The sequence below is a fragment of the Pleurodeles waltl genome, chromosome 10, assembly GCF_031143425.1.
Source record: "Pleurodeles waltl isolate 20211129_DDA chromosome 10, aPleWal1.hap1.20221129, whole genome shotgun sequence".
Taxonomy (NCBI): Eukaryota; Metazoa; Chordata; class Amphibia; order Caudata; family Salamandridae; genus Pleurodeles; species Pleurodeles waltl.
In genome coordinates this window covers 31,786,498-31,858,586 of record NC_090449.1, presented here as the reverse complement: position 1 = coordinate 31,858,586, position 72,089 = coordinate 31,786,498, and the positions used below count along the sequence as shown (strand labels likewise).

The 72,089-nt window shown below is 42.6% G+C and overlaps 1 protein-coding gene across 1 annotated transcript; it reads left to right on the top strand.

The window, feature by feature from the left end:
• The first annotated feature begins 16,570 nt into the window (after positions 1-16,570).
• On the top strand, positions 16,571-41,609 carry LOC138260981 (myosin-4-like). The gene is made up of 40 exons (XM_069209548.1): positions 16,571-16,675; positions 20,714-20,932; positions 21,018-21,161; positions 23,423-23,579; positions 23,670-23,697; positions 23,802-23,919; positions 24,026-24,118; positions 24,202-24,265; positions 24,435-24,533; positions 25,727-25,830; positions 25,941-26,079; positions 27,316-27,434; positions 27,553-27,702; positions 27,799-27,969; positions 28,054-28,360; positions 28,458-28,537; positions 28,689-28,776; positions 28,869-28,986; positions 29,211-29,334; positions 29,998-30,134; positions 30,218-30,473; positions 30,551-30,793; positions 30,899-31,075; positions 31,937-32,082; positions 32,369-32,459; positions 32,558-32,947; positions 33,034-33,160; positions 34,735-34,853; positions 35,923-36,119; positions 36,207-36,390; positions 36,476-36,641; positions 36,785-36,909; positions 37,002-37,310; positions 37,401-37,604; positions 37,697-37,822; positions 37,997-38,167; positions 38,256-38,360; positions 38,572-38,667; positions 40,635-40,769; positions 41,482-41,609. The coding sequence occupies exons 2-40, from the start codon at positions 20,729-20,731 to the stop codon at positions 41,500-41,502; spliced, it is 5,832 nt and encodes a 1,943-aa protein (XP_069065649.1). The 5' UTR covers positions 16,571-16,675; positions 20,714-20,728; the 3' UTR covers positions 41,503-41,609.
• The last annotated feature ends 30,480 nt before the right edge of the window (positions 41,610-72,089 follow it).

The following is a 72,089-nucleotide window of genomic DNA, read 5'->3' as shown; positions in this document are numbered from 1 at the left end:
GTTAATAAATTTCTTTTGACTTCCGCAGTAGGGAGGGGAAGGTCTAAAAAGTCTGCAGCCTTCCGAATGACTGCGTGGAATGAAGCAGCTTCTTCAGTGATCTCTCCAGGGGAAGCTAGATCCCATTCCGGGGAAGTGTCCAAGCCACTGGCTGTATCCAGTCCCTGGAAGTCACCAGAGGGCTCCAAAACTTCACCTTCCTCCAGGTGTTGTCTTGCATACTCTTCCTCCTCCAAAAGTCGCAGAGCCAGGCGTCTTGATCTAAGCCTTGACTCCAGACCTGGCGTCGATAAGGCGTCGGCCGACGCCGAAGATCTTCGTCGGCGCCGAACCTCGGATCCGTCCGAAGCCGGAACCTCCGGCTCCACAGGATTATGAACTGTCAATCAGATCCGAGGCGAATCCAACGGCGCCGTAGCAGGTGTAGTCGGTCTGGACGATGTCACGGGCATCGGCGCCGCTTCAGGTGCAGCAGATAAAAATGGGGTGAAGGGTGTCGATTTATAAGACACCAGAACGCCCAAAGTGAAGGCCAGAGGGCCAGACGGACCTGCTTGACTTCCACCCGGCGTCATGGAAGTAAAAATGTTAAACATTGCGTTTAAGAATGCTGCAGGATCCGTTCCCGAAATCGGGAAAGTCGGGTATTGCTGCTGCACCGGCGCCGGCATAGATGCTGAGGAAGGTCCAGGTAACTCCTGGCCAGGAGAACCTTCTGGCCTCTGGGGAAGCTCGACCTCAAAGACCGACCCGGATGACGTCCGGGCTAATCTCCCACGTCGGACGGCGCCGAGCCGACGGAGAAGCCGATCTTGATCTAGACCGTCCCTTGCTCGATCGGCGCCGAGATCCGTGATGCCGCCGAGAGTCACTGTGATGGTGATGAGACCTCGAGGATCTCGAAGAAGACTCCCTCCGATGACGCCTCTCCTTCTTTTTCTTGGATCGAGCCAAGAACAATTTCGCCTCCCTCTCTTTAAGTGCCTTAGGGTTCATGCGCTGACAAGAGCCGCATGACTCGACCTCATGGTCGGAACTAGGGCACCAGAGGCAATTCTCATGGGGGTCGGTAACCGACATCCGACCCCCGCATTGGTTACATGGTTTAAAGCCGGATTTTCTTGGCTGCGACATTGTAACCGTCGTTGAAATCAGTAGCTCCCTGTGAGCCTCGAAGAATTAACCGTTACTCGGGCACGGAAAAAAGGGAACCAACGTCTGCACGTCAACAAGGGCTTCTTATTGCCTGGATGACGTCATACGGCGTCGCATGGAGTCGGGCGATTGTGACGTCATCGTCGACGTGCAGAGCTAGAAGAAATTTCCGTCGAAGCTGGCGCGAGGGGGAGAATTCTTTAGGTGAGGAATCCACAGGTAGGTGGATCCATCCGAAAGGTGATGTTTGTCATAGGTGTTAGATGGAACTTCTGGTTGTTGACTGTCAGGTCTAAGGTATGAAATGGTGGTAGACATGTTGTTGTGTCTCTTGCTGCTTGTTTGGATGTGAATGCTTTTATCAGCCAGTCGTCCAAAATACAGGAACACTTGGATGCCAGTTTGCATGAGATAAGCCGCCACTGGAGCCAACACCATGACCGTAGCCTGAATTGCAACACTTTGAATTGGTAAAAGGTGTCGGCTATCCAACTGTATAAATCTCCTCTGTTTGGGGTGGATTGGAACATGGAAGTTGGCGTCTTGGAGCACTAAGGCCATCATAAGATCCCCTTGGTTTAGAAGATGCAGTAGATTCTGCAGGGTCACCATGCAAAATTACTGCTTCTTCAGAAATTTTTTGAGTTGTCGAGGTTCTAAGATGGGGTGCAGTCGCCTGTCTTTTACCAAACAAGGAAGAAGCGAGAGTAGAGGTCGATTCCCCTTCTGAGTCTTCAGAACTATTTCTTTTATGTATCATGGTGGAAAACTGCAAGAGAAGGTCTTTCCGGTGGGGAGGTGGTGGACCTTTTGTAGACTTTTCTGAAATTCTAGGGTATGCCCCTATGTGACGCTATGAAGCCCCCACCTGTCGGATGTTATCTGGGACCACTGATGTTTGAAGTTGGAAATTCTGCTGCCAATCTGAATTGACAGGATGGGGTTGGGGGGGGGGGTCGGGGTGGCCAGCACCAAACAGAGGCCACTTTTCCGGAGGAGTCCCTGCTCCTGAAAAACATCTTTCCTCCGTTGGGATGTTTGTAAACTGCGAATGGTGGTTGCCTACAGAACAGCTGGTGTTGCTCACCATACAAATGGTGATATTGGCTGGTACTGCTGCAAGTGGAGACACCCTCGCTTCTGGCTCCCCGAAAGGGCTGTTTTCTAAATTACGGAGTGCCCAGAGACCAGCTGTGTTGGTACCTGTCTTGATGGACTAAGGAGTGCTGTCCACATGCTTGCCAAATAATGACTTCTCATCATATGGCATGTCACAGATTTTGGTTTGAATCTCCGGACGGAAGGAGGTGGCCTTGAGCCAACCCTGAAGTCTGAGAACAGCTGCCCCAGTTAGTTGTTGAAAGCCTGTGGACAACACATCTATGGCGCAGTCAATTATTTCTGGCCAAAATTTTTATCCTTCTTGCAGGATTTTTCAGGCTTCTCTCCTGGGTTCATCCGGTAACAGGTCAAGGTATGTGGAAAAATCTGACCACATTTGGTGGTCGTAGCGTCTTAAAATAGCCAGTGAGTTTGCTTCTCAAACGGTAGTGGCCGCCATGGTAGAGAACCTTTTACCTATTGTTAGACTTGTCGGCTCTTGGCGTGGTGTCCCCTGTCTTTTTGGCTTCTGACCTCCTGTTATGATCATGTCGCTGAACTTTGTTTTTGCTTGCATTAGGGCTCTGGGCACTGTACCACTGCTGACCAGTGCTAAAGTGCAAGTTCTCTCTGTCTAAATTGGGTTAGTAATTGGTTTTCTCCATGATTCGTACACTTGATTTACTAGTAAGGTCCTAGTAAAGTGCAATAGAGGTGCCCAGAGCCTGTAAATCAAATGTTACTAGTGGGCCTGCAGCACTGATTGTGCCACCCACATGAGTAGCACTGTAAACATGACTCAGACCTGCCACTGCAATGTCTGTGTTTGCAGTTTACAACTGCCAGTTCGACCTGGCAAGTGCACCCACTTGCCAGGCTCAAACCTTCTGTCTTACTACATGTAAGTCATACCTAAGCTAAGCCCAATGCAGCCCCATGGGCAGGGTGCAGTATATTAAAAAGGTAGGACATGTGCTAGTGTGTTTGTACATGTCCTGATAGTGAAATACTACTAAATTAAATTTTTACTATTGCAAGGCCTATCTCTCCCATAGGGTAACATGGAGATTGCCTTGAAATATCTTTTAGGTGCAGTTTCCCATTGGGAGCAGATAGCGATTTGTAGTAGGGGGTCTCTTAACTCACATTTTAAAAATAGATATTTTGGTAGAGTTAGTTTTTGGATTGTAAATTTGAAAAGGCCACTTTTAGAAAGTAGGCATTTCCTTGCTCAATCATTCTGTGCCTCTGCCTGGCTGTGGAATACACATCTGTGTCTGACTGACAGTTGGGCTGCTTGTGAATTCACTCTAGACAGTCACACAAAAGGAGCTGAGATGTGTCCTGCATATCCTCATGGGTCTTTCTGGGCTAGAGTGGAGGGACAAGCTGTCACTTGTGCCTGAATAGGGCTATGCCTGTCCTTACACAAAGCAGTCTCCAACCCCCTGGAGTGTGCCTGGGGCCAGGACAGGGAGAGTCAGGATTCTGTGCACTACAAAGACTTTCCTTTGAAGGTTGCCTACTTCAAAGGCAGAAAAGAGTTTAAGTATTTGACTGCTGATCCCACAACTTCAGAACACTTCTGGACTGAGGACATTGCGCGAAGAAGAAGAGCTGGATGCTGTAGAAGGAACTGTCACTCTGCCTGTTGCTTTCCTATGCTGGCCTGCTGCTTGCTACTTCTGCCCTGGGAGTGAAAGGACTGACTTGGCTTTCTACATCCTGCTTTCCAGGGTTCTCCAAGGGTTTGAACTGAGCTTGCCTCCTGTTTTGAAGTCTCAGGAACATCAAATACTTCATCTGCCACTACAGGGGCTCTTATGTTCAGTGTCTTGACTTGCCAAGTGGTACCAAATCCATTCTCTGGGCCCTTAGAAGTGGAAGCTAGTGACCTAAAGAAAAATTCAAGCACTGCGGCCGTCGATGCAGCGCCTGCACCGCGGCTGAAAAAATCAAAGCAGCTCCAGCTAAATTGACGCATCACCTGCTTCATTGCTGACCCATTGCTGCTGTGCGTCTGGATTTTCCACGCATCGTCCTTGGGAGTCAAATCTTCAACATCAGCGCAAGGAACCAAGGTCTCGTGGCCTGAAAGTGACGTATCGTTTTCCTGCTGCACATCACCTACCCATGAGAGAAAAAATAATCGGTGCACCGCCTCACTTCTGAGTAAGGAATCAACACATTGCTTGCTTTTTTGACGCATCATCTATCCTGCGGCTTTATTTTTTACGCATACCAGGTACTTTGTTCTAAAACAATGCATCCACTGATATTTATAGATTAAGGGGGTCATTCTGACCCCGGCGGTCATGGACCGCCGGGGCCAGGGTTGGAGGGAGCACCGCCAACAGGCTGGCGGTGCTCCACAGGGTATTCTGACCGCGGCGGTTCAGCCGCGGCCAGAAAGGGAAAACCGGCAGAATCCTGCGCCGCCATGGGGATTCTGACACCCCATACCGCCATCATGGCGGTATGGGGTGTCGTGGGGCCCCCGTAAGAGGGCCCCACTTTGTATTTCAGTGTCTGCTTTGCAGACACTGAAATACGCGACGGGTGCCACTGCACCCGTCGCACCTTCCCACTCCGCCGGCTCAATTCTGAGCCGGCGTCCTCGTGGGAAGGCTGTTTTGCAGTGGGCTGGCGGGCGGCCTTTTGGCGGTCGCCCGCCAGCCCAGTGCAAAACCCAAAATACCCTCAGCGGTCTTTCGACCGCGGAGCGGTATTTTGGAGGGGGGAACTCTGGCGGGCGGCCTCCGCCGCCCGCCAGGGTGAGAATCACCCCCTAAGACTCTTAACTTTAAAAATTGGTATATTTTCTTGTGTATGTTGGAAATACTGTTGTTTTGGTCTTGTTTGATTCAGATGAATATTGACTATTTTTCTTAACTGGTGTGGAGTACTTTTGTGGTATTTTCACTGTGTTACTGTGTGTGTGTGTGTGTGGTTGTGTGTGTGTGTCTGTGTACAAATACTTTACACATTTTCTCTGAGATAAGCCTGACTGCTTGTGCCAAGCTACCAAGGGGGGGAGCAGGGGTTATCTTACGTATGTGGCTCCCTTACCAGAATGAGGGTCCCTACTTGTGCAGGGTGTAAACTGACAGCCAATTAAAGACCCCATTTCTAACACCTATACCATCCATCCACCTGCCATCCTTGTCAGGTGGAGTGGAGAGGGGTGTAGATGGATTCCCAGAGCAACGTTGGGCTGCTTTTGAAACAACTGAATCTGGTTTCAGTTGATTGATCAAACAGGTAGGAGAATCTTCAGATGCGTTGTATTTTTTGTCAAGTTTGGGAAGACTTGCTGGAATGGATGCTGGTGTCTTGTTAACCTTGAGTCCTTCTTCCCATATAAATTCAACAATTGGGAAGCCTGGACAGTCTTTCTGGCTGGTTCTTTGAAGTCGTGGAGAAAACAGTCTGACTGTCTCGTGACTATTGGGAGCTGAAATGTCTTGGAAGCACGTTCCATAAGACTATGAAACCCATTGAATCTATAGGTGGAGAATCCACTAGTGGTGGTGTGGAAAGTGTCTGGATCTGGTAACCATCCCACTCGTTTGGGGACAGAAGCCGTGTCCTATATCTCCCCCTTCTCTCTGTCAGTGGAAGGTGCATCATCCGCTGGAGGTTCGGATAATGTAGCAGCCAATGTTGATAAAGGTGTAGGAGGTGCTGTAAATAGTGGTGAAGTATGCTCTCTAGAAGAGCATGCTGAAAGAGGTGGTCTCTTCTGTGATGTTTATGGTAATAGGGTGGCAGATCCCTGCTGCGGGAATCTGCAGAAATAGTCCTACAGCATATGCTGTAAGTTGGTTAATAATGATGCTGGCATGTGCATTGCCGGTTCCCGCTGCTGTTCAGTATAGGAAGTGTGCACCTGATGCTCATATTGTTCTCATGCTTAATGCGCCCCATAATTTTCGTTGGTCCTTTTCGTCCTCCTCTTGATATTTGACATGTAGCTCTGAGGGGCTATGAGCTACTTGGGATGGGACTTCACCCTCTGAGCACCCTTTCTCCTCCTCATCCAAAAGAGTATCAAGTGGCATAGGTGACACCTTACTGGGTGAGGTGTAGGATGGTAATATCGACTGCTAGGAGGATCTGTGCTTTTCTGTAATAAGAGACAATGGGATAAATGAGGGAGGTTTTGTCACTGGTAAGGGCTCCCCCGTCTATGGTGGTCTGGTCTATGGTATCCAAAACTGCTCTTCCATCGTTGTTTGGTCTCTCGTCTACGGTGTTGTCAACAATCCAATCGTCCACAAGGTTGCTGTCATCTATAGTACTACCATTGATGGTGCTGTGGTCGACGATGGTGTCGTCGACAATAGGGTCGCCAGCAGTGGAAGCTTCAATACTGACATAATAAATGACGTCGAAGGGCCCTTTGCAGATGCCTTTGTTGACACTTTCTTCGACATTGCCGCTATCGGTGAGGGTGCTGCGAATGGTAACCTTGGCGCTGTATGGATCGTTATAGAGGTGATCGTTGATGATAACAGCGACACCAAGATTGTTGTAGGCGAGGCTGCCGTGATGAACATCGAAGTTGCTGTTGTAGCAATTAAACTGGAGACTGGCCACTACCAAAGTTTGCAGAACTAGGAGGAGTTCGATTGAAAACCCCAGGCGTTCAAATGAAAAGGTGAGCCTGAGTAAACTGGAGAAAACTGAGGAGTTAAGAGTTCTAAGTATCGAGATAAGGCCTCCATAACAAATGATTCACTATGTCAGTAATTCAATCTCTGAGATCAGCGTAAGTATATGTGCTGTGACTGCACTCACTAAAAAATGCTCAGCTCTTATTGAAAACCAGAAGGGCCGATTATCTGTTAAAGTGAATTCAGAGTTTGGGTACCCACAGTATAGTCAATTAGTGCCACAATATATGTCCACCGTCTGCCTACCTGGCCCAGAATCCTGGACAGGAGAACATAGCTGTCCAGGATTCTGGGGTTTCAACCAAAAATGTAGCTATCATCACAAAACCCAGCAAATGTATTAAAACTAATGTGAGAAATAATATAAATTGAGATAAAATTGAGCAACATTGTATAGGTCAATTCAAAGGTCTGTCTGATGTCGAAGAGCATTTAAACCTCGTGTAACTTTGCAGGATTTGGACACAGATTTCAAGAAACTCTTTAGGTTTTAACTGACTTTAATTTATGTTTTTAGTTGAATGTGTGCACGGTCAGTTCAGAAGATGATCAGACACTTCTCAATTTTCACCTGCAGGTCACTGAGTCTCTTGTGGAGCAGACTGTTCTTCCAATATTTGAGCCTGATCCACTAGGCTGCAAGTCTGTGGTTTCTTGACTTAGGTCTTTTTTAATCAACTACTGAAAACACATCAGTTCAGCCACAACTTGGTACTAAAACACAAGGCAGCTGCAGTCACCTTAGTCAAGATCACTTACTATAGGAGGGCAAAGCAGGTTTTGGTGTGCAAGAGGTCCCTCAAACATATTTCAAGCCTTGTGGAAATCAGAGTCTAGGGTCTTAGCAAGCACTAACTCTCACATGTCGGTAGCACTGCATTCAGACTTGGCAGTGTTACAAGATACTGGCTCTAGTGAAAAAATATTTTCTATGCCTTTAGGTAGACAGAGTCCAAAAACAAGTATTTCCCCACTCAACATTTGGTTGACCACCTTAGAGTAATCAGTAGTTACTTTTGATGGCCTTTTCCTGGGCTTGCCAAGATTTTAGAGGAGGGCCTGCAGGCTAGGACTGGTGCGAGCTCTCTGAATGAGTACTGGACTTTCTAAGTTACATATCTTCAAAACAAAAACTGTGTCTCCCATGATGTCCCAATGACTGCTAACACCAAAGCGTTATCTGCGCAGGGACAGACCTTCACATGGAGAGCCACCATGGAGAGCCACCATGTCACACATAGATTTGCTCATCTGCACATTCAGGGAGATGTGAAGGACCTCTGTTGTGGGGAGAGGAATGCATTTTAGAGTTCCCCCAGACTCTATTATCAGCTGGGCAGGTAAAAAGGCGTTTTAACTGCTGACTATTCAATCATTGCTACCAATGGTAAGGTTCCCAATAGCCTGACTTTGGGTTGTACCCCAATCCAGCAGAGATGACCAAGCTGTTGGTGTGCAGAAAATGTGAAGGCAATTTACCAAGAATAAATATGCAAGTGGAATATAGCATGTGCAAAACATGAAGATAACTGTACAAGTGGGGACCTTCATTCTCAAGCTGCTCTTGTCTTTCCTGGTCTGATTTTACCCACTTCTTTGTCCCTTGAATCAACCCGCTGTCACCTATTTGTGCACCTGGTATTTTATTCTTGTCTTTTTTTACTACATATGACCAGATCATAAATCATAGGTATCTTCAGCTTAAGCCTTTCTACTTTGCCATTGCTTAAGAAATCATCTTTTGACTACTGCATTCCCGATAATTACCAACCACCTCTTTCTCCTAACTTTGCTATGAAAACTCTTGATGTATTTGGTCCACCTTCAACTGTCTACCTATTGTGAAGCTCATGTTGATCTTTTTCTGCTTTACTCCTAACTTAGAATATACTAAGGTTACCTTTATTCTATCACTATTCACCAGACCTATTGCCATTAGATGAAAAGATTATCCCTTTAGACTGTTTGTATATCTGTGATTTTTAACACTTTCTAGCATGTTGTTCTTCTTCATACTCTATTATTCTGGTCCGAAAAGTCCTACCCATATCTCAAATTAATTTCCCCCCCACCCCACCCAAAAGACTTACTTCAAGCCGGTGGCTGCCAGTAGGCATTCCCGGCCACTAATTTCATATGCTTCTGGGAGACTTTGAGGGCAAATCAGCACACAATTTTGTCCATAATCGTACATACAAGGCTGAAAATGCCTACAATTACAACTGCCATGAATTCATCAAGGGAATCCTGGCAGGCATATAACAGATAAATTCACAATAAAAAGGGGCAGATGGTCATTAAATGTCCAGCATACATGCCCCCACTGTTTTGTTCTTCACTAATGACCGGCCTGAAACACTCATGCACTGACAAAAAACCTCTGGAATGCACTTTTTAGTCCAAAGAAGACATTTATTATTTCACTACGCAAGGTTCCCAAAAGGAGATTAGCATGTTGAAAGCACACATTTAAAAATGGTCACAGCAATTAAATGAAAACATACACTCATTATTTTCCACTGCAATATACACCGCAAATATATGTATCTATGTTATAATGCAAAGCAAATAATGAATTAAAAAATAAGCATTACCATGAGGCAAGGGCAACTCTCCTTCAGCTCTCTTATCAGCATCAAATCGCCAGATCCCAGAATCGATCGGGGAGAGAGAGAGATCAATTATGGTCAATCTGGTCTCGGCCTCTTATACTTTGAACAAACAAGAGAGGAAAATTCCAGACTTCCCTCTCCCTACAGGAGTTTATTTATTCATAAAATGCTGATTGCTTTTCGGCTAGCTTTGAAAATAACACGCCGGGATTCGGCCACAAGCCCAAGGTGCCAACCCAAAACAAGGTCATTCCCTGTCATCTGAGTACATTTTTAGCAACCAAAGTCCTTGGTGGGAAAAAGTACGAAAACAAGACAGAATGCACATTGTACAGGGTGGAAAATCACTTGCAGCTTTTAACATGGCAGTGAAGTTAAGGCTAGGCTGAATACAAAATAGAGTCTGTAACTTCTGACCACTAATGTGACGGTAGGCAGCTAAGCCAGGTGCAAAGTGGTGCAAAACGAAGTCAGTGGTCAAAACACACATATCACTACACCCACCTAACTATAACTAAAGGTAAGTATGCAGTTCCTACAAAAACCGAAAGCACTGCGTGCAGGTCAGAACCGCACACTGGGGTAGCCTCTTTCAGGAGCAAGAGCCCTCACACACGTCAAAAGGTGTAATGGTTCAACATCAGGCAACTCCACGTTGGACCGGAGCTGCAATGCCCAGTGGGCCCTGCCGGAGAGCTCTATGCCGAAGATCTTTTCTGCTTGCCGTTGTGAACGGTGAGGTGCTGTTGAGGTGTGGTGCTATGAGAGTGAGTAGATTGGTGCAGGAAAGGTAAATTAAAAATGACATCGGGAAATCCAAAATCAGTTTATTGTGTAGGAGCCCCTTTCATGATTAAAAGCAAGAGATTGAGTTAGTAACGGGCACAATGATCCTTCTGACTCAGGTGTATGAATGGAATAAGGTTAACATGTTTCTTGCCTATTTAATGTCCCACATGGATCATGGCAATTCTTTAGGACCAAGAAACCTAACCTACTCTCAGGGGAGTCGTGTTTAAAGGATATCCCTATGTAATCTACCCCTTGAAAAAATGTGTGTAGTGTCTACCTCATCTGTAAAAAGCTGACCAACTTGATTGCTTAAAAATTTCAATCGAGTGCCAGAAGGGACGCCCCTTGTACGTCTTGCTTGAGTCCTGTAGAGCGCCTTGCCGAAGACTACCCCATCCTCTGCCCTCGCTGGAGGGCAAGTTTATCAGCTTTCTGTCAAGCAGGTCCCACTGTCAGAAAGAGCAGCTTTCATATCTGTTCCCTCCATGCAGATATGCGTGCACGGACCAGATATGAAAGGTTTGCTTTTGCAACCACGTAGCTGCTACTTAAAGCAGCTCCTGGTTACTGAAGCAATGGGACCTCAAGGGAGGCCTTGAGGCCTCCCCCATGGTCCCAGATAGCCCTTAAAGGGCTTTTTCTAAAATGAAAAAAAATAATTTAAAAAAACATGTAGGACAGCTCATAAACAGCTAAAAAAAAGAAAGTAAAAAAAAGTATAGATCTAACACAGATGTACACACTCTCACACCCAAACACTCTCACAGCCACTCTCACCCCTAGATACACTCTCTCACATGTATTCTCACACCCATATAGACCGTGGCCAACTCCTGCCGTGCACGGCCAAAGGGCTATACACAGCACTGGGCTGGGTGGTTAGGGAGGGTTTGTCCGCAGGGTCCGGCTGCAGGCCAGGTCTTTCGGCAACCTCCTCTGTGTGTGGGTGAAGGCCCGTGCACGGTGTAAGGTTGGGAGTTGATGGGGGTTGGCCTCAGGGCCTGACTTTAGGAAGTGATTTAGGTTAAGTCATCATGACTACCATGTTGGAGTGAAAAATGATGTATGGTTTGTGAGACCGCAACGCCTGGATTTCACTAACCCCACATGCTGATGTGATAGCTACGAGAAAAGCTGTTTTCCATGAGAGACGATGCAAGGGTGATTTGTGAATGGGTTTAAAAGGGTACTGCATAAGGCATAAGTACTATATTGAGCTCCGAGGGAGGAGAAGGGCACCTAGGAGGGAAAAACTTTTTCAACCCTTCTAAGAATTCCTTGATTGTGGGAGCTTTGAAAAGAAGATGTTTGTGAAGGACATTTTCTGTAGGCAGTAAGAGCTGTCAAATTAACTTTTATGGAAGAGAATTTTAAGCCAGATTTTGCCAAATGAAGTAAGTATGGAAGAATGACATCTCCTTGGCAGGTTGAGTCCACGTTCTTGTCAGAACACCAAATGTAAACCTCTTCAATTTGAATGAATAGGCTGAATGAGCTGACAGTCCTTTAGCCTCCTTGAGAATGTTCATGCCTTATTGCGGGAGTTTCAGGTGTCCATAATGAATTAGCTCAGGAGTCATGCTGCCAAATTCAAGAGGCAGAGAATGGGGAGAACCATCTGGCTTCCGAATTTCAGGGAGAGGCTCTGGTCTGCACAGCAGCTTGAGATGTGGACGCTCCGATCAATGAAGAAGGTCCATGAACCACCTTTGAAGTAGCCATTCTGGAGCAATCAAATCATTCTGGCTCTTGAGTAAGACAGTTTGATGAGAACCGAGGGAATCAGGGAGATCAGAGGAAAGGCACTGAAAAATTTGCCGGACCAGTCGATCCACCCGAGCCCCAGGCCCAGCTCTCCCCATGCAGCTGCATCGCTCTTGCTCCTGTCTTCTCCTTGATTTTTCCCCTCTTTTGTGTGCCTTTGTCTTGCTTTTCCCTTGTCCTCACTGCTTTCTCCTTGCTTTTCTCCCAGTTTGTGTGCCTTCTTATTGCTTTGCCTTCGTCTTCACTACTTTCTCCTTGCTTTTTTCTCTCGTTTTTTGGTGTGCCTTCTCCTTGCATTTCCCTCTGATTTTTGTGTATCGTCTCGTTGCTTTGTCCCCCATTTTTTGTGTGCCTTCTCCTTGCTTTTCCCTTGTTTTCACTGCATTCTTCTTGCTTTTCCCCTGTTTTTTGTGCTTTCTTCTTGCTTTTTCCCTCGTTTTCAATGTTTTGTCCTTGCATTTAACTTGCCGCTCCCACATGCTGCCCATTATTTCCCACCTCCTGTCCAGCCCCGCACACAGCCTCCCAGCATCCTTCCTTTCTCCCAGGACCCACTTAATGGACCTCCTAGGGCAACCCCATTGAGCAGGGCCCAGGCCCAGCTTTTCCCATGCTGCTGCAGCACTCTTGCTCCTGTCTTCTCCTTACTTTTTCAGTGCCATAGGACCCTCACAGGTGATTTGCCATGCTTTATAAATACTTCATTGACAGGGCATTCTCCAATGTCCCTGGACAAAAGAACCTCAAGACGAAGCCTGGGCATTTTTGGTTTTCTGCGGTGGCGAACAAGTTGATGTGCGGAGAGCCCCACAGCCTGAAGATGTTTTGCATAATATCGTTGTGAATGACTCATTCTTGTTTTTGTTCTGCAGGACTCTGCTTAGGGAGTCTGCTTGAACATTTTGAACACATCAGAGATCAGTAGTTGTGATTTGCAGGTCTCTGCCTATCAGCCACTTCCAAATTGTCTGGGCATTGTGGGATAAAGGTCTGGACCTCATTTTCCTCTGCTTTTTGAGGTAGTGCATGGCTGTTGTGCTGTTTGTCTGAACAAGCAGGGATTAAGTCTTGAATGACAGAAGAAAAGCATTCAACGCTAGATGAACTGCACGGAGCTCAAGGAGATTGACGTGGTAGATCATCTCTCTTGTAGACCATGTGTCCTGGATATGGAGGTGACGATGTGTGTTTCTCATCCTAGTAATGAGGCATCTGTTACTATGGTCTGGGAAGGAATTATCCTGATTAAATGGCATCCCTCTAAGCAGATTTGTCAGAGAGCACCAATATTTCAGACACTGTGTTACACGGGGGAGAGTGTGATCCTGTCCTCACAAATGCCCATGAGTTGGTCCCACTGATTATCAAGACATTCCTGAAGAGGACTCATGTGGAGATGGGCATTTAGAGTTAGACGATACATAAAGCAATCAAGCCGAGGAGAGATGACACTGTTCTCACTGTGGGGTTAGAGGGTGTCTTGAGAGAATGACACTTCATACAAAGGACATGCTCTTGCTCAACCGGTGTCAATGGAGGGCCCCAAATAATAGAGGGTCTGAACAGGAGTAAACGTTGACTTGCTGTGATTGATATGCTGCCCTAATCTTTGGAGGGGATTGCTTGTCCATTGATAATGCAGATGGGCTTCCTGAGGAGTAGACACCTTGTTGAGCCAATCGTCTAGGCAGGGGTAGACGAAAACTCAATGCTTTCTGAGGTAGGCAGCTAGTACTGCCATACATTTCGAGATAGTTCTGGGGGCTGATCTGTGGCTGACCTGAAGCAATTTATATTGGTAATGGTCGTGACCTACAAGGAACCTCGAAAATTTACGATACTTCCTGGTTATTGGTATATGAAAGTACACATCTTGGAGGTTCTCGGGCAGAGTCAGTCTCCCTGGTGTAACTGGGAATAGATCTGATGCAGAGCCAGCATTCAAAACTTTTCTTGTATATGCCACTTGTTGGCCAGTTTCAAATCAAGAATGTGTCTGAACTTGTTTCTAGGACCTTTATTTTGCATCAGAAAGTATCAGGATGTGTGAGGGCTCTTGCTTCTAACTTTAGAAGTGCCTTGAGGACCTGTGTTCTTACTTTCCTTTTCTATTAGGAACAGTGCACCCCATTGTTTTTCCTATGAGGCTACTCTGCCCTGTTCTCCCTCATTTCTATCATACAAAATGTGGTTTGTGAAAGCGATTTATACTGTTTCAAAACATCTTAAATTATACTCATTTTTTAAGGTACAGGCTTTTTTTTGTTTTTATGATGAAGAATTGGGTCATTGTACCCTAGATATATAGGTGCATAATCTCTCTTTTTCTTACGTGTCTTTGCAGACCTTCATTAAGAAAGTGGAAAATCTCCACTTAATCAAATGTCTGCTTTTCTAGTAAAGTTTTAACCACAGGATTAGCACAGTGCCATCCACACGAGCTAGAAAATGACAGTATTTTGACATTTATACAGCAAAGTCTTTAAGTATAGGATCAGCACAGTGCTATAAGCAAAAATGGGTTTATTACCCTTTTTTAAGTACAATCTGAAAAATGTGACCATTGTAGCCTTTCTTCTAGGTTGCATAGTGTTCTTATCTTAAGTGTTTCTACAGGCCTTCCTGAAGAAACGTGAATATCTACACTTAATAAGAGATACTATGGAAAAGTGCTCCATGATCCCCGCACTTGGGTGGGACTATTCAGTGCTCATGACTATTAATGGAGATCCCATGAGAATGTGGATTTGCACATTAGGCTCCAGTTCCTCTACCTCTAAACCTACACAATGCAGTATGACTGGAAAGCTGCACCATACTATATTAAATGTTTGTGAATTAAAAAAAGTAGTAAATCTGTACACTACTTGGAGTACTTTGACAGGTGCAGATATACTACTTTCTTCCTGAATTTCCCACTTTTACATTTGTCCATGGGGCAGCATTTCCGAATATCAAAGTTTTTTTTTTAAAACAGCACTCATTATTATGTTATTCTACAGTAAAGGCTGCATTATCGACAAGTGAGAACCTTACACCACCTTGTGGCAGAATTACAAATTGCAGCTTAGCAGTTAAATCTTTTAGCATTAGACAATGCCCTTTCAGCACACCCTGAGCTTTTTAAGGGAGTGTTTTTAAACATGAGCAGTTCTAACAGAAAATCTGTACATAGCAAAGTAAACACTGCAAGGCAACACCAGCATCTGGCGCGGAATACAGACTATGTAACACAAAATGACGCAGTGCGGATACACCACCTGCTCTACATAGCTTTTCGGGGCAACGTATCCCCTTTTCCGAGGATTATCTGCAAATGTATACATAAAAATGTATTACAAACCTAAGTAAAAGACAAAAACAACTCTAATCATATGATTCCAGTTGTAAAAGCTTGCTATACTGCGGTTAGTAAGATGAGCCAGGTTGACAGCACTTTGAGAAAGATTTTAAAGCTGAAGTCGGTGTGTGGTGCAAAGCACATGATGCAGAGAGAATAGCTATGCTTGTCAGGGTGGTACTGTCATGGCGTCACTGAGGCTGGTCAATTGCATCCTAAAAACACCACATGCACGCAAGTACTAAACTAGAAACCCACTTTCAAAGAAATGCAAGCTACAATAATAAGTGCATATAAAATGATTAAACAGTGAATAAAGAGTAAGGGAGATTCATTGATACTGTTAAATAACACCACTAGATGTAATGCGTGCGGCTATTGTAATGTTTAGGGGATGTGTGGTCATTTAAAATTAACTGTCACTACGTAACCTCGCTGACGGGGTTTGAACAGCGAGGCGTGTTCATGTATGCCAGCTATTTTTAGTATTATCTGCACACACAGTAGCATTCGGTTTCAGATAGTTATACACGTTCTGTACCTTGCTTTGCTTTCCTTAAGAGGAGAGGCGGCCATGCTGAATAAGCAGACGTTTTCCTATATAAGCAGGGCTGTCTTATCCTTCGATGTCAGGTTGGGGGTAAGTATCCTCTGTTGAGTAAGCCTGTGCTATGTGTTCCACTGTAAAACAATATACGTATCTGTCACTGATGGACTATATGTGTCTCTTTTATTTATTATCGTTGAGACGAATAAAACTCAACAGTCTGTAAAGATGTGAATTTACAGTAACTATTGCAGCTATATCTAATCTAAAATAAATCTATTTTTTGTGAACGTTAAACAACAATTACTTGAGTTCTGAATGTTATCAATAAAAAATATCCACACACTTTTGGTTTTAGTGAGTGCTATATTCATTATCTATCTATCTATTTAATGTTTTTTTTTACTAAACTCTTTTGGTTTTATTACATGCCTCACAAATGATCTATCTATCTATCTGAATTTATCAATAACAAGAATCTTAACCTGTTGATTAGACTGCTGCTATATACATAATTTCTTTCTTAATCTCTCTCTCTCTCTCTCTCTCTATATATATATATATATATATATATATATATATATATAATTATTTTGGAAACAAGAAATCAAGTTTAAGCAGATCTATAATTTTGCTTTTCTCTTCAGAGGCCCGAAGACAGCTGTGTTTCCCTGAGTGTCAGCTTAAGGTAAGGACAGAGTTTATTTCTGCTTCAAAAGAAAAACAATAAGCAGCAGGGCAACTCTCACCCTCTAGTCTCCTTAAAATAATTTGTCAATTACCACTGGTCGTTTTTTTTATAAGTTCAAGAATGTGTTAAGATTTCCTTCTTTATAAAAGAACGTGTAAATCTTTTCCATCTCCCAATGACAAGGGGAGGGTAGCTGTACAAAATCACACAACAGACTAGGGCCCATATTTAAACTTTTTTACAGCCGCATTTACGCTGCTTTTTGAAGGCGCAAATACAATTTGCATGTTGTAAGTTTGTGCCGCTTTTGCATCAAAAAGTGACGCAAATGCGGCGCAAAAAAAGTATAAATATGGGCCTAGGTGGTTAATGGTAGTACCAGGTCAAATGATGCTTGCAGAACAGATTGGCTGAGCGCCTCTGCCGGCAAAATCATGCTAGATGATGTGACATAATGTGTGATCTCGTGCCACTTCACCGACAGAGACTCAACATTTTAATAGCAGGACAGGATCGCCAGGGGCCAAGTAATCTCCCCTTTATCTGACTTCCGAAAGGTACACATTCCGCACAAACTCCGAGTTTAAAATTACAATTTTGGCAGAAATTATAAATGCAGTTGTGTAATGACTAAATGTATCAGTTATGTAAACTGATCGCTAAACCGCCTTCCCTTACACCTATGTACTTCCTCCCTGAAACCTCTAACACTTTTGCCTACTGCAAGTATATATGCTACCAGCAGTCTTTGATCTTGTACACAATTTTTCAGTGCCAAAAAAAACAAATTTCTTTAGCACGCAGTACTTACTTCTCCTGGCTCCATCTAACGAACCTCTCAATAGGATTTTATAATTAGAGTAAGGTGTCACGAGAAAACTCACTAAAAATAACTGTTATTGCATTTCTACAGTACCTAAACCATTAGAATTCAAGGACTCGTATCTTTTTAAGGTTCTAGGGATAGAAAAGTGAGACAGTATTAAAGCTGAAATTGATTTGTATCGTATTTATAACATTAGAATGCTGACAACTCCATTGAATACAGTGGAGCAGCGGCGGGCTATACACTGGGACAGGCCCTCAGCCAACAACTTTTTGCATGCCCTAATCCACACCTCCTGGCTCTCCGGGATAAGTGCCTTATGCAGATGCAGGCGAATTAAAGACAAAGAGGCTGTGGGATATAGAAAACTCTGAGCTTTTCCAGTTCCCCAGCCCGTGGATCACAGTGTCACTGAAGGGGGGTGGGGGGTAATTTGGGGTTTGCTGGGGGGTTCCACTCATCTCCTGTTTGTCCCTCGACTCTACGAAAAAAAGAAAAATAGTTTCGCAGAACCCAAAAAGAATCAGGGGCTGTCTGCTGGTCACTTTCCCAGCTCTCACTAGAAGGGTATAATACATTTTTTTTCAATAAAAAACACACCCAGCAGCACAAGCACCAACCAAGGGAAATTATTAAATTCCTAAATGTCTCTCTTATAGTACTCATGTTATTGAGCTACTGATGGAAATGAGTGACGCAAACCCAGTAACCAATGTCTTCACCAAAAGCATACAGGGCAGCAGTTGCTTGCCAATCTTGAAAGTCTGAACTAAGAGTGTTGTACACCTCCGTTTAGTGCCAAAGTGTTTTAATGTTTTGTGTTGTGTGAGGCTGAGCACCTAGCTTCACGGACCAGAGAAATGCAGTTTAAAGTGACAGTTTTTTTAAGAACACTTAATTACTAAGATTGATCAAACATGAATAGGATATAAAGACAACATCGAGCTGGAAGGTTCTCAAAAGGGGTGGGCGTATCAAGTAAATCCGTGTAGTGTAGTCAAGCAAAATTACCTACAAATTCTGATAGACTGCATGTAATTATGCGAGAAGAGTAATTCTGCATTTAGTGCTATTTTCTTTGCATAAGAACACACTCTTCTGTCCAAAATGGAGGCAAGGATGCATTTTGCACTAAGAAACAGAGTTCAATGCACCAGAGCATGAATAGCAAGGGCGGGCAGCCGGCTGCACTTGCTAATGTGCACCTGGGGTGGAATTTTCCCCCAATTTACTCCTGCCGTTAAGCAATAGTTTCTTAGACAAAATTGCACCCTTGCATCCAAACAGGACGCAAGGGTGCATTTTGCGTCAAGAAAATAGCGCTCAATGCAACAGATCATAAACAGCAGCACAAGCAGTCGCTCAGTCTCGCTAAATTTGCTTTTATGGTAAGATACCCCCCAAACTCCCCAGGTAGTTTTAATTACGCAAGCAGGCGTCATCACAGAATTATCGGTAATTCTGTGTGAAAGAGTAATGCGGAATTACTAAAATTCCTCGACAGTAGTTAAAAGTACTCCCAGGCCTAGTTCTTACCCAATAATTAAGCTCCAAATGTAGTGGCAAATATTTCATTTGTTATTTGGGAACATTTTCTACCAATAAAAATGGTCAGACACTCATAGGAATTGACGGATATTTTTCTGTTGGGGCAAGAAAGGGTAATATAAAAAGCTTCTTCTGCAATTTGTGAAGTATTTTGTTTGGTGCCTCTCAAAGACCAAGTCCTAGAGGCCTAGGCCCATGGACGTCATTTGGGGTTCGCCAGGGGTCGCAGCTGCGAACCCCAGCTTGCCCAATGCGACTCCTAGCACTGTCTCTGAGACCCCTGGCCTCAGAGGTAGAAAAATCTGTCCCAGAAACACTGGGGCAACTACCACTTAAGGACGTTGCTTGGGGCTTCATTTCCTTTTTTTCCAATCAGATTTTTTAAATGACACTAATAGTGAATAGTATTAAAAAAAAATGGAGTACACTTAGCTGGAACATGACCCTCCTTGGTAGCTGAGGAAAGTAAAAAAACACTTTTAAATGTATGTTGTGCATATGCCTGTGGGTGCGAGTGTGCTTATGTAAAAGAGTGTGTGTATGAGTAAATGTGTGTTTCTGTAAGCATGTGTGTGAGTGAAATTAAAGATGAAATGCCGTGTGATGTCACTACCGCTACCCCTGGCATTTTTGTGAATTGACGTCCATTCCTGGGACCCCAAACAGTAAACTATGTCAAGTGCGTTAGCTTCTAGTAAAAAGGACGACCAAATCACTTGATAAAACACTGTAGGACTCTTGGCTGCAGTTTCATATTCAATATAGGCGATTGCATAATCAATTGAAGACACTGAATGTACCGCCTGCCTTTTCAGCTGTAATGTGAAGACTACTGGGTCTATTGCACAAAAACTGGAAAACGGGGCTGGGTGGGTAAGAAGAGCAGGAATGTGCTTTCTTGGTTTCGCAATGCGCCAGCCAGTAATTCGTGCACTGGGCTGTTCATCTCGAGGGCTGGTGGAGAGAGCACGTTCATTCCTCTTCTAGAGGTAGCAAGGTATAAGCGGATTCTTAGTAAAAGTTCACTTTTGGAAACGGACAAAATATTTACTTGTAGGATGATCCAACTCTGCATGCCTCGGCCTTCCAAGTTTATAAAAAATAACTGTACGCCTCCTAGTCACTACCAAAATAAAATGATAGTATGCCTCCGTTTGCTGCAATTGAATAGTTACTACTCGCTCCCAGCTTGGAAGCATAGAGAGCAATATTCCAAAGTAAAAATAAATCCTCAAAAGTGGAAGCATCATCATGCTCGGGAACCTATTGAAAATGGAGAAGTCGAAAAACAGCTGCTGACCGCCCACCTCTAGACACCTACACTTAAAAACTGCATGAGTAGCACACCAAGTGGGTGTATAGAGACCTTGACATGAGTATAAATCCGGAAAGCTGCATATGGTTCCCTAGCACTAGCGAACTGAGCATTCACATGATATCAGCTGGGTACCCCTTGGATATTGTAGTTGTAGGGCCACATGGCATGGACCAGGGAGCTGTGTCCAGGACACAGAACTGTAAACGGGCTCTGTATCAAGCTGAAACAGTTAAGAATCTAATTATTGAATTACTCCTCTCAAGTTCGGTAACATTCTAAGATATACCTAGAGTTAAAAAAACAAATGTTCTCAATATTAAAACATGTTTTGTTATCATTCTAGTAACTGCCTGCAGCCATGGCTTCGGATGCAGAAATGGCTGTGTTTGGGGAGGCCGCACAATTCCTGCGGAAGAGTGAAAAGGAAAGACTTGAAGCCCAAAACAAGCCATTTGATGCCAAGAACACCTGCTACGTAGATGACGAAAAAGAGCTTTACGTTAAAGGATTCATCACAGCCAGAGAAAATGGAAAAGTCACTGTCAAGACAGATGATGGAAGAGTAAGAAAAATAAATGTGATCCAGTGCAGCTGTCCAGGCTCAGCCGTACTTTAGTGTTAATGCTTCCTCTTTTCCTCTCCTACAGACTGTGACTGTCAAAGACACTCAAGTCTACCCTCAGAATCCTCCCAAGTACGACAAGATTGAAGACATGGTCATAATGACCCATCTGAATGAAGCCTCCGTGCTGTATAACCTCGCCGAGCGATACGCAGCCTGGATGATCTACGTAAGTACAATCAAACTGAGAAACCCATGATACTCTGGGAGAGCCCAGGATCTACTCTAGGACTGTATGGCAACTGACAAACGCCTGAACTTAGCCACCCGGTCCTACCACGTGTAGAAGGGGACACGATACAAAAGGGCCCCGAGAAACCTTCAAGCACTCTTCTATGTGCAGGGTTTACACTTCACGAGCGTGATTTGGGCATTTCTGTATGATGTTTCGACTCCTACAAACACTATCCTTTCTCTGTTATGCATACGAGTATAAATAACCAACCTCTCACAATCACTGCTTTCCCTTCATTCTTACTGTTCCATTGTGCATTATCGTCCACACTACGATCGCTCTCGCCTATGCCATACACCGACCTACTACCTTCTTCCTTTTCCCCTTCCCTCCAACTTTATTTGACCGTCAAGTAGGCGGCCCACATCCCTGGTGGATAAGCATTCTTTCTTACAAGCCTGTGAATACCCATTCTGCAGTCAAAACCTGGGCCGGTGCATGTAAAACCACTAGTGGCTATAGTGGATAACAAGGACAGAGTCGTCCTTCCACTTTCAAGATTTATGCTAGCCACAGCTCTTAAAGAGACAACCATCCCTACAGCTACATCTGCTAATATCACAAAAGGCATCCATTTTGTTTCACCTTAGTTTAGTCTATGACACTACTATCACATACACACACACACACACATGCCACCGGTGATACTTATGATACTATCAACACCCCTTTCTCCTCTGTTCACTTTAGTTATGCAGGTCCACATACTCTTATATTTAAAATATTAGAAGAGGCTAGCAGAAGGCACGTGCGAGCGAGGTGGAGGTGTGACTCCAAGGATTGTGGATATGGCTTAGTGCCATCAATTTAGCAGACACAGAGCATCAGACAACCAGTAGTCCTGAAAATAATCCCCCTAATCTCGGTAAACTTCATATCAAACATGTACTACCCCTTTCAAAGATACGAACCTATTTTAGATGCTACCAGGACTCCTGTGTGACAATCACGTATGGACACAATTTTTTCCACCTGATCTACTGCTCTGAGGCTGACTAGATGCCACACGAATGTCTGAGCAACGAAGGACAGCAGCTCTTAACACCGCTGCAAGCTTTCATGGCTCACGTGAGCAGAAAAATGTTGTGCTTTCTTCACAGAATGTCATTCACCAGTTCAGGGTCTCTCAGTACAATAACCGTGCTGCACTATGAATTCCTAAATCTTCTGAGGACTCCACGATAACTGAAAAGCTTGCTTCAAGTTGGCTTATATCCCTGCACACTGATCATGGTGTCAGCATTTATGTGGATCTCCATAAAAGCTCTTAATACATTATTGCAGGTAGCAGTGGGAAAACCCAGGCTAAAGTTGGGCTCTCTTATGTTATTCCTCAGCAACTCAACCTTTACTCGCAATCGGAATAGTCTCTCTGTTGTGCACTGTCGATATTTTGGGAACTCAGTTTGTTCCCCAGGTACATACTTAAACTTAGTTCTCCCCACCGTGATTCTGGACTCTACTTTTGCACTAAATTAACTGCATACCTCTGCTGCAAAATGAACTTGTTTACGTTCAAAAGCTATGGACGTGATGCTCAATTGCAGCGTGAGAGCCACTGTATTCTTCTCCTGACGAGGCATAAATAGAATCTGACACTTCTTATTTTCAATGGAAAAATGGACACATTTTAGTCAATTTGGAATTTACCATTTTGGACACTGACCAAATTGGAGATTCACCACTCAGACTGAGTTCCTCTTATTGGATTTTAATAAAAGGTATTAACGCGAACTAAGACCTGAGATACAAAGGTGAACTTACAGTTTTATGTCATTTTACGTTTGTTTTGGAATTCACAATCTAATACTAAGTTTACGAGTACGGAGCCTGTTTTACTTTTTTGTGCAGAGTTCTTCACCCCGATTGCGGTGTCTCCGCACTCGTAAATGTAAACTTACACAAGTTACTTTTGTGAACAAGGCCCTAAGGATGGTCATTAGTAAAACACATTCCGACGGCATATTACATGTTTAGGCTGCCGTAATAAATGGAGACTAATTCCACCGCACACTGTATTAATAGTCACAGAATTATATGCTTATGTAGAACTACACAAACCAAGGATACAAAGCACAAGGGAGATCAATAAAGAGCAACAGCTTATAGAAATGTTTTTAATACTTACTTAAACAGTACAGCGTATGTAGTTAAAAACACACGGAATTTTGTTTAATCATGCTCTTTCTTTTCAGACCTACTCCGGTCTCTTCTGTGCCACTGTGAACCCCTACAAGTGGCTGCCGGTGTACAATCAAGAGGTGGTCAATGCCTACAGAGGCAAGAAGCGCCAGGAAGCCCCACCTCACATCTTCTCCATCTCTGATAACGCCTATCAGTTCATGTTGACAGGTAAAGCATTCATATTTAATAGGCTCTTTAATATTTTTAATTGTAATCTCTAACCACGTTTAACATTATTTCTTCAAATACTTCTAACAGATCGTGAAAACCAGTCTGTCTTGATTACGTGAGTACAAAACATATTAGTGAAATAGCAAAATGCATGAAGTTCATAACACACTATGTCTCGTTGAGGTATACTGTCACTCACTGTCCTGATTCCATCTACAGTGGAGAATCTGGTGCAGGAAAGACTGTGAACACCAAGCGTGTCATCCAGTACTTTGCAACAATTGCAGTCGCTGGGGACAAGAAAAAAGACGCTCCTGCCATGGCCAATAAAATGCAGGTTTGTAGATTTAATTATTTTTTGCATACGTTGTACAATGTGTAATTAGTGTTTTATTATTACTTGTTATATGAGCTCATTCCAATTGAAACCTTGCTTTTTACAGGGAACTCTGGAAGATCAAATCATCCAGGCTAACCCTCTGCTGGAAGCCTTTGGTAATGCCAAGACAGTGAGGAATGACAACTCGTCCCGTTTTGTAAGCACAGTTTATTTCTTTTCCCAGTTCACTTGTCCATTACTTCCTTGGGAAACTCACTAAACTGTTTATTTATTGTTCAGGGTAAATTCATCAGAATCCATTTCGGAACCACAGGAAAATTGGCTTCTGCAGATATTGAAACATGTAAGACCTGCCTTTAAAGCATTTGAATACACCAGTGTGTTTTGGAGAGCCCGATTCACATTTCCTCTTCCTTAGACTTATGACTTTATTCCTGAATTGGTCTCTAAGCAATCAAAGTAAATCAATAAATTGTACAAACACGTTGATTTTCGTTTTGTCTCTTTTACAGACCTGCTAGAAAAGTCAAGAGTAACATTCCAGCTCTCAGCTGAGAGGAGCTACCACATCTTCTACCAGATCATGACCAACAAGAAGCCAGAGCTTGTTGGTAGGTTTTGATTAGTTATTTGCAGTTCTCTACTCAGAAGAGGAGCAATGATTTAAAACCAGACCTAAAAGTGAGAGGATAATGTGGCTGTTTGATAGGAGAGCCACAGGACACTTGCAAGAAGAAGGGGTGCAGTGATTAGGATCCTAGGAACTTCAGCTGATCTTATGCATGATCAGGAGTTGCATGTCGGTTGTCCATGTGCACAAATCATAGTATGGTGTAAGGTTTTAAGCACAAAAGGTGCAGAAGGAAGTGAGGTAAAACAGCAATGATTATTGGAACCAGCATCCAATGAGTGGTATTTACAAAAGTACTTAGATCAATAATGCAGGGGATTTTTACAGTTTGTTGAACTCCATAACTCACTGACATTCCCATTGCTATGCAATGTCACATAATCTACGCTAGCCCATGTTGAACCATCAGATTTTTCGTATTTGGATTCTGTAAGTGAGGAATTTATAAAAGAGGAGTGAGTAAATAGGGAGGCTTAAGAGGGCTTGCCAACGAGAAAGAATAATTACTAAGGGAGTGAAACAGCCTGAGAAAGAATCTCAGTATACTTAGTTCCTAGATTCCTTCTTTGAAGCAGCGCGTTTTGTAGTGCCTGGCTGTTGACACCCTGGTGCAGACCGGAGAACACTTTTGTTGTGCTCGAAAACCTCTAGCAGGAAAATTAGTACTACACTAAGTACTCTTAAAATAAATCTAATCGCAGAATTCACTGCAGACTTCTGAGTCTGACCCATTTCGCTCTCAGAAGTTTGTCACCAGTTGACAGAAATGCTCATGTTTTCTTATGGCACTGCTTACATTTAGAGACTTGTGTTAGCTTACAAACATTACAAACAATAAAAGGACAGCAATCATGTGAGCGTGCCAGATGTGAAGAGGGGCAAGATATTCCGAAGACAGTTTGGCTGTCTAGGAGCCCTTTCTATTATAGGACATGAAATGATCAGGTGGGGAACTGCGGCAATAGTTTCAATTACAGAACTATCGCCTGAGCTTTGTCTCACACGTCCAGAGCTAGTGCAAATAATTTAGCCATCTGATGTTGAAATGGAACAGATCAATTAAAAAAAAACAAAATAACGTTTTATGAATGTGCTACTCTGCCTGCCAATCTCAGGATATTCCTATAAGCGTTTTCTGAGACACCGCTAACCTTGAACTGTTTTGTTTCCAAGAAATGCTCCTGATTACCACCAACCCATATGACTTCCCATCCATCAGCCAGGGTGAGATTGTGGTGAAGAGCATTGATGATGTAGAGGAGCTGCTGGCTACTGATGTGAGTCATTCTTCAACAACTATCCTTAAAAATTCCGAATACACTTTAGTTTCATAAAAACTTTCATTTTGGCTTCAACATAAATACTTGTTTTCTCTTTTGCTTGTCAGAGTGCCATCGATATCCTGGGGTTCAACCAAGATGAGAAGCTCGCCATCTACAAGCTGACAGGAGCGGTCATGCACCACGGAAACATGAAATTCAAGCAGAAACAGCGTGAGGAGCAGGCCGAGCCCGATGGCACAGAGGGTAAGCAATACCATGCACCCTATTCTCTGAAAAAAACTAACTAAGAAGATAAAAGTGTATAATTTCAAAGGGACAGCATTTGTAGACAGAGATGGATTGCCAGCACTATAAAATAGTGAAAGCAATTAATAATAAACGCAGTATACGTGAATATCCAATTAGTCTTAAGGCCAAAAGTTTGAAAGTGTTGCGATATTTTTGAAAGTTTGGTGGTTAAAGATACTCCCTGATGCTGTAAAATCCCAAGGCCTTCAGCCACCACCACCTAGCAGTAAATCCAACTCCATCATTTATCCAATGCAGTGAAGTACTCTAGGCATATTCCACACCACCAACACTAATGCTAACCATCATTTGCACCATCACTATTCCCTAGCCATAAGTCTAACATATCACAAGCTCTACCCAAAACCCTAACTTTACCTTGTCTCATGCCTTAAATCAAGGCTCTAAACCTTGTTACTGCTTACCATTTTTCTAGCCTTTATGTTATCCTAAAGTTAATATTAACTTAATTCTAAAGGTAACGTTTACCCTAATCCTTATCCTATCCCCAAAATACACACTAATCAAATGCTTATCGTTTTTCCAACTAAAATTAACCATACTGTAAATGTCTAGGGTTTTCCCTTCAAATTCGTGGTTTTCAAACTTTACACACCATATTTTTGATATTTCTAACAGTTAGATCTAATTCTGTGTGTGATAAATACATTTTCAGGGGAAGACTAGAAAATAGACACCATCCTCATGTGATTCAGGGTATAATTCAGCGTGCAGTAGGAGAAATATGCAGGCATGATTCTACAAAATGTACATTTTCAAAATCTGCTGTGGCTTATTTATAGCAAAGGAGCAACAGAAAGGCAGTACAGAACACTTTCAGGAAGGGGATAAAAGAGGCTTTGTTAATACTGCTCAAACTGCTCCGGAGCACTGAAATCAACTATTCAGATATCACCCACACAAACAACAAATGGGCAGTAAGAACAAACTATACCATATTGCTAGACCACCTACAGTCTTCGCTTTGGGAGAATGATGCTTTTGGCTTGCAGTATAGAAATAATATATGCATATATAAGTATACACAAAAGAGATATTCCATCTTTTAGGGTTCCTATCTATAAAAATATAAAATATGCTGAGTCTACTACACCTTCACTATTAATCAGATAACAAATGTATAGTTGGCCAAGGCGATAACAAATGTGTGAACTGGTTTTCTGCTTATAGTTGCTGACAAAATTGCATACTTGATGGGTTTGAACTCGGCTGACTTGCTGAAAGCACTGTGCTACCCAAGAGTGAAGGTCGGCAATGAATTCGTCACTAAGGGACAGACTGTTAACCAGGTAAATCTACATTGTCACTAGTCAAACTTCCACCGAGAAAACTACAGCTGATTTAAAAAAAAAAAGCGAAAAAAAACAAGCTACATTCGGTTTACAAATGCAATTAATTATCCACCAGGTCTATAACTCCATCGGTGCACTCTGCAAGTCTGTTTATGAAAAGCTCTTCTTGTGGATGGTGATCCGTATCAACCAACAGCTGGACACCAAGCAAGCCAGGCAGTACTTCATTGGTGTCCTGGATATTGCAGGATTTGAGATTTTTGATGTAAGTTTAAGATCTTACAGTATGTGATTTACTGATGGATGCTAATGCTACGATGACAGTAAATATCTAATCACACAACAACTCTGTGTGTTTTAGTTCAACACCTTAGAACAGCTGTGTATCAACTTCACCAATGAGAAACTGCAACAGTTCTTCAACCACCACATGTTCGTCTTGGAACAAGAGGAATACAAGAAGGAAGGCATTGACTGGGAATTCATTGACTTTGGTATGGATCTGGCTGCCTGCATTGAGCTTATTGAGAAGGTGAGTGACTTTCCAAACTGCATATGGTTGTTTTAATATCACTTACAAATATACCCAAGTCTCACATGGATATGTTTATTTCAGCCCATGGGAATCTTCTCCATCCTTGAGGAGGAGTGCATGTTCCCCAAGTCTACAGACACTTCCTTCAAGAACAAGCTGTACGACCAGCATTTGGGCAAGTGCAAGAACTTTGAGAAACCCAAGCCAGGCAAAGGAAAGGCTGAAGCTCACTTCTCCCTGGTGCATTACGCGGGTACCGTGGATTACAACATCACCGGCTGGCTGGAGAAGAACAAGGATCCATTGAATGAATCTGTTATCCAGCTTTACCAGAAGTCCCCCATGAAAGTGCTGTCCATGCTTTACAGCGCTACTGCAGCAGAGGCTGGTGAGTACCCCACTACAATGCATGCAAATAGTAAATAATGGTACAACATTTAAAGTGCTTTTGATGCATTTATTTTTTTGTTACTTTCAAATCTTAGAAGCTGCAGCTGCTTCTGCTGGAAAAGGTGGAAAGAAGAAGAAGGGAGGGTCTTTCCAGACAGTGTCTGCTTTGTTCAGGGTAAGTGAAAATGATGAATTTACAGAAATAGAACCCTACTGTATTTATGTTATATTAATCCATACCATCACCATTGCTATTTGCCAAATATTCATGTATTCAATCCTATATAAAACTATGATTTAAAAGATATTACATTTTACTACAATAGGAGAACTTAGGCAAGCTGATGACCAACTTAAGAAGCACTCACCCACACTTTGTGCGTTGCCTCATTCCTAATGAAACAAAAACTCCAGGTACAGAGCTTCAACATTAATATTGAATTCTGGAACAGCTGTTGCTCTAGTGAGAACATGGTCAACTAATGTGATTTAGTCTTTCCCTCTAGGTGTTATGGACAATCATCTCCTGATCCACCAGCTGAGATGTAATGGTGTATTGGAAGGCATCAGGATTTGCAGAAAGGGATTTCCAAGTAGAATCCTCTACGGTGATTTCAAACAGAGGTACTTATAATGTTACAAAACGTATAAACACATCCGTTAAATATAAGTACACAAACTGAGGTTTTAACCAATAGGCAAATTAAAGTAATGTAAGCTTGCAAGAATTTTGTATCACACTTTCAGGAATGGTTACTCAAGACAATAATATTATCAGTTTTCTCAATGCTACTTTTAAGTATTGCATGCTCTATAAAATAATTGATCTTCACTATTTTCTTTTTAAGGTACAAAGTCCTCAATGCAAGTGCTTGTCCAGATGGTGCGTTTATTGATAGCAAGAAGGCATGCGAGAAACTGTTGGGTTCCATCGATATTGACCATACACAGTACAGATTTGGACATACTAAGGTACAAAATGATGCAGCTGAATAAAAATACTAACCGAATTCCAAAATACTTTAGGGGCTAATATTTCTTGCATGGGTGGTGATTGCTGTCAGAGGGAAGGTGTGGCAAAAACAAAGCAGTAGACGTCAGCCATTCCAATGCTTGGAGGACAGCAGTAGAGTTATTAATCTGAAAATCTGTCATATATGAGAATCTTGCTCCATCCGATGAGATGGAACATTTTGTATTGGGTCAGGGCAATATGTTCCATCTTCAGTAGACAAACACACTTGGTATTGTGAAGCCAGCATACTATAAATCCCATAGTATATAAAGGGATTTGTATTTGAGGGGATGGGCTATCCATCCCTGTTGTGATGGAGTAACTCATCAGCCAAAAACTAAATCAGGCCATTACTCTTCTGTCTGGGATTTATGACAGGTGAGAAAAAATACCATCAACCGGGGTTGTCATTGATCCTATTTTAATAATGTAATTTTTGTTACTTTATTGGTCCCTTTCCAAATTGTAGAATAAGTGATTAGATTTATCAATTAAACAAGTCAGCTAGAAAAGAAACCTCAACATTTTCACCCCCTGTTTAAAACATTATTAAAATACAGAGAGTGTGTGTCTTTTACTAAGAAGAAGTCAGTTATCAATAATATTCTTGTTACTTTAAGGTGTTCTTCAAAGCCGGTCTCCTGGGTACCCTGGAGGAGATGAGAGATGAAAAGCTGGCTGACCTCATCACTCGCACCCAGGCGGCCTGCAGAGGGTACCTTATGAGAGTCGAATTCAAGAAAATGATGGAAAGAAGGTATTAGTAGTCTTTGTAAATAAATAAAGACCGGTTCATGAGATGCACTGTGCCTAACAATATAATTTCTTTGCCTTTAACAGAGAAGCCATATTGGTCATCCAATACAACGTCAGATCATTCATGAATGTCAAAACCTGGCCATGGATGAAGCTTTACTTTAAGATTAAGCCACTTCTGCAGAGCGCTGAGACCGAAAAGGAGATGGCAAACATGAAAGAAGAATTTGAAAAGACAAAAGAAGCTCTGGTAAAATCTGAAGCAAGAAAGAAAGAACTGGAGGAGAAAATGGTTTCCCTTCTGCAGGAGAAGAATGATCTGGCATTACAAGTTCAGTCGGTACGTAAAATGGAATACTTAAAAGTCTTACATTTCCATGAAATATTTGAAATTAAACATTTTCCATAACTATTCAGGAAAGTGAAAACATAGCAGATGCAGAGGAAAGATGTGAAGGTCTGATTAAAAATAAAATCCAACTGGAAGCTAAAGTGAAAGAGCTGACAGAAAGACTTGAAGATGAAGAAGAAAGTAATGCTGAGCTGACAGCCAAGAAGAGGAAACTGGAGGATGAATGTTCTGAGCTGAAGAAAGATATTGATGACCTTGAGCTCACGCTGGCCAAAGTAGAGAAGGAAAAACATGCCACGGAGAATAAGGTAACTTTGTAACAATTCAATTAAATGCATATTTTACAAGTACATAAATGCTTTGGACTATTTAAGATCCCTCTAGATAACAACTATATATCTACCTGTTTCCAGGTTAAAAACCTCACAGAGGAAATGGCAGCTCTTGATGAAAACATCTCAAAGGTTTCCAAGGAGAAGAAAGCTCTCCAGGAGGCCCATCAGCAAACCCTGGATGACCTCCAGGCAGAAGAAGACAAAGTCAGCTCTCTGACTAAATCCAAAACAAAGCTTGAACAGCAAGTGGATGATGTAAGTGTTAACAGCAATTATTAAGCTTACCTGTGAGGAAATTGTGACATGTCCTTGGCCACACAATGCTAAATTATATGAATGGGTCTAGCAAATTTAACAGGAAAGAAAGTGTACAACAGAGACCTCAGTCACAAAACCATAGAATAGAAATTACCTTTTAACGCTGGCAAAGTTGGTAGGTGAAAATACTGGCTTTCCACAAACAATTGAATTCTTCATGATGAAACACCTAGATGTACTTACTTTGCAACTAAAATGATGGTCTATTCGAATTTTTGGTTTCCTCCAAAATAACATAACATAACGTGTATTTGTAAAGCGCACGTTCACCCGCAGGCATCTTGGCGCTGAATAACAGATGTTTATTGTTACCCAACTCAATGGTACTCATTTTATCGACCTCAGAATTTTGGATGAAAGGCTGAGTGAACCTGCCGGGATTTGAACCTGTGACCATGAGGTCAAACACAGGCCCCTATAGTGGACGCATTAGTCCACTAAGCCACCAGACCCGACTGTATTACTGAAATACTGTATTGTTGGAATCCGATTAAGCTTACGTTTTAGTGTTCTCTGACTGAGCTACATGAAAAAGACACTGATTTATGTTACATTAAAAAATGATACAGCTTCACAAAGCAGTAGGCAAAACGGTCACATTCTATTACAAATGCATATTTCAAGTGGAATCACCTCAGCAAACATGCAGTGTCCAAAATATGCATTTGAATAAGATTCACTGGGAAACAACATCACTCAATGAATTATTATTGCTGTGGATTGTGCAATTTGGAGAATATTTTAATTGTCAGTATGAGTCAAATTTCTATGATATATCAGTTGTTTTAAAATCCTCAGCTTGAAGGCTCTTTGGAACAAGAGAAGAAACTTCGCATGGACCTTGAGAGGGCCAAAAGAAAGCTTGAAGGTGACCTGAAGCTGTCTCAGGAAACTGTGATGGATCTTGAGAATGATAAACAGCAAAGCGAAGAAAAACTGAAGAAGTACGTATTTAGGAGACCAATTTGATGAAATATGATGTAAAGAAAGAGGAATTGTGTCTGCTCCATGTGGATATACTATATTTTAGGAGTTATATTTAGGTACACTTGGAAATGTTAATTGGAAAAGAAACTGTTGAAAATAATGTATAAGCTGACTCATTTCTCTGCTCTGTTCTATTAAACATCATATTCAACTCTGAAGGCTAATCAAATGTGTTATATGTGTTAACATGGCAGGATAATTGCATCACTTGAAATCCTAATAAACATTTTTATAAAACAATAGGAAAGACTTCGATTTGAGCCAATTGCAGGGCAAGATTGAAGATGAACAATCATTGGGTGCCCAGCTACAGAAAAAAATCAAAGAGCTTCAGGTACACATTTTTGTTGAAAGTACCATTTGACTTACTATTATAGCGACCAGTTGTGGTTAAAACTGTCAAATAACAAATGAAATACTATCACTATATAGGCCCGTATTGAAGAACTTGAGGAGGAAATTGAAGCTGAGCGAGCAGCTCGGGCAAAGGTTGAGAAACAGAGGTCTGATCTCTCCAGGGAACTTGAAGAAATCAGTGAAAGACTAGAAGAAGCTGGTGGAGCCACTTCAGCCCAGATTGAAATGAACAAAAAACGTGAAGCAGAATTCCAGAAACTGAGGAGAGACCTGGAAGAGTCTACTCTTCAGCATGAAGCTACTGCTGCTGCCCTTCGCAAGAAGCATGCTGACAGTGTTGCGGAACTTGGGGAACAGATCGACAATCTGCAGCGGGTCAAACAAAAGCTGGAGAAAGAAAAGAGCGAATTCAAGATGGAAATCGATGACCTTGCCAGCAACATGGAGAATGTTTCCAAGTCCAAGGTAAGCAATTTCATTCAGTAAGAAGCAACATGTTGTGCAACAAGTTGATTACAGACTCTACCACTAATAGCATCTTTGATCCACAGGCCAACCTTGAAAAGCTGAGCCGCCTATTGGAAGACCAACTCAGCGAAGTTAAAACAAAAGATGATGAGCATCAACGCATAATTAATGACCTAACTACCCAGAAGGCACGCTTTCAGACAGAAAATGGTATGAATTACAGTTACAAAGTTTGAAGGAGGAAACTGCAATTTCTATAAACATTTACAATAATAAAAGACAGGAGTATATGAATTAGAATCCTGCTAAATACAGTGTTACTTTCAGGAACACCTATATTTCGAATCTAAAAGAGTCCCTTAATTTAAAGTAGACTTCACACAAGTATTGATTCAATTTTAATATCCATTCACTTCTGTTAATTAATTAGAAAATAAAAGTGACCCAAATATCTGGGAGACACCCAGTAGATGTTTAACTCCTTTTTTATGGTTAAAATGATTTTCATGGCTTTAAAATGGTAATGAAGGGACGAAGGGCCAGATGTGCAAAGCATTTGTTCAGTCGTAAATGGGTCAGTTTGCAGAATTGGGATGTTTGCCACCGAAAAATTTGTTTTTTTAATGTACACACGCCAAACTGTGATTCTAGCGAATCACAGTTTGGGTTTGCGACCAAAAACAGATTAGCTATATGTAAAGTGCGAGTTCAGGGCATCCCTTCTAAATCGGAAATCTGAATAGTATGTACTAACGTCTTGCGACCGAAATGTTGTTGTAAAAAATGCATCCTTTACCACTGATGGGTTACCACCAACTGAAAGTTGGTGGTAACCCATTCGAAAATGGTGAGGAATCCCCTTAGGATGACTTACCCATTCGATAATGTTTAAAACAGTATTTTTTAGGACCAGGCTGCTGTCCCACAGACCACTGCCTACTCTTCAAAAATAAAAATGAAACATTTCATTTTTTTTAACACATCCTGTTTTCCTTTAAAGAAAATGGGCTGCATTTAAAAAAAAGACTCCTTTATTTAAAAGCAATCACAGACATTGTGGTCTGCTGACCCAATCAGGCCACCATCCCCATGATGGCAGTGATCCCTAGTAGGTAACAAATTGCGACGTACTTGATTAATATTCATGAGTTAAGTCTATTAGCGACCCACTATGAATTTTTACTCAGGAAATAAGGGCCAGCTATAACTTTGATACATTAATACTAACGATCACCTACTAGTGATTCGCAAAAAGTTGCTATTGGGTAATCGCTATTACTAATTTTAGTACATCTGGGCCTTAATGAAAAATTATAGATAATAAATATGTTGATGTAATGCTGAGAAAATTCAATGAAATGGTGATAAGCTATAGTTATGACAAATTCTTACAAAATGTAAAGAATGTCCACCTTAATATAATTTACATTTCATTCAAACCCAAAGCACAATTAGCTGTTTAACATTGAAATACAGAACTTCATTGCAGATAATTGCTGCCAGACCCATTCAGCTGACCCTGTATCTGCGTTTCATAGACAAACTTAATCAAAATCACATGATTGTGTGTTTGCCTTCCTCTTGCTCAGACAATAAATAGCAAATAACTGTTAAATAAAGACTAATCTAATATTAACACCATTTTTTTTAAAGAAACAAAAAAATGCCTTCTGTCTCAAAATACACGTCACTTTCTACACAATTTTACTGCCTTGGCTCACGATCATTCTAAGTTCATGAACAATAAGGACAGTTCCATAATATGGCACTTTGTTTCCGATCAGGTGAACTCTCTCGCCAGCTAGAAGAAAAAGAGTCTTTGATTTCTCAGCTGACAAGAGGTAAACAGGCCTTCACTCAGCAGACTGAGGAACTGAAGAGACAACTGGAAGAAGAAACCAAGGTATCTTGTTCTTTATTTTCTCTGCACTTTTCTGGGAACAGAAATCACGTTCTAAAGCTGAGAGCAGTATCAGAATACTAAAGGTGTTTGTAGCATCTCACATTATGGGAATATACACAGACAAAGACTGGAAGCAAAGTACCTAATACGTTACCCAAAACTACTCGACCAGCTCCGAAATGAGCTGATAACTCAACAATGTTTGCAAAGAATGAAGATTATGCATGAGCTTGAGCAAAGTCAAATCAGTGAGACCTGGCACTTTATTAATCAACATAGATCAGTACAATATATTACAATAGCGTTTGATAGGTCTAGGTAGATATTGAGATGTGGTTCAAACTATGACATTACTTCCTATGACGCTTTACATTTGGTGTGTATGTGTGTGTATAATAGATGCTCTTCATTCTAGCTCTATCTCTTCACACATATACCTGAATTTGTCACATTCTTTAACTAATCAGAGATAAAAAGAATTATTTTCCACTTGGTCACTTACTGTAAACACTCCTCCTTCAACCTATGCTTCTCCCCACAAACTCTGAGCCACAAATGCGAGACTTTGTCGACTGATTTTAAAGTCCTTGACATTTTGTCACTTCCTCACGGTTATTACTTCACTGCAAGGGCACAATTCAATTTCCAGTTGCTGAGAAACTATACTGGTGAAAGAGGCACAAAACAAGAATTATTTTAACAGTGTCTGACTTGTCAACGCTTGTAACTATTACACCACTTATTGTTGTCCTCGTTTTTTACATTTGTAAAACATTTCTTTTCGACCCTCTTGATAGCATTTTGTCAAAAAAAAAAAAAACTCAAAGCACTCCCAGTACAGTCCTTACACTAGCAAGCAAAATCCTCACTGCTTGGACAGATATTAAACATCGAACCGTTTCACACAAGCTCGTTCAACGCTACACACAAGGAGCTCTTGGCCTAGCTGGTGGATGATGACAAACTGACAGAGTCACAGTTTGACCACAGAGTGCCTATTCAGTGAAGTTATTGATAAAACACAAAATAAATAATGATGAGAGGCGCTGACAAAGCTTTCTGTTTATAGGCCAAGAATGCCTTGGCACATGCCTTGCAATCTGCTCGACATGACTGTGATTTGCTCCGTGAGCAATTTGAGGAGGAACAAGAAGCCAAGGCTGAACTCCAGCGTGCATTGTCCAAAGCCAATGGAGAAGTTGCTCAGTGGAGGACCAAATATGAAACAGATGCCATCCAGCGCACAGAAGAACTGGAAGAGGCCAAGTATGTTGCGTTGGGGGAGGCGATACTTGCTGTTGTGAAATGGATGGAAATTGTCAATAATACTTCTGCTTTCTTGCTTAATTAAAGGAAGAAGCTAGCTCAAAGATTGCAGGATGCCGAAGAACAGGTTGAGGCTGTGAATTCCAAGTGTGCATCTCTGGAAAAGACCAAGCAGAGACTACAGTCTGAAGTGGAGGACCTCATGGTTGATGTGGAGAGAGCCAACGGTGCTGCTGCAGCTCTTGATAAGAAGCAAAGGAACTTTGATAAGGTAAATTGACACAAATCTTCTTACCAAATTATCCGTGTTTCCTGGAATTATTTTTTGCGTTGAAAATGTAAACTCTCTTCAACAGGTTCTGGCAGATTGGAAACAGAAGTTTGAGGAAGCTCAGGCAGAATTAGAAGCATCTCAGAAGGATGCCCGCTCCTTGAGTACTGAAATCTTCAAGATGAAGAATGCTTATGAGGAATGTCTGGATCATCTTGAAACCTTAAAACGTGAAAACAAGAACCTGCAACGTAAGTATCTGTTCAACGTGGTTCAAGTAAAAAAGTACCCATATTCGTGAAGCACAATAGATACATAGAACGATTGCCACTTAATCTGGTGCCATAAAACATATTTTAGAAACTTGATGCCATCCTTTATATATCTCTGACAGAGGAGATCTCAGATCTTACTGAACAGATTGGGGAAACCGGAAAGGCCATTCATGAGCTGGAAAAGGCAAAGAAACAAGTTGAGCAAGAAAAGAGTGAATTCCACGCTGCCTTGGAGGAAGCTGAAGTATGTAAAAAGGCAATGTTAAATATGTTCCGCTGTGCACTGTGTTTGGTTAGTTTTAATACAATGTTTTTGTCACCCTTCTTCTATAATAGGGATCACTGGAACATGAAGAGGCCAAGATCCTGCGAATCCAGCTTGAGCTGAACCAGATCAAGGGAGAGGTAGACAGGAAGGTGGCAGAGAAAGATGAGGAAATTGAACAGCTGAAGAGGAACAACCAGAGAGCTGTAGATTCTCTACAGGGTACATTAGACTCTGAAATCAGAAGCAGGAATGATGCTCTGAGGCTGAAGAAAAAAATGGAAGGAGATCTGAATGAAATAGAGATTCAGCTAAGCCATGCCAATCGCCAAGCTGCAGAAGCACAGAAGCAACTCAGGAATGTACAAGCTCAACTCAAGGTACAGTTGATGCAAGCTTAGACTGCACTTTTATGTTTCTTTGTACAAAACATTTACATTGTATCCCAAAAAATGCTATGTGCCCCACAGGATGCCCAGCTTCATCTTGATGATGCTACTAGAGGACAAGACGACTTGAAAGAACAGGTGGCTGTCACTGAACGCAGAAACAACCTACAACAGGCTGAAATTGAAGAGATGAGGGCTGCACTGGAACAGACAGAAAGATCTCGCAAAGTTGCTGAGCAGGAACTCCTTGATGCCAGCGAACGTCTACAGCTTCTGCATTCTCAGGTACTACTCTCTATTGGGAAATCATTCATTATATATGAATACAAGATAAGGAACTTGTTACATTGTGGAATCTGTTTCTATCTCTACTTAAGAACACAAGCCTAATCAACACCAAGAAGAAGCTTGAGAGTGACAACACCCAGCTTCAGAATGAAGTAGAAGAAGTCATCCAGGAAGCCAGGAATGCAGAAGAAAAAGCCAAGAAGGCAATCACCGATGTAAGGCTCTTGTTGAAATTGCAGAAGTCTAAATATTCAGTGCAGATTCACACCCCTTAATGAAATGTAAAAGACATATCCATAATAATTATGACGTTGTATTCCATGTTAACACTTAACGTAAGTGGTATGACATTCTAGATAAAACTTTTTAATGTGCATGCTTTCATGAAGGCTGCTTTGATGGCTGAGGAGCTCAAGAAGGAGCAGGACACAAGTGCCCATCTTGAGAGGATGAAGAAGAACCTGGAGCAGACTGTGAAGGATCTGCAACATCGCCTGGATGAGGCCGAACAGCTCGCAATGAAGGGAGGAAAGAAGCAACTCCAGAAACTGGAGAGCAGAGTGAGTTACACCCTACTGCTCACATTATCAGGGTTGTCGGGTAGGAGCCACTGACAGTATAATATAATTATGTTAACTCTCCACTTAGGTCCATGAACTGGAAAACGAGCTGGAAGCTGAACAGAAACGTGGAGTAGAAGCCATTAAGGGTGTTCGAAAGTATGAGAGAAGAGTTAAGGAACTAACATATCAGGTATGTGTTTAATTTCACTCAATATGCATGGTTTATTGAGCAATTAACGGGAGTACGCAGAGGCAAACAATGAGGTGTGTGTGTGCGTGTATTTTACACAGTAAACTAAAGAAAATATTTCTTCACTTTTCATTTTTGTATACACTCGTTTGAGAATATGGCAATAGCACCTTAAATGTATTTTCTCATATTTATGTGTTTTTACTTTTAGTCCGAAGAAGATAAGAAGAATGTTCTGAGACTTCAAGATCTGGCTGACAAACTGCAGTTGAAAGTTAAAGCCTACAAGAGGCAGGCAGAAGAGTCTGTGAGTTGTGCATAATACTTTCCTCAAACATATATCATTGTGAGAAAAACATTGTACTCTCTGCCCAGTTTTGAATGAACGGAAGGATCAGAGTCATCTTGTGAGACACTGTCCAAACTACAGAACCCTTTCTTTTAACTTGAAGAGACATTCAGTTATAAACACCTCACTATGCCTAGGTGACTAAGTGACTTTAAACAAAACACATCCTAGTGATTTTAATGATGAGTTACAGTATTTAGGTTTTCGAGCATCCGGTACGAGAAAGCTCATGGCCATCTACTATTCTTTAGTGGGCAGGCAAGTATTAGATGCCTTTAGGAAGGACGGTAGATAATAAAAAGCAAGGGACACAGGTGTGAGTCTTGAAGGACTCCAGACAATATATAACTGGAATATGACAGGAAATGGTTCACCTTCAACCTCTTAGATTAGCCAATTAGAACATAGGCTACTTTAATGTATGAAAGAGAGGGAAATATAATATCATGCTTTACAAAACTGGCAGCCATGTTAAAATGTAGTACCTGCAGGTGGGAACTCATGGGGATTGCCTTTAAGAATCATTCAAATACTAAATAGAGATGTTTCCACTTAATTTTATCATTGAAGGGAGACTCAAGGTCATCCTTTGCAAAATGCATCCTAGGCAAAAGATTACTAAGCACATATCTACACAAGTGTATTGAAAGAGAAACGGTGCATTTGCGAGTTAGTTGTCCTGCATATTCGTTTGTGTAGGTTGAGGACGTTATTTTCTAAAAAAAAAATGGCTAATAGAAGAAGACCTGGACAGAGTTAATCCTCTCTTAATGAGCCAAAAACTGTTGGTGGGGATGTTTTACATAATGAACAGAATCATGGTGTTTTCTGTGTACTTGCTCAAAAGTGTGATCCAGAGAGAGCGCTACAGCAGGGAGAGAAACACTGACCTCCATCCACATTTTGGGAAATAGTTAAAACAACAGTTATGTGGCATTGGTCATTCAACAGTTAACTGAAGAGTTGGTGATTGATTCTCCGTTGTAAATGACTGCCGTTAGTAATTCATCAATCGGTTTTGTGCCTGGCGTCAATCTGATCTCTCCTGTGAGGGATGGTTGCATTTGAAACACTCTCTGCCTCCAACCACCTACTTGAGCATATGCTTATGTGTTGCCCACAGCTACTGAAGTCATTTTTCTTACAATCATCTAGCAGTAGATGCAGTGGCCCTGAATTTTTCTATTTTACATCAGCACTTCTGTTGTTATTAAGTCATGTTTTTTTAGAGAACCAAAACACATGGTTAGAAGTACTTTAGACAGACTGTCACTCCCAGTTCTGGGCTATGCAAAGATCAGTCACCAAAGGTTGCTTCTAAGTTTGGAGGGCTTTCCATTCACTAAGAAATCCAATGACAGTCTCCCTGAGTGATAAGAACCACACTATGGTCACGAATAAGGAATCCCATAGCACAATGAGGTAAATGCAGGGGGAAATCTAAGGTAGTTCTCAGAGACTGTCGGCAATTGACAAACCAGGAGAGGAAGAGGTCCGATGACAGTGATGTTCAGATTTTGACTTCCGAGTGATCACAATTCAACGGCTGACGCCGGCCATGTTTATATTTGTGTACTTTATCTTGGATAGCGTCCAAAGACATATTTAAGGCACAAGTGGATAGTGAAAGTGAAATGTGACTCTTTTGGGCATTTGCGTGTACTCCACTGAAAGACAAACTTGAATAAAAGAAGTAAAAACTAGTTTGGAGGGTTTTCTGTGTTTTGTTCTTATCTCTTGATTAGGCAGCAGAAGGGAATGTCCCAGTTTGTTCTAATTCGATCTACTGATAAAATAGGGAAAAAAAACTTAAAACTGAATAGTACCTAGTTCACATTTCAAACATTTAAACATAAAAAAGAAAACAAAAAATGAAGCTAATAATGCATTAAAACTATCTTAATACGTTTTTCTCCTAACATTAGGAAGAGCAAGTAAACGCGCATCTGACTCGGTTCAGAAAGGTGCAGCACGAGCTTGAAGAAGCCGAGGAAAGGGCCGACATTGCCGAATCCCAGGTCAATAAACTCAGGACCAAGAGCCGTGACGTTGGAGGCAAGGTGAGGTACACCCGACAGAAATGGTCCTGGTTTCTTCCGTGATTTGTCTCTCTTACTAAATAACATTTAATCCAGCCTAAGATTTCCACAATAAAACGAGAGGCAAAAAACAACTGAGTGCCACGGAAACGTTTCACTAGGTGAGGAGGTGGTAACTCCAGCAATTGTTCCCGTTTAATACATTGGACCACTTGTGTAAAAAGCCTGGAGATGTTTTCGGACATAGAGGTCAAATCTACAAACAATATTCACAAACTAGGGATGTGCACTTTGCATGCCAACTAGTTTCTCAATGTGAATGCAGAATGGGTGGCGCACTAGGTACTATTAGGTCGCATAGCCAGTTGACTGTTCGCTGTGGTGACAGGGAGAAGGGGAAGGGAATCCATCACAGTCTGTCTAATAAATAATAATTAGGCTGGTCGCAGTTTGCAAACACTGTATTTGGCTGAAAATTCTGCAAGGGACAGCACACCTCTTGTGTTTGTAAAAACACCTTTGCAGTTACAAGCCCTATGATTTCGTGCATCACACTGTTTAAGATCGCAAAATGGCTTTGTAAAACTGCCTCCGTATTCGAGATTGTTCATTGTTATGCTTGTTGATTTGTGGCGTGCACGCCGCACTTGGCACAAAATGGATAATGGTAATATAGTTAATGAAATTTTAGCGCTTTTCTCTATATTAAAACAACCTATTATTTTTTCTCTAGAAAACCGAAAGTGAGGAATGAACAAGAGTATGCTCCAGGGAGGACTCCGAAATTTGCAAAATGTGAATAAAAATCTTCCCTGTAATTTTTTGTCTCCCTCTGTAACCATAAAGATATTTTTTACAACATTACTGTCTCACTGACTGTCTCTCGCTTTTCTCTGAATGGTAATTGTCACACCACTTACTGTTGGAGGGGCAAGTCAATTCAAGGAGGCCACAACTGAAATGCTACCTACAATTTAGTTTGGTATCTGAATCAGTTCTGCTCGCTGGAAGAGAAAACTCAAAGTAAAGAATACTAGCAGAAGTCCCTGAGAAATATACATTGCCCTGCTGAGTGTGCTACTATTGCCCGCCTCAAGAAAAATACAGGAAACAACAAAAAAATATACAATCAGCCCCACATGGTATGAATAGGGGTCTACACATTATGGATTCCTCTTTTCTCGACATGTACCCAAAGGAAAGTTTTCATAGTCCATGAGTAAAACGCAAAATCAAAAACAGCAAAAGGAAACCCAGCACAAACCACATAAACACATCTTGGTTTTTACGCATTCCCTCCAGACTTCAGGAGACACAGTCCATTTAATCCTTCTGGGCAGTTCCCACCAGAGCCAGGCCTTCAGATTGGTGGGTGATTGGGCATTCTAGGGACTACTGAAAACAATCAAAAATAGCGTCTCTATTAATCAGGCATTCCCTGGGAGGGAAAACAAACATGTGGGATAATACTCTCCTCCGTTGCCTTAATAAAATTAGGACTCTCCTTCCCTACTGGATAGGGTAATATGCAATTTTATCACATACAAAGGAGACTTCCTATTATGATGTTCAACGTACATTAATAACAAACATAACAACATTACCAACTGGTTTACACTAGGGAGTTTTTAATGTGGATAGCCTGGAGAAATCTGCAAGCTTCAAGATGTCATCCAGTCTAGCTCCTGCTTAGAAAGCCTACAAAGCCATGTCCCCTCTAACTGGATAAGCACCAAAAGAACCCGTATCTACCCCGGCCTGGTCTATAATGACCTTGACCAATCTACTCAGAGTAGTAGAAGGCACTGGAGGAAAAGATCTTCTTAAGGCTATTAATACCTGGGGAGCAGCGCTCCCTACTTCTTTGCTCAAATAAATATATCGCTGAAAAGCACCTTACCACACAAAGCTTAGGATGCACCCGAAGCTTAGAAATTCCACAAATGAGGAAGAATTCTTAGTTCTCCTCATAATGTGGAAGCATACTCCATCTGGACTGAACAACAAACCATTACTGCATAAAGCTCTAACATCAGAGACACTTTTAAAAGAAAATAAACACAACAGAGTCACCAAGTCGATAACCATTAGATCGATTAAACCTCATTATCCTCCCAGTAGTAAAAAAAAACGTAACACCAGATTAACACCCCACATGACTGAGTACCTAGGTTTAGGGGGTTCATATATCTAATATCTCTAAGCAGTGTAGATACTAATGGATGCTCCCCAACCGTTTTTCCATCAATCTCCTGATGTCCTGCTGAAATCGCACATCATTAATAGTCCTGTAGGGCTTTTGATTCACTGCTAAAAAGCTAAGGTATTCAATACCCTGTAGGAAGGTAGCCTCTTTCTAGCCTTGTTACTCCCACGTTTGGCCTGTTTGTGAGTATATGTCAGGGTGTTTTTACTGTCTCACTGGGATCCTGCTAGCCAGGGCCCAGTGCTCATAGTGAAGAGCCTATGTTGTCAGTGTGTTTGATATGTCACCGGGATCCGGCTAGCCAGGACCCCAGTGCTCATAACTTTGTGGCCTATATGTGTTCCCTGTGTGGTGCCTAACTGTAACACTGAGGCTCTGCTAACCAGAACCTCAGTGTTTATGCTCTCTCTGCTTTCCAAATTTGTCACTGCAGGCTAGTGACTAAATTTACCAATTCTCATTGGCATACTGGTACACCCATATAATTCCCTTGTATATGGTACTGAGGTAACCAGGGTATTGGGGTATCAGGAGATCCCTATGGGCTGCAGCATTTCTTTTAGCACCCGTAGGGAGCTCAGACAATTCTTACACAGGACTGCCACTGCAGCCTGAGTGAAATAACGTCCACGTTATTTCACAGCCATTTTACACTGCACTTAAGTAACTTATAAGTCACCTATATGTCTAACCCTCACTTAGTGAAGGTTAGGTGCAAAGTAACTTAGTGTGAGGGCACCCTGGCACTAGCCAAGGTGCCCCCACATAGTTCAGGGCAATTTCACTGGACTTTGTGAGTGTGGGGACGCCATTACCCGCGTGCACTACATATAGGTCAATACCTATATGTAGCGTCACCATGGTAACTCCGAACATGACCATGTAACATGTCTAGGATCATGGAATTGTCACCCCCAATACCATTCTGGTATTGGGGGACAATTCCATGCATCCCCGGGTCTCCAAAACAGAGCCCGGGTACTGCTAAACTTGCTTTCCGGGATGTCCACTGCAGCTACTGCTGCGGACAACCCCTCAGACAGGTTTCTGCCCCCCCTGGGGCCTGGACAGCTTGGTCCCAGGAAGGCAGAACAAAGGATTTCCTCTGAGAGAGGGTGTTTCACCCTCTCCCTTTGTAGGTGTGAAGGGCTGGGGAGGAGTAGCCTCCCCCAGCCTCTGGAAATGCTTTGTTTGATGGGCACAGATGGTGCCCTCTCTACATAAGCCAGTCTACACCGGTTAAGGGATCCCCCAGCCCTGCTCTGGTGCGAAACTGGACAAAGGAAAGGGGAGTGACCACTCACCTGACCAGCACCTCCAAGGGGAGGTGCCCAGAGCTCCTCCAGTGTCCCAGACCTCTGCCATCTTGGATGCAGAGGTGTGAGGGCACAATGGACAGCTCTGAGTGGCCAGTGCCAGCAGGTGACGTCAGAGACCCTTCCTGATAGGTGCTTACCTTTCTCAGTAGCCAATCCTCCTCTGTGGGCTATTTAGGGTCTCTCCTCTGGGCTATTCCTCAGATAACGAATGCAAGAGCTCACCAGAGTTCCTATGCACTTCCCTCTTCGACTTCTGCCAAGGATCGACAGCTGACTGCTCCAGGACGCCTGCAAAACCGCAACAAAGTAGCAAGACGACAACCAGTAACATTGTACGCCTCATCCTGCAGGCTTTCTCGACTGTTGCTTGGTGGTGCATGCTCTGAGGGCTGCCTGCCTTCACCCTGCACTGGAAGCCAAGAAGAAATCTCCTGTGGGTGGACTGAATCTTCCCCCTGCCAACGCAGGCACCAAACTTCTGCATCACCGGTCCTCTGGGTCCCCTCTCATCCCGACGAGCGTGGTCCCTGCAACACAGGAGCTGGGTCCAAGTGTCTCCCATAGTCCAGTGTCCAAATTTGGTGGAGGTAAGTCCTTGCGTCCCCAAGCCAGACAGTAATCCTGTGTACTGCGTGATCTTCAGCTGCTCGGGCTTCTGTGCACTTTTCCAAGACTTCCTTTGTGCCCAACCTAGCCCAGGTCCCCAGCACTCCGTCCTGCATTGCCCAACTCGCTGAGTTGGACTCCGACGTCGAGGGACCCTCCTTTGTGACTCTGAGTCGACCGCTGTCCTCAGATCTTCTAAGTGCCTGTTCCGGTACTTCTACGGGTGCTGCCTGCTTCTGCGGGGGCTATCTGAGTTGCTGAGCGTCCCCTCTGTCTCCTCCTCCAAGGGGCGACATCCTGGTCCTTCCTGGTCCCCAGCAGCACCCAAAATCCTCAACCGCGACACTTGCAGCTAGCAAGGCTTGTTTGCGGTCTTTCTGCACCTTCATCCGGGGTTTAGTGGGCTCCTGCCCCCCCTGGACACTTGTGTGACTCTTGGACTTGGTCCCCTTCCTTTGCAGGTCCTCAGGTCCAGGAATCCGTCTTCAGTGTTTTGCTGGCAGTTGTTGTTCTTGCAGAATCCCCTATCTCGACTATACTGTCTTTCTGGGGTAGTAGGGTAACTTTACTCCTACTTTTCAGGGTCTTGGGGTTGGGTATCTTGGACACCCTTAGTGTTTTCTAACAGTCCCAGCGACCCTCTACAACCTACCATAGACCTGGGGTCCATTCGTGATTCGCATTCCACTTTTGGAGTATATGGTTTGTGTTGCCCCTAGGCCTATTTCTACCTATTGCATTCTATTGTGATTCAACATTGTTTGCACTACTTTTCTTACTGTTACTTACCTGATTTTGGTTTGTGTACATATAATTTGTGTATATTACTTACCTCCTAAGTGAGGGTATCCTCTGAGATACTTTTGGCATATTGTCACTAAAATAAAAAAGTACCTTAATTTTATTTTTAGTAACTATGAGTATTGTGTTTTCTTCTGATATAGTGCTATATGATATAAGTGGTATAGTAGGAACTTTGCATGTCTCCTAGTTCAGCCTAGGCTGCTCTGCTATAGCTACCTCTATCAGCCTAAGCTGCTAGAACACCTCTTTTCTACTAATAAGGGATAACTGACCTGGCACAAGGTGTAAGTACCACAAGGTACTCACTATAAGCCAGGCCAGCCTCCTACACACCCCCACCACAGTTGTTGAAATAGGATCCAGACACCAGATACTTCAAAGTTCCTAGCTGATCTGTAAGCTTTAATGGTGCCGTACAAGGGAGTAGCCAGAAAATGAAAATACCCTCCACTTCGAACCAAAGTACTTAAGGCACCAAGCAAACAAAAGAAGTCATCACAACTTTCCCGATTACAGCTCTCTTTTCTCTTCCTTTCAAGCATTCATTAATTCGTCCTTCCACCCACCTGCTGATATTTACCATTACACCTTTACATTCTGTCATCCATTCATTCTTTTATCCATCATTCAGTCATTCACCATTCTGTCTGCCCATCCATATCAAAACCTATCCTTCCATCTCCAAACCTATCCATTAAACCTATCATTTATCCACCATTTCACCTATCCATCTGTCTAGCCACCCTTCGACTCATCCATCCTTTCAGTCATTCAGCCTTCTATCCTTGTACTCATCCATCCATCCATCCTTTCACTCCATCCAGCCACCTTTTCACTTATCCATCATCCATCCACTCACCCATCCATCCTTTGACTCTCATCCGTTCACCCTCCATTTCAGGCATCCTTTTACCCCGCCTTCCATCCATCCATACACCCTCCTTTTCTCTTATCTGTGCATTCTTTCACTATCCCATCATATTTTTACCCATCCGTCCATACACCTCTTTCACTCATTCAGCCATTCTTTCACTCATCTATTCTTTCTCTCATCCATCATTTCTGTTACTCATCCATCTGTCCTTTCTCTCATCCCATCCACCCTTTCATGCCATCCATCCAACCTCCCTTTCACTCATCTCATCCATCCATCCTTTCACTCACTCATCCATCCTTTCACTTATCCATCCATTTACCTGTTCATCCATCCGCCCATCTGACCTCCATTTTACTCACCCATCCATTATTTCTCTCATCCATCCATACTTTCAGCCACCCTTCCTCTCTCAATTTCTCTCCATTCTTTCTCACAGCCATCTATCCACCCTTTCTTCCATATATCTTCACTTTCACTCATCCTTCCATTCTTCACTCAGCCATTCTTACATCCATTTCTTCATTCACTCATCTATCTACCCTACCATCCTTTAACTCACCTGTCCCTTCACCTTTTCACCTATATCCATCCATCCTATCCCCCACTCATCTTTGTCTGCCAAGTTGCAAACAGAAGAGGCACATCAAGAACTGCACCCGCTGTAGCTGTTAAAGTTGGGGGTTCATAAGGCCCCAGCATACGTTCTTTTACTCATCATCCATCCATCCTTTCACTCATTCATCTTTCCATCCTTTCAATTTGTCCATCCATCCACCCCGTTGCTCAATTCATCTATCCATACATCCATTCATCCAACCTCTTACACCATCCATCCATCCACTTACAGCCATTCTTTCACTCATTCATGCATCCATATTCTCTCATCATCCATTCACCCTTTCACTCATCCACCTGTCCACTGTTTCATCCATCCATCCATTCTTTCACTTATCCATTCATCCAACCTCTTTCACTCATCAATCCATTCTTTCACTCATTCATCCTTTCACTCATCTATCCACCTACTCTTTCACTCACCCATCCCCTTCACTCACACACCCATCCATCCGTGAATACTTTAACTCACTCATGCACCTGCCCTTTCAAGTTATTTATTAGCCTTTGACTGTTGAGTTGCAGACAAAAGAGGCCCCTCAAGAACATACCCCGCTGTAGGCCTATTATACCTCAATGGATTCTGAAGACTCATTCAAAATGACAGGCACATCTGCAAACATCTTGAAAGATTCCATGCCACCAAAACTAGCTTGTTCCAGGACACCATCACATGTACCTACCGTAAATGATTCTTCAATATACCTTGGAAGACTGGCAGCAGAGTAGGGCACTCCACTGACAGTTCTGATAGAGTTGGGTACCACTGCAGAATCCTCCATAGAGGTGTCACCATCACTACCTTTGCTCATAGTCTGCAAATTTGCTCCAGGCTTCTTGCTATCACGACAAAGGGAGGGAAAGCGTAGTGAACATCCTTTGATCACTCATGGTGAAACATGTCCATTGCCAGGGCATTTGGATCCAGTCTCCAACTTAAAAGCCTGTCCAACTTAGTCATCAGTCTGGATGCAGAGAGATCTATAGAAAAATGTCCTAATTTCTCCTCCAAGGTTTTGAATACCTGATAGTCCAAACTCTAATTGTTGCTGTCCACCAAATTTATGGAGTTATAATCTGGTATTCCATTTACTAAACCCAGAATGCACTTGGCCACCAGCAAAATACCCTGCGTGAGGCAGAATTCCTACAGTGCTTTTGTTAACTCTGCTAATGGTTTTGATGTTGTCCTCCCACACTTGTTGAGATACTGGACTACAGTCACGCTATCCATCCAGAGGAGCACTGCACACTTTACTCTGCCCTTTACCAGGCTTTGAACTGCAAAGGAGCCTGAAAGAAGCTCTAACCAGATTATGTGCATTGACGACTTCTTCATGGACAATCTTCCTCAAGTTCAAAAGGTGCCCCTCCTTCTGCCCCACCCCGGTAGACTTGCATCGGATTCTAATACAAGATCTGAGTTTGAGGAAAAAACTGTCTGCCTGTGTCAGTCGTCCATATGTGCCAGCCACAAAGACACTTCTTCATTCGACTCTGCATCTAAAGGAACCATCGAAGAGTATCCTAGCCCTTTCTGCAAATGTCTTATTTTTACACTTTGAAGATCCCATTATCTAGAGAAAAGTCAGTATGACGGAAGCCAATAAGACCCATTATCCTGTCCAAATGTCTCAGTGATATATGGGACTGAACCAGAACAGATCTTAATTCCTTCCTGTTCCCCTTTAATTTTACCACTGGCATCATCAATATGCCTTTCTTCGAGTCTACTAGGAGGGCCCAAAAGGTCTATTCTTCGGGAAGGAGGCAGATCTGACTTCTCCACATTCACTATGAACCCTAGATTCTGAATAAGGTCCACTGTCCACCTAATCCACCAAGAGATCCTTCTCCTGATTGAAGAATATTATTTAGCGCAGGTACACAACCAATCGTCACTGCTTTATTCTGAGGAAGGTTGAGGCTTGCTTCAGAGTATTGGTGAAGCACTAAGGAGCCAAATACAAAAAACAGCCCAAAAGAAAGGGATATGAATCTGTATAGGTTTCCCTTCAAAAGAAACTGAAGATATTTTCTGTGCCCATGAAATATGGGAACTGCCAGGTACACATCTTTCAGATCTAAGTGTGCCATCCAATTCCCTATCTGTAACAAACCTCAAGCAGAGTACTGTTTTCATCTTGAAATGGTGAAACACTACAAAGTGGATCAACTCCTTCAGGGTTATTACAGGTCTGAACTTTTTGTTTTTCTTTTGAACCAGAAAATATTGCTGACAAACTGTTCTGGGTGGAAAGAACAACACTCCACCTCCCCATTTAAATGAAACCTTTTGATTTCTGTTAAACTTGGCATCCTTGGCGCGGGCTCCACTAACTTTTTGCCTCTGCTTACCAGGTTGTTCATGTGCGCTGGACTCTGTTTTTGCTGTTTTTTATACTCTAGGCACTTTACCACTGCTAACCAGTGTTAAAGTGCCAGTGCTCCTGTTTAAAATGTATATGTAATTGCCTTTCCATGATTGCCATACTTGATTTACTACTAAGTCCCTAGTACAGTGCACTAGAGGTGCCCAGGGCCTGTTAATCAAATGCTACTATTGGGCCTGCAGCAATGGTTGGGCCACCCACAAGAGTAGCCCTGTAAACATGGCTCAGACCTGCCACTGCAGTGTCTGTGTGTGCAATTTCAAACTGCCAATTCGACTTGGCAAGTGTATCCATTTGCCAATCCTAAACCTTCCCTTTTCATACTTGTAAGGCACCACTAAGGCAGGCCCTAGGTAGCCCTATAGGTAGGGTGCAGTGTATGTTTAAGGTAGGGCACATACTAATGTACTTTACATGTCCTAACATTGAAACACTGCCAAATTCGGTTTTCACTGTGCAAGGCCTATCTCTGTCATAGGTTAACGTGGGGGCTGCCTTTAAAAATTATTAAAGTGCAGATTCCCTTTGGGAGCAGATAGAAATATGGAGTTTAGGGTCTCTGAACTCACAATATAAAAATACATCTTTTGGTAAAGGTTGTTGTAGATTGTGTGTTTGAAAATGTGTAGGAAAATGGCTCCCTGTTGCAGTTACCCCTCACTTTTTGCCTGATATTGATGCTGATTTGACTAAGAAGTGTGCTGGGACCCTGCTAACCACGCCCCAGCACCAGTGTTCTTTCACTAAAAATGTACCATTGTTTCTACAATTGGCACACCCCTGGCACACAGATAAGTCAATTGTAAAAGGTACCAGTGGTACCAATGGCCCTGTGACCAGGGAAGGTCTCTAAGGGCTGCAGCATGTGTTGTGCCACCCTTTGGGACCACTCACCTAACACATGCACACTGCCATTGCAGATTGTGTGTGTTGGTGGGGAGAAAAAGGCAAAGTCGACATGGCATCCCCCTCAGGGTGCCATCCACACAAAATACTGCATGTGTACAGAGCCAACTTCCTACAAAATGTCACTTTTAGAAAGTAGGCATTTTATTGCTTAAACCATTCGGTGACTATGCCTTTATGTGGATTCTCTGGCTGGGATTCCCTATCTGGATCAGTTTGACAGTTGGGCTGTTTGCACCTCTCCTCTAGACAGTGACACAAAAGAAGCTGGGGTGTAGCCTGAATATCCCGATGAGCCATCTGTGCTGGGAGGGAGGGGAGGAGTGGTCACTCACACCTGAAAGGGCTGTACCTGCCTTCACACAATGCAGTCTCCAACCCCCTGGTGTGTGTCTGGAGCGTGGCCTGGGCAAGGCAGGATCTTTCAAATAAGAGAGACTTACCTTTGAAGTTTGCCTACCTCAAAGGCAGAAAGGGTTATAAATAGTGGACCCAAAATCCCTCAAAATTAGATCACTTCTGGAATCAAGAGGAACTTCTGCCAAGGAGAACAGCTGAAGAGAAGTGATGCCCCTGCCTGTGTCTGTGCTTCGTTGGGCTATCCTGAGGTTGCTGCTTCTGCCTGTGAAAGGGGACACAGACTGGTCTTTCTTGTGTAATCCTGCTTGAGAAGAATCTCCAAGGGCTTGAATTGAGCTTGCCTCCTGTTGTTGAAGCCTTAGGGCCATCAAAGACTTCCTTTGTCACCACCTAGACTCTCTGCTGAGACTTCTGCCCTGCCAAGTGGTGCCCTATCGAGTCCCTGGGCCCATGAAAGGTGAAGTTGGCAGGCATGAACTGAAAATCCACGCACAGGACACAGTGCAGGTACATTTTTGATGCATCTTCTGCAACAAGGCTGATAAAACGGCGCGTCGACGGCTTTGAAGCTGAAATCAACGCTCCACCTGCACCGGGGCTGGGAGATCGACGCATCACGGCTAGAGAAACTACACGCAACACCCACTTACGGGGGGGATTACCTATTTTACTTAACTGGTGTGATGTCCATTTTGTAGTGTTTCACTGTATTACTGTGTGCTAGTACAAATACTTTACATATTGCTTTTGAAGTTAAGCGTACCTGCTTGTGCCAAGCTACCATGAGGGTGAGCGGGGTTAACTGAGTGTAATTCTCCTTTACCCTGACTAGAGTGAGGGTGCTTGCTTGGACAGGGGGTAACCTGACTGCCAACTAAAGTCCCCATTTCTAACAATTTCCAAGGAGACTGAATTCTCTCCTTTCCGGGAGAAAAGCACTGGATTTTGATATTCAGCGTGAAAGACAACTCAGCCCCATACCTTCGCGAAAGAACGAGAGCACACTCTTACCTTGCACTCCCTCTCCCCTTGACTGGCCTGCAGCATATCCGAAGCCGAACCTGCCCACTCTTCTCCTCTGAGGGAAGAAAACAGGTCTTGTATACTTGGAATTGACAGCTGTAGTAGAGTCTGAAAGAGAATTGGCAGCCAGTGAACCAACCCCTGTATCCACTGGGCTGGGGAAAGACCTTTCAGACAACTTTCAGTAGGTACACATGCACCTTGTCAAGGGAGATAAAGGCCTGTACATTGTGCACTATTTCTCTGATGAACACATCCCTAAACAAGCTACCCTGCTTATTTGCAGCAGTTTCACCACTGGCTAACTCACCCAATTTTGGATATATGTGTAAGACCAAACCCTTCCTTCTTTCAAAAGAAAAACCCATATTGGAATTCCCTAGAAAACACAATGCAATCTGGGCCCACCTAGAAACTATTTCCAGTTCCAAAGGCTCCCCTGAGGACTTGACCTGTTCAGTGGAACCCAAAATTATTGCCAAAGGCCCCAAGATATCTCGTACCTTATTATGGCATGAAGCCCTGTCCCTACTAACCTCTTATCTTGGGTCTTTCCCACCTTTGCTTAGAAAGGTTACTATTTTTGGATTATACTAGCCCTCATTTTGGTCCTGGTGGTCCTGTCTTTTGGATTCCTAATACCTGACTTAATATATGCCTCCACAAACGAAGGAGAGAACCATTCAGCAGGGCGAGAATGTTGCAATAAGAGTGGGGTTCAAACACAGGGTTAACCTCAGAGTCAAGGATAACCTCTTGAGGATTATCCATCGTTGTCTTTTATTCATATTAACAGTGTCAGAACCATCATACCCAGTATCATCATAATACAGATCATCAAGACACAGCTCATCTAAGTCATCATAAGGCCTTTTAAAGTGGCCACCTCTTGACGTAATTGTTATAGATTTAATAATGGCTGTAGCACTTAGTTGCCAATGTCAGAGACAAAATTCTTAAAGGAAGATGAAATTGCTTTAGTTATCGAGGTAGAGATAGAAGCATCTAGGATATCTCTCGAATTTCTTTTTTTAAATTCTCCCTCAGATTCCTCCATATTTTCTGCGCAACCTTGATCGCCATTATCCTCCATGGTGACATAAGTCAACCAAACTGAGGAAATTGAAACCCACCAACAAAGTCAGAAGGAAATTCATAGCTTTTTCTCTCTCCCTCTCTCTCTCTCTTTTAAGCCCCAAACAGCAAGTCTTTAAATACTAAGCTATTTGATGTGAACAAATAAAATAAACCACTGGTATATTTACTTGTCCATAATTAGAAAGGCTTTTCAATAAACATTAATATATTCATGTGACGGGCTGGAAGAAAATAAGTTTCTTACCTGTAACTGTAGTTCTCCAGTATTGGAATCTTACATAGATTCACATTCTTGAATCATTCCCCGTCGTCGAGATGGGAGTCCCGGTACAATTTTCACAAGTAATGTTAAAACATATTGAAGAGAAAAAGGCCCTAGGCCTCTCCAATTTCATAGTCTATCAGAGTAATTTTGTGAAAAGGACCAAACCTGATCCTCCACCAATCAGGCGACAGCACCCTTCAGAACCTCCTGAGAGAAGCTCTAGCACCTCAGATTTTCCAAGCACAAGTGCGTATATTATGTTGAATATATAAAGAAAGAAAGAGGTGAAGTGAGCTTCTCCGGGGAGGCGGGTGGGTCGCATGTGAATCTATGAAAGATTCCAATACTGGAGAACTACAGTTACAGGTAAGTAACTTATTTTCTTACTCCAGTATTGGAACTTTCATAGATTCACATGCTTGAATCAGAGTAGAGAGCAATAACTATGCGCATTGTAATATGACAACACCTCTAATAAACAAAATATCTTGAACCACAAAACCTTATTATCATCATGCAGAAAATGATGAACTATATAAGTATACACCCATATGTCTATATATATATATATATATATATATATATATATATATATATATATAAACACATCTATATACTTATCTCTATTACATACAGATATACCTGTGGTGATACATGATGAAATTCCAAGAAAAACAGTAAAATAAATTATTATAAGACACTACTGTAACATGATCAATGTTTGCAAAGCCGCTTACTTATGTGATTGTGATAGAGTTCTTTTATCCTTATATACGTTTCTGTTTTTCTCTCTTTTTTTTTTTTTTTTTTAAATGTGAACAATGTGCATACCTGTTCTAGGATAGAGGGATGTAGGAGAAATGGCTCACCTTCACCTGAAGAGATTCCTGAGAACTGCCTGGCCCACTGCTACTTCTCCGTGAGAGAGGGATTCCAAGCAGTAGTGCTTAGTGAATGTATGACAGCTCTTCCACGTTGCTGCCCTACAAATGTCTTGTAGTGGCACTCCGGCAAACAGTGCCGCTGATGATGAGACTTTTTTCGTAGAGTGAGCATGCACAGATGACTGCAAAGGTTTGCCCGCTGCTTGATGGCAAAAGCGAATGGCTGAGGTGATCTATCTGGAAATACTCTGCTTGGATAGTGGGTACCCCTTCGTAGGAGCACTGTACGCCACAAATAACTGATTAGAGCGTCGAAAAGATTTAGTCCTGTCCAAATAAAATTTAACACATCTTTTAATGTCTAAAGAGTGTAATGCCCTCTCCGCCGGAGTAGATGGATGAGGGAAAAAAGACTTGAAGACTAAAGGTTCGTTCATGTGAAAGTCTGACGGAACCTTTGGAATAAAATGCGGGTTAGTGCGCATTAACAGTCTATCATGTTTAAGCTGCAGGAATGGCTCTTGGATGGACAGCGCTTGCACCTCGCTGACCCGCCTAGCTGATGTAAGGGCTATCAATAAGGCAACCTTCCACGACAAGAACTTGAGGGAAGCACGATGGATCGGTTCAAACGGATGCTTCATCAGTTGTGCCAAAACAATATTCAGATTCCACGAAGGAGGTGGTGGTCTGAAAGGAGGGTAAACCCTGAAAAGCCCCTTTATAAATCTCTTAATCAGCCGAGAAGAGAAGAGTGAGGGTGTGTCATCTGAACGTCTGTATGCAGCTATAGCTGCTAAGTGAACTTTAATGGACGAGTGTGCTAGGCCAGATTGAGCTAACTGTAAGAGATACGGCAATATTTCCTCTGGTGGTGAGACTAGAGGGTCAATCTGACGCTGATGACACCAGGCACAGAATCTTTTCCATTTACACTGATACGTCTTGTTCGTGCTATCCGCTCTGGGCTTCGAGTCCTGCGGGATATTCAAATGCGCAAACTCTCTGTGGTGAGGAGCCATGCTGATAACCGCATTGACTGCGGATCGGGGTGCCGAACCTGGCCGTTGTTCATTGTTAGTAATTGAGGTAACGGCTCCAGTGGAGTATGAGGTTTGACTGACAGAATGAGGAGCTCCGTGAACCAATGTTGGCACGGCCGGTACGGGGCTATCAGTATCAGAGTGCACGGTTCTGTTTTCATCTTCGTGAGGACCCTTGGGATCAACGGAATGGGAGGAAAGGCGTAAGCAAAGATGTCTGACCAGACTATCGAAAACGCATTCCCCCAAGATCCCTTTTGGTGATGCCAACTTGCGAAGATCCGGCATTTGGCGTTGTCCTTCTTCGCAAACAGATCCACCGTTGGTGTTCCCCACCTGGAAAAAATCTGGTTCAGTACTGTCTGGTCTAGCTCCCACTCGTGGCAGTCCGATTTCTGCCTGCTGAGTGCATCTGCTGTCTTGTTGTTTATTCCAGGCAAGTGTACCGCTGATAGTGTGATGCCTTGCTGCGAGGCCCAGTTCCAGATCGCTTGGGCTTCCCTGGAGAGGGTGAGAGATCCTGTGCCTCCTTGTTTGTTGAGGTAATGCATCGTAGTGGTGTTGTCCGTTCTTATCACCACTCGCGATCCTGAGATTCTTGGGAGAAACGCTTGTAAGGCCAGGTGCACTGCCCTAAGTTCTAGGCAATTGATATGCATTGATGCCAGATGCATTGTCCATTTGCCACTTATTTTCAGGTCCTGTAACACCGCTCTCCAGCCTTCCAGTGAGGCATCAGTTGTTATGGTCCACGGGGCTGGCTGTTGAAGAAACGAGAGGCCGATTGACAGATGGTGCTTTTGAGACCACCATCTCAGAGTTTTGATCATTATCGGAATTAATTGTACCTGGTCTTCAAAAGTGCCTGATACTTGGAGCCATTGACGATTTAGCTGCTCCTGTAAGGGGCGCATCTTTAGCCGACAGAGGGATCAGAGGTATGCATGAAGACATCATGCCCAACAGTGATTTGAAGAGACGGACAGTAACCTTTCGTCTTCTCTGTATGGAACTCACTAGGGTCAGTAATATTTGTTGCCTCTCTAACGTGGGACATGCCATGCCGGATTCTGAGTTCAGTTTTGCTCCCAGAAAAGTAATATTGCGTACTGGTAGAGGGTTGGACTTCTCCCAGTTGATTGTGAATCCGAGATTGGTCAGTAAAGAAATGCACTTTCTTGTTAACTTGTGTGCTCCTTCGTAAGTTTTTGCCTTTATTAACCAATCGTCTAAGTATGGAAAAACCTGGTGCTTTCTTCTTCTGAGAAAGGCTGCGACTGGTGCTAGGCATTTGGTAAATATTCTTGGGGCTGATTTGAGTCCGAAAGGAAGGACGCGGTATTGATAATGGCTCCCGGCTACGGTGAATCTCAAATATTTTCTGTGGGTAGGGTGGATGGGTATGTGGAAGTATGCGTCTTTGAGGTCTAGTGATTACATAAAATCTCTTTGATTGAGACGCAGAAGGACGTCTTGCAGGCTGATCATTCGGAACAATTGCCTTTTTAGGTATACATTTAGTCCCCTTAAATCGAGGATCGGCCTCCAATCTTTCCACTTTTTCCGAATGATGAAGAACCTGGAATAAAATCCTGTTCCTCGTTGGGCCCGAGGCACCTTCTCTATAGCTCCCTTGAGAAGCAGCTTGTCGACTTCTTCTTTGAGTTGTTGAGGATACCTTGAAGGAGTCCTGCGGGGAGGGTTGGAGGGAGGTATCTGGATAACTTCTAAAGTATGGCCCGTTCCACTAATTGTAGGACCCACTTGTCTGATGTTGTGGTTTGCCATTGACTGAGGAATAAGGAGATCCTCCCGCCCAGGGTGACAGGAGGAGGACTGAGCGTAGCCGGCGCCTCGAAAACATCAGGTCCTACGAGCTGAATCTTTGGCCGGACGGGTTGAACGTCCACGGCCTGCCGGTCTACTATAGGCTGGTTGAGTCGGCTGCCTTTGCGAGTAGTATGGACGATACTGCTGTGAGGATGATGGATAGGAAGAATATCTCTGTTGTTGATATCCCCCTCTGTATGAGGGTTGGCCATGCCCCCTAGGAAGAAAGGACGATCTTCGATATTGCAGGGTCCCTAATGACCTTGCCGTGTCCGTGTCCGTCTTGATTGATTGTAGGGCTTCAACAACATGTTTTCCAAATAGCGCTTGGCCATCAAAGGGTAAGTCTAGGATTTTATTCTGGACTTCTGGGCGAAACGAGGTGGCTTTAAGCCAGCCCTGTCTTCTTAGTACAGCTGCACCTCCAAGCTTTCTAAAAGCAGTGGTCGCTATATCCATTGCACAGTCTATAAGCTCTGCAGACGTGCGTTGACCTTCTTGTACAGTTTTATTTGCCTCCGATAAGGAATATACGCCCCCTGTTGATATTGCAGTAAACCTGGGGATCATAAGCTTCTTCATATTCCTCCTCTTCCTGGTACTTTACATTCAATTCAGAAGGCCTGTGGGCTGTTCCAAAAGGCCCGTCTTCATCTGAATCTTCGTCTCCCTCCAAAAGATATACTGGCACAAGGGAGGATACCTTACTAGGTGATGTGTGGGTTGGAGTTAACTTTTCTCCTCTTTTTTGATGTTTTTCCCTCGTTAATGGTGTCGTCGACGACGTGTAAATTGACTTCGTCATGGACGGTGCCGTCGACGCTGGACGCACAGTTATTTTAATAGCAGAAAGCCTCGCCGACGAGTCTACCGTCGACGAAGTCGTCGACGACGGTAAGGCTGACACTGACATCAGCGCCGTCGACGATGACGAGGTGTAGACGGTCGTCGACGCTGATGTCGTCGTTGCAGTTCTCGTCGAAGGTGGGGTACTTGTTCTCGTCGACAATGTCGCCGGCGGAGCCGCCGACGATGGAAATCCAGAAGTAGCTATTGTCGTCGGTAATGCACACAACGACGGTGGCGTTGACGGGGAATCCATCGACAAAGCCTTTTTTCCAGTCGTAGAGGATGGCTTTTTGAAAGGCACAGATGGTGGAACAGATTAAGACTTTCTGTGCCTCTCAGAACTGGAAGAATGTCTTTTCCACTCTTTGCTTGAGAGTTTAGTTGGGGAAGAAAATGGGCTGCAACCCTTATAAGACCCTGAAGCAGTCTTTTTGAGGGCTTTTCTTGAGATTTGTGAGGGAGATCTAGAGCGTGATCTTGCCCTTTTAGATGATCTCTTAGATGTTGATGATTCCTCACTCTCAGAATCAGAAACTGGATGCTTCCTATGTTTTAGTTTCTGCAGCCATATTAATAATCTGCCTTCCCTGTCTTTTAAGGTCTCAGAAGAAAAAGTACGGCAAATCTTACAGTCTTTGGCTGAATGATCTGGGTACAGGCAGTAAATGCAGTCTTGGTGAGGGTCTTCAGAATGAAGTCTTTTCTTCCCACAAGTCTTGCAGTCTCTGAAGAGACTCTTCTTTTCCTTGTCAGACATAGTTGAAAAATAGCTGACAAATCCAAATAAATGAGTTTCTCTGAGAGAAAAATAGTTGAATATAGGTGTGAAGACAGAGCAGAGCTATGAGGAGACTCCCTAGCACGACGTGCGGTAGAAAATCTGAGGTGCTAGAGCTTCTCTCAGGAGGTTCTGAAGAGTGCTGTCGCCTGATTGGTGGAGGATCAGGTTTGGTCCTTTTCACAAAATGACTGTGATAGACTATGAAATTGAAGAGGCCTAGGGCCTTTTTCTCTTCAATATGTTTTAACATTACTTGTGAAAATTGTTCCGGGACTCCCATCTCGACGACGGGGAATGATTCAAGCATGTGAATCTATGAAAGTTCCAATACTGGAGTAACCAGTTCGCCCGCACATGGCTCTCACTTGTGCTGACGCTGCCCCTGGTACTCCAAGGCTTCCTGGTCTCCCTGCCCGTGATTGGTGGGCAGACCAGCAGTGGCGGGACGCCGGGAGGTCAAAAGTGCCGCTGTCAGAACTTACGGCGTTCGGAGGTTGTAGGAAAAAGCTGGAGGCACGAGAGCAGACGTGAACCACCCATCGAAGGAGAAACCCAGAGAGAGAGAGAGAGAGGCGAACGAGGAAGGCGAGGAGCGGAGCCCGCTCGGGATCTGGAGACAGCGGTACTGTTCTTGCACTGGAGGAGAAGACGGAAGACGTGTGACGGAAGACCCTGTTCCAGGCAACCGGGAGGACGAAACGCAGCATCCCGCCACACTTCAGGAGAAGCGTGGCCATTCAGGTGCGTGGGACCACGTCCCTGAATGAGAGTGAGAGAGAAAGAGATGGGGGGGGGGAGGAGTAAAGGGAGGGGGAAGGACAAAAAGGGAAAAATAAAAAGGCACGAGCACTGTGGGGGGGGGGGGGGGGGAAGAGAGAGAAGGACAAGGACGAGGGAGAGAACAAATCGGGAGAGATATAAATACTTACCACTGGGCACCGTAGAGCACAGTAACCAAAACAGACCATCTAAGACACCGCGCACAGGAACGTATGAGCACTGAAGAAAAATAACGAGACAGAAAGCACAAGAGTTAGATCAATAATAAACAGACGGAAGAAAGCACATACTAACAAGAACCAGTCTGAGAAACGTAACCCTGGAAAGAACAGTGAGACAGGAAAAGAAAATAAGAAAGCATAAGGAAACAAAATAGATACAAGTATCCTGTTCACTTACCACTATTACTCTCTTCTCTCCACATGCGCTTCCCGGGGACAACCTGTGAACCAGGGAGACAGAAAGAGAAGAGTGAAGAACAAACCTCAAGAACATCCCACCACCCTATTCCCAGCAACCGAAGACTGAAGTATACTCACCTGATCAATACCACATCCAATATCACCAATAAAATTCCTTTTTCCAGACTATAACGCGGTCCAGAGTGATTCAACCACACCCATACGGTTACAAGTGGTGTCAGAAGTGGGATTTGTGGAGAAACCGCCACCAAGGAAGAGAAGGCAACAATGGCAGATGTAATCGCCCAGTTGGCCGAAGGGCAACGGCATCTCCAGTTGATATGGGAACAACAAATGAAAGAAGCCAAAGAGGAACGGGAATCGTTGCAAACTGCGCTCAAGAGCCAGGCAACGATTATGGCCAATAACCAACTGGTACATGAAACAGCACTGGGCAAGCTTACCGTCACCATCGCGCATACAAAAGTACACCCCACTGTACCAAGTAGTGTGTTGCAACGTTATCAGGAACAGGAAGACCCAGATTCTTTCTTCACAAACTTTGAAAGCGTGACCAGTACTGCTAATTGGCCTGAGGACAAATGGGGTCAGTATATCGCCCCCCTTCTCACTGGTCACTTACAAACAACATACCAAGCTATTAATCCGAGTGGTACCCTTCCATACAAGGACATTAAGAAAACCATTTTAGAAAGAGTGGGTTTGGATAGTGAGAGTTACCGCATCAGGTTTAGACAAATGAAATGGCAGCATCAGGAGAACCCTGTACCTTATATTATAGAGTCCAACATGCAGCCAGGAGGTGGTTACATGCCACAGAGAAAACAAGAGAAGACATGTTTGACGTCATAGTCTTAGAACAGTACTTGGATGCCTTACCACCTACCACTCGGACACACTAATGAGACGGCTGTAGATCTTGCCTGTGCTTATCATAGAGGCTCGGACTTCCGGGCTACCGTTAGTCGGGCTCCTCCACCTCCTGTCAGACCGGCCATACCTAGAATAAATCCACATCGACCGGTATTAAACTCGGGCCTGACCGATCTCTACCAGCGGGCCCGGGTCCCTCCGGATACTCAGGCCCTAGTCCCCAGTGCTACAACTGCTCAGAGTGGGAGCATATTGTCCGGTATTGCCCACATAAGAAAGATGCAGAGGAACCTATGGAGATAGGTCTGACCAAGGGAAGAGTGTTCTGGACTGGAGGGGAGAAACCTAAATATACCCTCCCTATCGTCGTCAATGACGTGGAAAGGATGGCCCTAATCGATTCCGGTTGTAGCCAGAGCGTGATCAGGGGAGATTTAGTATTGCCAGGGCAGGAAGATACAGAAACCCAGGTCCTCATCACCTGTGTACTTGGTGATCAACGGTATTATCCCATTGTCACTATAAGGTTGAAATGGGGAGATCGAAACGAGAACCTCCGGGTAGGGGTACTCTCCACACTCGATGAGGACATAATCCTCGGTACGGATTATGAGGATTTTCCCTCCTTATTAGAGAAAGCCGGGCAAGAGCACCTTTTGAGGGATTGGTGGACGGAGGCACCTACTGGAATGATTATGGAGGAATCCAAACGGGTGCGAGTTACCCTCAGCAAGAGACAAAAAAGAGAGCAACGACGTTCCTCTATACAGAACCGCACATCCCAAGATGGTCCTATTGTTAATGGGAAGATTTGCACAATTACCGGGGATTTCCGGCAGAATCAGAATGAGGACCCTTCTTTACAACACGCATGGCAGCAGGCCGAGTCCAGGGCAGCACAAGGGGTAGGTCCCAGATTCCTGATTCGTAATAATCTATTATACCGAAATCCCACACCCACAAGAGGAAATGATCTACAGTTAGTAGTGCCTAGAAGTCACCGGCAACAAGTGTTACAATAAGCACATGGGGATAACGGGGAAGGGCACTTGGGGAGGGAGAAAACTGAGGAAGCAGTCCTTAGACGGTTTTATTGGCCAGGGGTTTATGGCGAAATACGCAAGCATTGTTCCGAGTGTCCCAAATGCCAGTTGTACAACCCCTCTCCACAAAAACCCGTCCCCCTTCAACCTCTTCCAATTATAGATATTCCCTTTACCAGGGTTGGAATGGACCTTATCTGTCCCCTCACCCCTTCCACTTGGGGTAGACAATATGTTTTAGTCTTGGTGGACTATGCCACACGATATCCCAAGGCCATTCCCCTTCCCAGTATACACACTAAAGCTATTTCCCAGGCAATGATAGAGTTTTTTTCGAGGGCGGGTTTCCCAAAAGAAATGTTGACTGACCAAGGGACCCCTTTTATGTCTAGATTGATGGCTGAAGTATGTCGGTTGCTAGGGGTGAAACAAATCCGTACCTCAGTATATCGCCCTCAAACAGATGGGCTGGTGGAAAGATACAACAAAATCATTAAATCCCTACTAAGAAAGAGCATATCTGAGGCCGGTAAGGATTGGGAAAATAAACTACTTTTGGTTTTATATGCTATCCGTACCCACGTACAGGCTTCCTTAGGCCATAGCCCTTTTGAGATGTTGTTCGGCCGACAACCACGTACACTGTTAGATATGTTAGCCGAACAGTGGGAGGACACTGAGGAGGAAGTAAAAGACCTCTTAACATATACCTGAGATTTGAGAGAGAATCTTCATACAGTATGGGAAGAAGCCCATACTGCTTTACAGGAAGCTCAGAATAAGCAGAAGCAAATATATGATACCCGAAGTGCAGTTCGAACCTTAACAGTAGGAGATAAAGCTCTAGTTTTACTCCCTAGCACTGAAAATAAGCTATTGGCCAGATGGCAGGGACCATTTGAAGTGATAGCACAGATTAACCCCACCACCTATAAGCTGGCCATATCCCAAGGAAGTGGCAGGGAACAGATATATCACATCAATCTTCTTAAAAAATGGTTAGATCCCACAGGGGGCATTCCGTTCATTTTATCAACTCCGATGTTACTGAAGACATCCCTTATCCCATGCTACCTAACCATGACCTGTCCAACCAGGTACAACCATGGATCAATCCCGATCTTTCTGGGTTGTATCACAACCAACTAACTCGCCTAGTACATCGCAATCAGGATGTCTTCTCTAAATATCCGGGGAGAACCACCCTAGTCCAACATCCCATTCGCTTGAAAATGAATACTGTCTCCCGGCAGCGGCCATACCGCATCCCAGAAGCAAAACAAAGATTATTGAAGAAGAAGTCCAAGCCATGTTGGCAGCCGGTATCATAGAGCCTTCAGCCAGTCCTTGGTGCTCGCCAGTCGTGTTGGTACCCAAGCCAGACGTCAGTTCCCGGTTTTGTGTAGACTATAGGGGAGTCAACAACTTAACCTATTTTGATGCATATCCCATGCCTAGAATCGACGAGCTTATTAAGAGATTAGGCCAAGCCAAGTACCTATCTACCCTAGATCTCACGAAGGGTTATTGGCAAATACCCTTAAAAGGGGAAGACAAAGAAAAAACGGCATTTGCCACCCCTTTGGGATTATATCACTTTACTGTCCTCCCTTTTGGGCTTCATGGGGCCCCCGCCATATTCCAAAGACTCATGGACGAAATCTTACGACCTTTTAAGCAGTATGCTGCTGCTTATCTCGATGACATTGTTATCTATAGCAAAACCTGGGAGGATCACATGACACACCTAGACACCATATTACAAGCTCTACGAAAAGCCCAGTTAACCGCCAATCCTGAGAAATGTTGACTAGGACAGACTAGTATCAAATACCTGGGCTATATTGTGGGGAGCAGTCGGATTAGCCCCCAAGTAGAAAAAGTAGAAGCCATCTCAAAAATGACGTTCCCTAAAAGAAAAAAAGACATTAGGGCTTTCCTGGGATTGATCGGCTACTATAGGCGCTTTATTCCCCATTTCTCCACGGTGGCAGAACCCCTTACTGATATGCTAATAAAAACCTATCCCAACACCCTTGGTCCCCCCTCTGTGACCGCATTACGTAGCTTTAGCAGGTTAAAGGCCGCTCTCACATCTGAACCAGTGTTATGTTGCCCTAATTTCCATACACCCTTTGTGTTACTAAATGATGCCTCCCATGTGGGTCTTGGGGCTGTGTTATCCCAACCGCAGGATGATGGAACCCTCCACCCCATCTTATACATCAGCAGGAAACTTCTACCGCGAGAATTACATTATCCCGTTATAGAGAAGGAGTGTTTGGCGATTAAATGGGCAATTGAATCTCTCAGATATTACCTGTCCGGCAGGACCTTTACCCTGATTACTGATCACGCTCCTCTTACCTGGCTCGCCCATAATAAGGACACTAATTCCCGCATTCTCCGCTGGTTCCTTTCCTTACAGCCTTTCTCATTTCAAATACAGCATCTCCCGGGTAAACAAATGGTGAATGCGGATTTTCTTTCCCGTTATCCGGTATTGGAGCGTCTCGACAGGCCGCTCTCTAGGGAGTGTATGTGACGGGCTGGAATCAGTTCGCCCGCACACGGCTCTCACTTGTGCTGATGCTGCCCCTGGTACTCCAAGGCTTCCTGGTCTCCCTGCCCGTGATTGGTGGGAAGACTGGCAGTGGCGGGACGCCGGGAGGTCAAAAGTGCTGCTGTCAGAACTTACGGCGTTCAGAGGTTGTGAGGAAAAAGCTGGAGGCACGAGAGCAGCTGTGAACTACCCATCGAAGGAGAAACCCAGAGAGAGAGAGAGGCGAACGAGGAAGACGAGGAGCGGAGCCCGCTCGGGATCTGGAGAAAGCGGTACCGTCCTTGCACTGGAGGAGAAGGCGGAAGACGTGTGACGGAAGACCCTGTTCCAGGCAACAGGGAGGACGAAACGCAGCATCCCGCCACGCTTCAGGAGAAGCGTGGCCATTCAGGTGCGTGGGACCATGTCCCTGAACGAGTGAGAGAGTGAGAGAGAAAGAGGGGGGGAGGACAAAAAGGGAAAAATAAAAAGGCACAAGCACTGGGAGGGGGGAGAGAGAAGGACGAGGGAGAGAACAAATTGGGAGAGATATAAATACTTACCACTGGGCACCGTAGAGCACAGTAACCAAAATAGACCATCTAAGACACCGCGCACAGTAACGTATGAACACTGAAGAAAAATAACAAGACAGAAAGCACAAGAGTTAGATCAATAATAAACAGACGGAAGGAAGCACAAACTAACAAGAACCAGTCTGAGAAACGTAACCCTGGAAAGAACAGTGAGACAGGAAAAGAAAATACGAAAGCATAAGGAAACAAAATAGATACACGTATCCTGTTCACTTACCGCTATTATTCTCTTCTCTCCACATGCGCCTCCCGGGGACAACCTGTGAACCAGGGAGACAGAAAGAGAAGAGTGAAGAACAAACCTCAAGAACATCCCACCACCTATTCCCAGCAACCGAAGACTGAAGTATACTCACCTGATCAATACCACATCCAATATCACCAATAAAATTCCTTTTTCCAGACTGTAACAGGGTCCAGAGTGATTCATCCAAACCCATACGGTTACAATTCACTAATTTAAACATGCACAGTGCAACACTTTGTACACTGAAATGAAAAAATATTAACACTTTTAAACATTGCTCACACTTGAAACCTCTTCAGGGGAAAATAAAGCAACAAATAAGGACGTACAGCGCACTCACACTGACTCAGTCACTTCAATACAGAAGAATCCCCTATTCTCCCAGTGAGTCTGCGCTAAATAAAAAACAGCATAATGAAACGCAGGAAATCTCTGCCTTGATAGAACGATTATCAACCTGGGAAGCCTACTGGAAAACAGCCTACGAAACCGCTTCATCAATGTACCTCATACAAATAAACAAAGCAGTGCCAGCTGCTTTCGGTAACACGGTCTGCTCAGTTTTTGAAACAGACAAAATAAGCAAGGAAAACGTACTTACATGTAATCCTAGTTCTCTTCCAGGAGTATCCTCATCAAAGTCATAAGCACTGAATAATCCTCACCCACGTGCGGGACCCTGGAGCACTTATAAAATACATATATGTATACATATATCAATCTCAAAATGTTATTTTCATTTAAAAAAAGAAAACATTCACTTTCATCTAAGTCACACAGCAAACCTTTCACACACATTGTTTAAGAGGAAGAAGAAATGGCGCAAGAAAATAGCCAGAGGCTGGAATTAATAAATACCTTTAGCTAATGCAACTGGCATTGTGCAGTTAAGAAACTCACAGTACCCTCAGTATCCTATCATGCCCCACAGGTGACTTTTAGATGTCATTTTTATGGGAAAATATAGGAACCTGGGTAAAATTTAACGTGGACTAAAGTATTTCTTGTCCAGGAGAAGGGGGGATTACTTGTTACTTGACCATCTTCCCTGTCCTACGTGATCATCTTCCCTGGAGTCTGAATCTAGACAATACTGTCTAGTGAAAGTATGGATAGGCTTTTACGTCACAGCTTTGCAAATATCTGCAATCAAGACATTCCGACAAAGGGTTATAGTAGACTCTTTATCTCGAGCAGAATGAGCTTTTGGTCTACCAGGTAAGGGTTTCTACACCAACTTTTTTTCAGTTTAAAGAGAAAGTTTATTGAAAAATCATACAATATACAAAAAATATAAATACATTGGTTAACAGCAATCAAATAATACAATAGCAGTTCAATTTCATGGAAACGGGTATTAGTGGACCACTTTAAATATATTAATACTTTAAAAAATAAGTATGTATGCATATATTAAAAATATTATAAGAGATAGTTAAATATAAGTAAGTACACTAAGATAGGGAGAGAAAAACAATTCATGGTGGTTCAGAGACCTCCTCATTTCTAGGAAAATGATTGCATGAAGAATAAGCCAAAGAGGTTAGGTCATTTGTAATAGGTAACCATAATATGTTTCTTAATAGCATGGGAGATAGGGGAGACATAAGCTCTATCCAGCCTATGATTATAACATACACCATACCACCAAGCCTGAAAGGATAATTGAGACGAATCCTTCCAATTTTTTGTAATTTGTTGAAAGGCAACAGCAAACAATAAATCCAATATTACAACAGAATTTTTGGGAAAATGAGACCAATTAGCTGCAAGGCTACCTAGAAGTATATTTGCAAAGCTCAAGAAAATTTGAGTTTTAAAAATAGTAGTAATTTGGCTCCATACTTTAACCCAAAATTTAAATGTATATGGACATTCAAAAAGCATGTGTTTAAGTCCGGAGACCGGCTTATTACAGGACCAACAAGAGGACAAAAGGTTCGAATTCATTTTATGTAAAGAAGAAGGTGTAATTAATAAGCTACTATCTATAAAAAAAATAAAGTTTGAATTGCATTAGCTGTTCTAGAGGATTTCCATATTGTAATCCACACTTTATTCCACAAAGAAGGTGAAAGTGAAATATCCAAATCCTTCTTCCACTGCATTTCTATTGCTGATTTAGGTCTATCTTCAGGAAGAGCCGTAATAGTTTGATAAAGACGAGAAGCTGATGCAGATTGTAATAACAAATTCTTAATTGGAAGAGGATGGGCCAAAGGTGCTTGCTTAACTGGAAAAGATTGATATAAACTATTAATAACGTGTATTAGAGCATCATATTTTTTATGAAAAGAGGATGGAAACGAAAAAAAGAATTGTGCCTGTCCAAAAGAAAGAGGGGAATCCTTTTCAAATAATTGATGCACCCATCTTAACCCCTTCACATGCCACGATTTCCAACAGATGGTTCCATTATTCAACTTAATGAGCTTATTGTACCAAATTGACAAATTTAGAAACTGCACCTTATCGTCATTGCACGAAGCAAAAACATGCTGCAAAATTCTACAGGAGTTGTTCAAAATCAAAAGGGAGATAGATGTTGGTTTATTTGACACAGTCAATACCTCCGGAAATGTAAAGGGAACAACGAAAGACTTTTCAACTTCAACCGATAAGGGTAAAAAAGCAGAATCATCATCCTTCAATAAACAAGAAGCTTGCTTAAGAGAAAAAGCCATATGATAAGAGCAGACATTTGGAAAGTTAACCCCTCTGCTGCATTTAGGTCTCATTAACCTTTGACGGGACATTCTGGGTTTCTTATTATTCCATAATAATTTAGTTAAAATAGAGTTCAGCTTCTTAAAATAAAAACATGGGATATTAACGGGAATGTTTGATAAATAAAAAAGGATTACAGGAAGTAACATCATTTTGAGAGAATCTAATCTACCGCACCAGGATAAAAATAAAGGGTCCCATTTACAAATAAGAGAATCAAGAACAGAAAATAATTGCAACAAAATTGTATCTTTAAAAGAGGGTTTAAATCATAGACCTTGATATTTAATTTTATCATTATTCCAATGAAAATTTGAGGATTTCAAATTTTCAGGAAAGCAGAATTTATTTGGAGTATTTCACACTTGTCTTTATTTAACTTATACCCTGAAATAGAAGCACAATTCTGTACTTTGGACAGAAAAGGAGGAATTGAAGATTTCAGATTTGATATAAAAAGTAAAATGTCATCAGTATAAGCTGAAAAATTTATCTGTCTTTCCCCATATTGGAAACCATGCAAATTTGGATTAGCTCTAAGTTTCAATAAAAAAGGTTCCAAGGCAAGAACAAACAAAAACGGTGACCATGGACATCCCTGACGAACTCCTCTATGAAGTGAGAACGTGGGAGAAATAAGACCATTTAGAAAAATAGCGGCTTTAGGAGAGGAATACAATAACAAGATTATATTTATGAATTTAGCTCCAAAGCCAAACCAGGAAAGCATTGAAAAAATAAAAGTACAATGAACAGGATCAAAAGCTTTTTCAGCATCTAGAGCTATTGCAGATAGAGAATCCTTATACGTCACAGACTTACTTAAAATATTAAAAAATAGGCATGTGTTGTCCAATAGTAAGTGTCCTTTAATAAAGCCAGACTGCTCTTTACCAATTAATTTAGGTAGAATCAATTCCAAACGCATAGCAATAATTTTAGCAAAAATGGTATAATCCAAATTTACTAGAGATATAGGTCTATAATTCTTATAAAACTTTGGATCTTTGTTATCTTTTGGTATAAGAACTATTAAGGCTTCCCCAAAAAGACCCTCCAGAGGATTTTGTTTCAACAAAATGGGTAAAAAGTTTAAATAATCTTGGAACCAATAATTTAGAAAAACATCAATAGAATTCAATAGTAAAGCCATCAGGGCCTGGGGCTTTACCTTTTTTAATAAGAATTAGTGCACTGAGAATCTCTTTAATAGAAATATCATTATCAAGATCAGACAAATTAGAAGAGGGACGTACAGGTGGATTAATGGTAGACAAGTATTGATTAATAAGATCTTGTGTGGGAACAGAATCAGGAGTATACAACTGTGTGAAGAAATGAACAAATTCATCCAAAATGTCTTCATTCCTATGTAATAAAAGGTTGGAGGAATTATAAATAGATTCAATCTTTGTTCTATCTTTTTTTATTTTAAGATAATTTGTTAGAAGTTTTCCTGATTTATTTTGGCCCCCGTAATACTTAGAACTGGACTTAAGAAGATAAGAATTAGCAATATCAGTCGAGTTTTTATTGAAAGTAAATTTAGTTTGAAGTAAGTCATTAAGATAATTTGTAGATTTGGAAGAGTAGTACAGGTTTCCTAATTGTTTGATACAATCCATTAAACTAAGTAATTTTTTATTAGCCGTTTTCCTTTTGTTGGCAACATAAGATATAATAAAATCCCTAGAGGCCGCTTTGAATGTATCTCAAATAATCTGAACAGATATCGGAGGAGTATCATTGTCTACAAAGAACTGTGTAATAACTTCTCAAAAAGCTGAGTAAAATTAGTGTAGAGAAGTAATGAATTATTAAATCTACATCTATTACTTGGCTGATTATGTGCAATAAGATCAAGGTCCATACTCATGGGAGCATGATCTGAGATTAATATGGAACCAATTTCTGAACTCAAAACGTGTTGTACAAGATGTTGTGAGACAAACAAATAATCAATCCTCGATTGGGAAGAATGTACTGGGGAAAAAAAGAAAACAATCCTGTAATGTGGGGCTACACAATCTCCAAACATCTGCTAATGCTCTTTGTTTAATCATGCAGGTGAACTGTGAAAATATGGTGGATGGAACAAATCTAGAATTTGCGATCAAGAAATGGTTCCATAACCATATTACAATCTCCTCCAAAATCAAATATTCATCTGAAAGAGTCATTAACTTAGCTAATATTTCATTCCAAAAGGATCTATCATATTGGGTTGGAGCATAAACCTTAAATATAGTTAAATGTACTTTATTAATATTCATTGAAACTATAACCCATCTACCCTGCTTATCAGAATTTTGAGAAAAATCAGAAACGTTCAAAGCTTTATGGCACAATATAGTAACCCCATTTCTTTTCCCTGTACCCGGCGATGCACAAACATGACCTACCCATTGTCTTTTAAGTTTGGCCACCTCATCACCTGTTATATGACTCTCTTCCAACAGAGCAATATCAGCATTCAATTTGAAAATATATGTTAAAACTCTTTGACGCTTATTGGGGATGACAAACCTTTACCATTCCATGAAAAAAATCTAATTGTCATTTAATATAGGAAATATGTAAAATGACCATGAAATTAATGCATATAAACCACATTTAAATATGGAGAAATTGAACCGAAAGAAAACATTTGGTGAACAGAAAGAGAAAAATAGAACTATGAACATGAGAAAAAAGAAATAAGAAAAGGAGGAAAAAATAGTAAAAACAGAGGAGATGAAGTTAAAGAAAACAAACAAAACATAATAGAGAAGGAAACATGAAAACTACAGAAAAAACACAGACCGAGTAATAAAAACATACCTATAAGACAATAACAACGTGAGGATGGTGAAATCACAAAGGGAAGAGGAAGCAACCTTCACTCCACAACTGCAGATACGGAAGGGAAGTGGAATCCGGCCACACAGGTGCTACCACAAATGACGGGTACGTTAAAGCATGAAGTTCTAAAAAAAGAGGAACATAGGAAATATTCAAATCCCTTAGATAATTGAACACACTTAAGAATACATGAAGCAAAAATAGAAAAACAAAGAAATAATCAATACAATAGTCAAGTCTCTGATATTTTGGAAGTGTCCATTGTTTCACATCTACAAGACTCAATAAATCGCTGAAGTAATACTGGATGTTCATATGTTGTGGTCTTACTATTGTAAGTCACCTTGAACAAACATGGATGAAAGAGACCATACCGAGCATTAAGCGACTTTAATGCTGGACGCATATCCAGAAATTTCTTTTGTTTGTCCGCTGTCGACTTAGCATAATCCTGAGCAAAAAAGAGATTGGAACCTGACAACGTGAACCGACCTTGAGCTCTTGCTGCTCTGAGAACCTTTAGCAAGTCCACATATTCCAAAAAATAAAGTATTATTCCTCTTGGTTTCTTTGACGTCGAAGCCAAATGTGAAGGATGACCAAGTCTATACGCTCTTTGTATATTCAAAGCAGAAGAAGTAGGCAGGTCCAGAATCTTGGGCAGAAATGCTTGAAAGAAAGATAAAGAGTCTGAACCTTCAATTCCTTCAGGTAGACCGTAAATACATAGATTATTCCTACGTTTCTGATTTACGATATCCTCTGCATGCCTTTTTCAAAACAGTAACTTCAGATTGTAGATACTGAATAGCCACAACTGAATCCTCAAGCACTTCCACTCTTCGTTCCACATGAGAGACTCTGTTCTCCACAAGAGACCATTTGTCGTCCAATATTTATAATTCTTTATTTCTATCTTCCATATAGGGTTTAAGCCCCCTTATTTCCTCAAGGAGTAACTCCATTGATATGGAATCAAAAACTTTTAATAGGAGATGGGGGAACCTTTTTAGCTCTCTTGTTCGTGGACGTTGAAACCGTTACCGGATGCTTGGACGAAACTTTATTAACAAGAACAGGGGGAGAAACAGGGGTTGAAGGTGTAGCATCCAGAGAATTAGTTCCTGTACTCTCCATATTTAGTAAAGGAGCAAAAGAGTTTGACAAAGGAATATTATCGGAAATGTAATTGCTCTGTACTTTGTTAGTAGTCAATTGCAGGTTCCTAGATCTGCCCATAAGTAAACATATGTAATTCTGCCCAAAATGTAATAAAACATATACTTTATGAACCAAGAGTTCACCTCAGAAAAGAGCGAAAAACAAAATAAAGCTGGACAATATCCTCCGAAAGGCACGCTGAGCAGAAAGCATAAACATACACTTTTAGATCAAAAAAGTGCAAAAAGAA

Bases quoted from the DNA above. Each gene is read 5' to 3' on its own strand.
- LOC138260981 (XM_069209548.1), top strand. From the start codon at position 20,729: ATGGCTTCGGATGCAGAAATGGCTGTGTTTGGGGAGGCCGCACAATTC. The intron at 20,933-21,017 runs GTAAGAAAAATA...CCTCTCCTACAG, and splicing joins TCAAGACAGATGATGGAAGA to ACTGTGACTGTCAAAGACAC. The intron at 37,311-37,400 runs GTACAGTTGATG...TGTGCCCCACAG, and splicing joins ATGTACAAGCTCAACTCAAG to GATGCCCAGCTTCATCTTGA.